At 38.1% G+C, this 72,089-nt stretch overlaps 1 protein-coding gene across 1 annotated transcript; it reads left to right on the top strand.

The window, feature by feature from the left end:
- Positions 1–59,131: 59,131 nt before the first annotated feature.
- Positions 59,132–62,439, top strand: LOC129250291 (uncharacterized). The gene is made up of 2 exons (XM_054889927.1): positions 59,132–61,135; positions 62,062–62,439. Exons 1-2 carry the CDS (start codon positions 59,132–59,134, stop codon positions 62,437–62,439), a joined length of 2,382 nt encoding a protein of 793 aa, XP_054745902.1.
- Positions 62,440–72,089: the final 9,650 nt, after the last annotated feature.

Below are 72,089 nucleotides of genomic sequence, written 5' to 3'. Positions count from 1 at the left end.
ATCTAGGGGTTTAGAACAAAGAAAATACGTCTAGAATTAGCTGTACTCATACACCCAGGATACACCGCGAGGAGGATTCTAGTACGATTTAGTATCCCAATTTTTTTTTGTAATTTTTGTAATTTTTAATTTTTTTTTGTAATTTTTGTAATTTTTAGTTTTTTTTGTAATTTTTAATTTTTTTTGTTGTAATTTTTGTAATTTTTAATTTTTGTAATTTTTAATTTGACTTAATTTTTGAATCTGCATTTAAGCTCAATTTATTCAGAATCAGAAGTTTCTTCTTCTGATAGTTCAAGTTCATCTAGAAGTTTGTGAACGTCATTAGACGCAATCATTTCATGATCGCGTTCGGCCTCTGTTTCATCTTCCGATTCATATTCGTCTTCATTTGCACTGGCACTGCTATGATCATTTTCCATATTTTGAGTATCTAACAAAAGTAACTGTTTAACTTCTGCTGAAAGTGGTAAACGTCTTCTGTTATTAGCTCTAGACAACCTGTTCATACTAGACAGTAATGGATCAGAAGTATCTAGTAATCGATTAAAGAGATCCTCTAAGTTTGTTTCCCTATCACATTGTCTACTGTGCCTGAGTCTGAAGTTTATGTAATCTTTGTTTCTCGATTCAGATGCCTCTTCTCCATATACACCAACTGGTAAAGTACAATGTCTTATTATTTCTCCAGCATGAATCAAGATTTTATGAAGAGTTGCTGGCATTGGATACCAAGGATACAAGGTAACATACAAGCTTGCAGTGGTTAAGCAGAATTCTTCAAATTTTTCTGTGTTGATTGGTAGCTGACAAGAAAGGCAAACTAAAATAATTTTCAAATTATTTACGAACTGGCAATCAATCTTTAAGCATTCAGCAAAAATCTCTGCATTTCTGACAATGTTTAACTACATAGTTAGAGCAGAGCATTATTTGCTGCTCTGAAGTAGTAAATGCAAACACTGAATTAAACTTGATTTTCCCTCGGTAGTTTTGGCTCAAACATTAATGGGTCAGAATTATTTGAGATTTCTCTAACACTAATATCGATATTTCAGACATGTTTATGAAAAGGCGCAAAAAGGCGCATATATACCTTATTTAATACTTCTTTACGAACAATTTGGCATAAAATTTAACTCATTTTATAGGGGAACTTTGTTTTCAAAGTAAGCCATGTATGAATAAAAAACAGATTTTGTTGATTAAATGATAAAAAAAAACTTATTCAACATGAATACACATGGTTTCAATTATAAATTATTTTTTGATATCCATAAAGAAAAGTTATGGACGATAATAACATCTTGAGTAGTATTTTTCACAACAACTTATTGATAAACATTGTTTGAAAGTGTTAAAAATCGAACTAAAACTTTGACTTTGAACTGTTACATAAAAAAAACTAATTGATAAAAACTAATGAAACTTCATAATTTGGTGTAAAAAATTACTCAAAATAAGATGATGTTATAAATTTCCTGTTTAAATTAAGTCGAAAATTTTTATTTTTGGCCACTCACTCGGGTCTTCTGGCCCAGTGTGCATTGTGTTGTAGCTGATAGCGTATCTTGCAGTGTTTTTGTTGCTGCTTCTTCATGGTGGTTAGCTGACATTAAAACTGTGTCGTCTGCAAATATAGCTATCATTGATCCTCGAGTAGTTGGCGTTGGTATATCTGCTGTGTATACTAAGTATAGTATGGGGCCCAGTACGCTTCCTTGAGGTACTCCAGCAGACGCCTTCAAGATAACAGAGCACTCATCGTCATATTTTATGAAGAAGTGTTTATCAGTCATGTAGCTTTTAAGGATATTAAATATGTTAAGTGGTAAAATGGTTTTTAGCTTATATAGAAGTCCTTTGTGCCATACTCTGCCAAAAGCTTTCGCGATGTCCAAATAGTCGGCAATGCAATATTTCTTCTTATCGAAGTCGTCTGTAATTTTGTTTACTACTCTGTGAAAACGGGAAACCGAACTGGTGTGAGGGGATAGCGTCTTTTTGTTTTAGAATCGGGTCAATTCTGTCAAGCAGTATTTTCTAAAACAATTTAGAGAGGATGGGCAGCAAGCTAATTGGTCTGTACGAGCTAGCAACAGTGGCGTTCTTGTTTGGCTTGGGTATCGCTATAACTTGTGCAACTTTCCATGCTTTTGGGAAGTATTGTAACCTAATTATTCCGTTGAAGAGGTCTCGTATGTATTTTATTATAGTATCGGGTAGTTCCTTTAGTATTTTTCCATTTATTTGGTCATATCCCGGTCTCTTTTTGTCTTTAAGTTTCTTTATATAATATTTGATTTCTTCTTTTGTCGTGTTTGGTATTGTGTGGTCTGTATTCTCAATTGTGTTCGGCAGCTCAATGTCTTTATTATCCATGCTATTTGTAAATATTGTTTTAAAGTGGTCAGCTAATGTTTCAGCCTTTTCTTTGCTTGTTCTAGCCCATGTGTTGGAATTTGTTTTTATTGGAGGCTTATGTATGGTTGTTTTAGTTGCTTTCCATAGGGAATAGTTGGTAGCTGTAGTTTTTTCGAGGCTGCTAAGGTACTTCTTCAGTTGATTGTCATTATGTTCTTGGAAAATTTTTTTGAGTTCATTTGATGATTTGTTTAGTTTAGTTTTATCGGCTGGGTGTTTGGAGCGTTGCCAGTCTTTTCTGAGTTTGCGTTTTTGTTTGATTTTGTCTCAAATAAAAGCAGGGATTTTCTTTGTTATTAAGGTGTCTAATATTGGTGTCGATTGTGTTACTGCTTTTATTATGTTCGTCTTATGGTTATATAGCGAGGTGATGGTTTTTCTAACAGGTCAATCCTGGAGCGTTATTATTAATGGTGAGTAGTCTGATGATAAGTCAAGGCATGATTTTATTGCAATGTTTTCATGAGTCAGGTTTTTCGTAACACAGAAGTCGATTAAGTCAGGAAGTTTTTTAGTGTCAGTTGGCCAATACGTCGGTTCTCCTGTGCTTAATATGCTGTTGTTATTTGCCTTAATGACCTCATATAGGTGTCTTCCTTTCGTGGTGGTTATCCTAGATCCCCATGTTAGCATTGTAGTCTCCCCCTGCTAGGTATCGATTTCCAACTGATTTAAGATAATCAAGGTATTGGTGTTTTGTATTATTATACTTGGGTGGACAATAAACAGCTGATATATTTATTGGGCCAGTCAAAGTGTTGATGCAGACTGTAGTCGCCTGTATATGTTCAGCTTTATAGCCATCCATTTCCACGCATTTTATTGCTCTTTTTATTATTATAGCTGTGACTCCATGAGCTTTGTTGTCAGGGTGATTTGTATAGTAAATATCAAAGTTTGGTATGTTTATATAGGTCTTCTCAGTGGCATGGGTTTCGGAAATGAGCATGATATCAATTGCATTGTCGGTTAAAAATATTTTCAATTCTAGTAAGTGGCGGCATAGTCCGTTAGCATTCCAGATAGCGATTATTAATTTATTGTTTATCAAGTTTAGTTAGAAGCAAGGTTATGATATTCATCATGTTGGTCATTTGAGCAACTAGTTGTTTCATCATTTGTTTCAATTCTTGTAAGTCGTCTTATTGTTGCGTCGGGTGAGTGTTAGTTGTGGGAGAATGCTGTTTATGGCTCGTTGATTAAGACATATTTTTGGTAATTGCTTCTGCGTACGATATTCCTGGGGTTATTTGTTTTTTTGTGCCAGAGTTCTGATACTGATCTGTAGGTGGCGTTGCTGGTAGTTCTTTTTTACGGGCGGAGGGGAATTTTTGTATCTGTAGGGCATTGTAGACCACGCATCCTCTATAATTTGCGGTGTGATTTTCGCCGCATAGGGCACATTTAATTTAATTTTTGCTGGAGGAGCGATGGATTTTGCAGTTAAGGGTGTTATGTTTACCAGCACATTTTACACATACTGGATCTTTTGTGCAATAATTCTTCGTGTGGCCATATTTTTGGCAGTTTGTGCATTGGGGGATTGTCCGCTTTTGGTGAGGTGGCTCAAACGTGACTCTGCAGTGTAGAAGGGTTACTATTTTGTAGATTTCTTTGTTATGGTCTTGCTGTTTTAGTTCTATAGCGAAGAGCGGGTCACTTCATGACCAAGTTCTGCTAGTTCCATTATGATTTCGTTTTTATCTGTTGCATGATGAACGTTGCGAAGTATTACTTTGAATCCTCGTTGGTCTTTAGGTCTAAATGTGTAGAATTTTGTTTCTTTATCTTTTAGGACTATGAATAAGTTCGTGCGGTTTTACAACAGATGGCGTAACTTGATTATTATTCCATCGATCCACATTTCCAAACATTCATTGGAGAGCTACTGTCGTAAGGCACAAACGTCAGTATAAGTTTTTTATTTGAAGCGTAAACAACAATATTTTTACCACACTTGAAAATGTCGAATTTCGTGCCAAATAATGTGTTTTTGCGGGGAATTCTTCTTCATTATTTTAATATGAAGAAAAAAGCAGCCGAAAGTCATCGTATCTTGGTGGAAGTTTATGGTGAGCATGCTCTAGCTGAGCGAACGTGCCAGAAGTGGTTTGCACGCTTTAAAAGTGGTGATTTTGGCTTGGAAGACGAAGAACGCGAGGGTGCGCCGCCAAAGTTCATGGATACCGAATTGGAGGAATTGCTCGATCAAGATGCGGCTCAAACGCAAGAAGAGGTTGCAAAAACTTTGGGAGTTGATCAATCAACCATTTCCAAACGTTTAAAAGCCATGGGAATGATCCGAAAGGTAGGCCATTGGGTGCCGTATGAATTGAAGCCAAGAGACGTTGAACGCCGTTTTATGGCATGCGAACAACTGCTTCAACGGCACAAAAGAAAGGGTTTTTTGCATCGAATTGTGACTGGCGATGAAAAGTGGGTCCATTACGACAATCCAAAACGTCGGGCAACGTATGGATACCCTGGCCATGCTTCAACATCGACGTCGGCGCAGAATATTCATGGCCTGAAGGTTATGCTGTGTATCTGGTGGGACCAGCTGGGTGTTGTGTATTATGAGCTACTGAAACCGAATGAAACGATTACGGGGGATGTCTACCGACGACAATTGATGCGTTTGAGCCGAGCACTGCGAGAAAAACGGCCGCAATACGCCGATAGACACGACAAAGTTATTTTGCAACATGACAATGCTCGGCCACATGTTGCACAAGTGGTCAAAACATACTTAGAAACGCTCAAATGGGATGTCCTACCCCACCCGCCGTATAGTCCAGACCTTGCGCCATCCGATTACTATCTCTTCCGATCGATGCAACATGGCCTGGCTGACCAGCACTTCCGTAATTACGATGAAGTCAAAAAATGGATCGATTCGTGGATTGCGGCAAAACCGACCGAATTTTTCACAAAGGGAATCCGTGAATTGCCAGAAAGATGGGAAAAAGTAGTAGCAAGCGATGGACAATACTATGAATATTAAATTTGTAACCATTTTACGTCAATAAAGTTTCAAATTTCGAAAAAAACCGCACGAACTTATTCATAGTCCTATGTTTGTGTAGTGAATGCTTTCTTGTGGTTGGATTTTAACTTCATTTGTTGAGAGTGCTTTAAGTTCGTATTTTGTATGAGTTAGTGATTTTAGGGCTGTTGTTAATGCATGTAAATTTTCAACGTTTTGCACATAGATGGGTGGTGGTTTAAGTTTGCGTTGTTCTGTTTGGATTTGTGGTTTTGTTTTCGGTTCTGTCCCACTGTCAGTATGTAGTTCATTCGCTTCAGCTTCTTGTGCTAGCAACTCAAAACGGTTGCTTGAATTAGGCTTGTCCAGCCAGTACTCTTTGAGAGTCTTTTGTACAGTGTTTTGAGTTTTGTTTTTATGTTTTTATTACTGTTCATCTGTTCGTTTGAGTTGTTTGGGGACTGTCCGTAACGGTGTCGTTTTAGGTTTTCTTGCTTATTTGGTTCTTTGGAGCTAATGGTGTAAATATTTTGTACTTGCGATGTTGTGGAAGTTTTTGACGTTACTGCCTAAGAGCAAATCAGATGTGTCAGGGAACATACTGATGTTGTAGCTGCTGTGTTTGCTGTTGTTGTTGCGTTGGTTGTTGATGTCATTGTGAGAGGAAGAGTGGAGAGAGCGATCTGGTGGATTGGTATTGTTAACAAAGTGGAGGAGGATATACCGGTTGACGTTTTTGATATGTGCGGGAGGATTGGAGTTGATGGTGACGCGCACTGGGCACGCGTGTGAATATGTGAAATATGCATTATTCACTTTTGTTTTTGTTGGAGGCTCTCGCCTTAGAGTTTGAGCGTTATTCATGCTCATTTTTTGTTTTTGTTTTTTAAGAAATGTCAGCTGGCAACACTGAGTAAATTTAATTTATGCAGAGGCACAAAAAGCTTGCATATTTTTAGCCCGAGCTTATTGCAGCTGGCTGGGTTCGATTTTTGTTTTATTGTTTTGACGCCTTTGTTTGATGTTTTTGTTATTGTTTTATTTTTCACTTTGCCCAAGCTCTGAGCGCCAATTTTTAATAAGGAAAATTTACGTTTATTGCACACTATTTGTATGTTATTTTATACACCACCGATTAAAAAAATTTTCTTTAATCGGGTTTGCACAAATTTATATTTTTTTTTACCACTTTATACTCAGGTAATTTTCGGTTAGGTTAAGGGTTGTCAACATCGGGGTATACAGAATAACAAGGTATACAGAATAGCCTGTCTGAGCGTTACGGGAGCAATGCGAACATGCCCCACAGCGGCTTTAGGGATGGTTACGGGACTCATTCCACTATATCTTGTAGCCAAAGAGATGGCAATCAGTGCAGCTCTAAGGCTTCCTAATCTACTCCATCTCAAAGAAGGCAATCTTACAGCCAGAAGGCAATCTTACAGCTTTCAGCTATGTTATTGTGGTGTGAGTAGTGGTTTACTCCGTTTGAATATTCCATAATAAGAAATTTATGAGCTCTATTATTTTAGAGTCTGGAATCTATAAGTATATTAGGAAATATATAGCAAAGTCTACATTCTATACATGATTTGGTTGAGACGTCATAAGGGAGATATGAAAAATGTTGTTTTTTTACGTTGCTAATTTTTAAATTTATTATATACTTTTTGTTAAGTATTTCACTTTACCAATTAGGTTAATTTGATTTCCCATTATTTTCAGTGCATAGACTCCTGGTGAAATGGTTCTCGTTTGGTGTTAGTACTGCTCTGATTCTATTTTCGGCAAGAGCTTCTTCTCCATATAATGATTTATTTGCCTTTTACTGGCATGTTGAAGTTACATAATCTTGTGCAAGACGGGTTTACTGTCGCATTTCTGGCCTCATGGTCGTTCATTACAGGGTCCCGCACTCGAAGTATAACAAACTTCAGACCGCTCGCGCAGCTAGACTCCAAACTCTGTGATCCAAATGAAGCCAATCTTTCCACGTGAACTACTTCGACATTCGCTTGTTTCTGTTTTGTATTTCTGCATATGATACACAACATCATTCAGTGCTTAATTAACCTAGTTTGGACCTTTCCATGATGCTTGCCGTTTTGGAAGCTTTTCCTTTCCGGATTATAAAAATGTACGAAGCTACCTTTGCTAAATCTTTCGGAGTTCAAAGTATAGTGCAACAAGAAATACAACCCTTTAAATACTGCGGACTCGAAATTGTTCCATTGGTCTGAATATAACTGAATAGATACTCCATACCAAGTCATCCAGCTCTGTACAAAAACCTCAGCAATGGGTTTGCTTGAGCTTCCATTTCTGGCCACATACTTACGTAGTTCATTACAACGAATACATTTTTGTTCCTGGAATCATGGTAATATGATCAATTATACGCATTGGTTCACCACCCATTGTATATCACGAAGAAGTATTAATATTATTGATCCAAGCATAGTCCTCTTATATACTATATAAGTAAGTATGTAGCAACAATTATTTGCTATTTTGCCTATTTTTTTATTGACAAACATGCGTTTGCCCTCTTTTTAATGGCGAACGAGCGGGATTGGGTTTCATACCAGCGCGTACGCCGAGCTACTGCTTCTGTACAATTATTCGTTTGCCAACGCAAACGAATATGCCTGTCACAATGGGCCCGTTGCGGCAACGAATTTGACTTAGAGCAATATAGATTATTTGTATTTGTGTCTAAGGCGACACAATCGTTCCGTGCATGGAGTAACCATAATCTATTTTGCCCTCAGTCATATACGTTGTCACAACGGACGCAACGGTCCCATTGTGACAGGCTTAGGAGGCAGCTTGCCCAGGGGCACTAGGTTATTAAATACATTGATTAGATAACTGAATTATTATACTTATATAGTATAAAATTAACTAATTAATTTAATTATTTTTAGGTTTTTAGATAGGCGGCAACCGCATTAAATTTATGTATATTAAAACATCCTCAAGCACCTTTCACTAGATACCAACATTATTATACTTTATTTTACCTACATATTAGTTTGGGCAAAAAGAAATTTTAAGCAAATGGCTTAAACTTTATTTCGTGTGGCAGAACTCTTCTGATTAAACCCGCAGCGAAGGTGCCGCCTGGACAATAGGTCTCGACACCTTTGTTCTTTCCACCCCCGTCTCGTCGAAAGCACGAGGGGATATCTCAAAGCGAAAGGTTTATAACAACGAACGAAGGCAGGCTTCGCCAATAACATTGAGGAGAGCGTGGTGAGAAACTTGAAGGAGACGAAAAAAGCAAAGACCCGGGGAAGAAGACAAACCTGAAGCTAAGCGTCGTCGTATGAATGCAGCTCTTGAAAATCCTACCGAACATCTGCAAGCCATCGTCTGCATTCGAAGGAGCTCGATGGTTCGTGGGCGTGAAAATCTTGAAGTGTAACGTTGATACGACGCTAAAATTGCTCATTGCGACTGTTCCGACGCTAGAGGGTTTATGGAACGCCGTAAAACTGGAGATAGTGGATAGGCACAAAATTGAATACGAACCGAGAGGAAAAATCCGGGTATCTAGCATGATTCAGGAAGATTTTGTGGGGCACTGTCAGTCAAATGTCAAACAGGCACCTTGGATAACATCCGGGAATAAGGTGGCTGAACTTCAGCTGGACTCCCAACGGTAAGGGAGACTAAATCGGTGAAGCAAAATGTTGATTCCTACTTAATATCTAATTATAGCACAGGTGAACTGACTGTGACTGCCCTTGAGGGAAAAGACGGGGAGCCTACTTTCTTTGTCTCATGCTAGATGTCCTTTAACGTCGAGGCGCCTCCCATTGAGCTGCAAAGCTTACAGTGAAGGTACAGAGAAGAAAAAAAGAAATTATAGTAGGAGAGGTAATTCGCACAACCCTCTTGACTCCCAACGGTAAGGGAGACTAAATCGGTGAAGAAAAATGTTGATTCCTACTTAATATCTAATTATAGCACAGGTGAACTGACTGTGACTGCCCTTGAGGGAAAAGACGGGGAGCCTACATTCTTTGTCTCATGCTAGATGTCCTTAAACGTCGAGGCGCCTCCCATTGAGCTGCAAAGCTTACAGTGAAGGTACAGAGAAGAAACTAAGAAATTATAGTAGGAGTGGACGGTAATTCGCACAACCCTCTTGACGCATCTTGGATATGAATCTTCGAGGGGAGTCCCTTCTGGACTATATACTACAGAACAAGATAAATATAGCAAATAGAGAGAAAATATCCCGATATAAATAGGTCCAACATCAGAAGAAGTATTAGATATTACTCAGAGAGTTACAGTAACAACCTACAAAACTTACATAGGTAGGTTCTCTAACAAAGCTCCTTCTCTTATTATAAGTACAAAAGTTTTACAGTGTCCTGTAAGCTACCGCACAAGGAAGAAGCTCTCAGAAACCCAAAAAACACGAATTGGGTTCAGAACGAAAAACTCGTGAAGTGCTACTCATCCAGCATTTCAACTTAATCATAAATCTTCTCCCCTTTCTAGGCAGAAGCAAAAGTCAAGCTCGCCATGGTGGAACATGAATGAATTTTTAATCCAATTAATTTCACCGATTGCGATGAATGCTGGAGAGAATACAGAGCTTTACTCTCTATCTATAAAAAGGAAATCAAGAGAGCGTAGAGAAGGTCATGGTATAGTTTTTGTTGTGAAATATACAAATCCTCTGAAGTATTAATACTTGGGGAGCTTATTCCCAAATTTCCAACATTAATTTGCAAATATACAAAAGAATGGACACAAGATTGACAGAAAACAGTGCAAGTACTAACAGATACGCATTTTCCGGGCTGTATCACCATTCCCAATGATTCTACAGTTACCCACAGCACAAGGAGTGACGAGAACTTCGAAGACTTGATCTCAACAACTAGGTTGGATTGGGCACTGAAGTCTTTTGACCCCCGGATCCGGACGGAATCTTCTTTGTAGAAAGAAAGCGTTGTGCTGATACTACAGCTGAGATCAGATTCTCATAAAACTTGGGAATAGTTAACTGAAACTGGCGGCATATGTATGCTGACGTCTTCGCTGTTATCATCCAGCTAGGTGTCCACCAGCGATGAATGAAATAGCTATAAGGACACTTAGAGATATTTAGAGGACTGGATAAAACTAGAAGTAAATGCCGATAATGCAGACTTAGTACTACACCGAAAAATACCTAGGCATTGTTGTGGGTAGCAAACTGTCATGGAGAGCAAAGACAACCTCAAATGCCTTACACGCTTGCAGAAGAATGTTGTGAGAGGCTTGGGGCTTTTCTCCTCCACTCACACATTGGATATACATGGCGGTCATTAAACCAATAATGTTCTGTGGTTCACTAGTATTGTGGACGGAATAGAATGTGAAATCAACCAAAGGATGCCCCTAAGGAGGCGTTTTATCAACGCTCCTTTGGCTATTGATCATTGACGAGCGCCTACAAACTCTCGACTATCTCGAATACGCAGTTCAATGCTTTGCTGATGATTTAGTCATCCTGGTTAGAGGCAAATTTGACTCTACTATAACTGATCGCATTCAACTAGCTCTCGACATTACGCAAAACTGGTGTCGGGAGAAAGGACTTTCGTTAAACCCGAACAAAACTTGTGTGATACCCTTCACCCGAAGATGGAAATTAGGTCTGGGGACCCTTAAACTAGGGGACACCGACTTAACTCTATCTGGAGACATGAAATATCTGGGAGTAATCCTTGCTAAAACCTTGACCTGGAAAAATCACTTATCGTACATCACAAACAAAGCCTTGAGAGCAATATACGTATGCTAAAGGCTCTACGGTAAAACATGGGGTCTGCGGCCAAAGATGATGGCATGGCCTTATAAGACAATAATAGTGCCAATGATCACCTATGCCTCCCTGGTATGGTGGCCAAAAGTAGGCCAAACAAAGACTCAGACAACACTTAACAAGGTATACAGATTAGCCTGTCTGAGCGTTACGGAAGCAATGCGAACATGCCTCACAGCGGCTTTAGGAACGGTTACTGGACTCATTCCACTATATCTTGTAGCCAAAGAGATGGCAATCAGTGCAGCTCTAATTCTTCCTAATCTACTCCAACTCAAAGAAAGCAATGTTACAGCCAGGGTAGCTTTCAGCTATGTTATTGTGGTGTGAGTAGTGGTTTACTCCGTTTGAATATTCCATAATAAGAAATTTATGAGGTCTATTATTTTAGAGTCTGGAATCTATAAGTATATTAAGAAATAAGTATATAGCAAAGTCTACATTCTATGCATGATTATGTTGAGACATCATAAGGGAGATATGAAAAATGTTGTTTATTTACATTGTTAATTTTTAAATTTATTTTATACTTTTTGTTAAATATTTCACTTTACTAATTAGGTTAATTTGATTTCCCATTATTTTCAGTGCATAGACTCCTGGTGAAATGGTTCTCGTTTGGTGTTCGTTGAAAGATAGACGTATACTCAGGTGACCTAGGAATGCCTATTGGTGTCTTCTACTCACAAGTGGTTATGGTGGCAAATGACCTACTCATGACACGAGTGAATTAAAGTAATAAACCTTGTATTTGAGTTTAACTACATCGATTTCGTCATTCGGACCACCGAGTCATCTGGAATTGAACCAGTTTGACTTGATCGACTACAAAGGATTTGTACTCAAATGAGGTGCATGAGGTGCAAGGACCTATACATGAGATTGCTTTTTGACAAATGTTATTTTATTTACAATTTTTTATATCGACTCATTTTCGGTTAGTACTGCTTTGATTCTATTTTCGGCAAGAGCTTCTTCTCCATATAATGATTTATTTGCCTTTTACTGGCATGTTGAAGTTACATAATCTTGTGCAAGACGGGTTTACTGTCGCATTTCTGGTCTCATGGTCGTTCATTACAGGGTCCCGCAATCGAAGTGTAACAAACTTCAGACCGCTCGCGCAGCTAGACTCCAAACTCTGTGATCCAAATGAAGCCAATCTTTCCACGTGAACTACTTCGACATTCGCTTGTTTCTGTTTTGTTTGCCAACGCAAACGAATATGCCTGTCACAATGGGCTCGCTTGCAGAAGAATGTTGTGAGAGGCTTGGGGCTTTTCTCCTCAACTCACACATTGGATACACATGGCAGTCATTAAACCAATAATGTTCTGTGGTTCACTAGTATTGTGGACGGCGTGCGATAAAGTTAACTCACTTAGTTAGCGATTGCAAGAATACGCGTGGCCATCGCTATGAGCGCAACTCCAACAGCTGCAATGGAAAAAATTCTGAACAATCAAACTATATGGCGGGCCGTGTAAAATTTGCTTTTTGAGTCGGCTATAAAAAAAAGATTAATCAATACTTTTTCAAACGTGTTTTTTTATTTTGAAGATTGAACATTGTCATTTATGAATAAAAAATAATATCGTTCAAATGACTGCCACGACTCGCTTTACAGTAGGCCATTCGATCAACCCAATTTTTAAGCACATTTTTGATTGTTTGGGCTCCAATTTCATGAATGGCAACTTCGATTTCGTGTTTTAAAGCATCAATCGTCTCTGAATGGTTCGCATAGCATTTGTCCTTAACGGCTCCCCACAAAAACTAGTCCAACGGGCTTAAATCACAGCTCCGAGGTGGTCAATTGATATCGGAATTTCGGCTGATTAGTCGGTTTTCAAAAACTGTAGCCAAAAGTTTGAGTGTAACTTTGGCAGTGTGACAAGTTGCACCGTCCTGTTGAAACCAAATGTCGTCCATGTCATCCTCTTCAATTTTTGGAAACAGCTCGTTGAGCATGTCACGGTAACGCTCGTCATTTGCTGTAACCGTGGCTCCTCGCCCATTTTCGAAAAAAATGGTCCGATGATGCCGCCAGACCAAAAACCGCACCAAACAGTGAATCGTTGTGGACGCATTTGCTTCTCTACAGTAACGTGTGGATTTTCTGAGCCCCAAATCCGACAATTTTGCTTATTGAGGTAACCGCCGATGTGAAAATCAGAAAAGAAGAAGAAGACTCACTACTTTGGAAATAGGATTTCAATATTTCCCAATTTAGTTCAAGGGTAAAGCGTCCCATTTCGTAAATGTCAAACCTTTAAGTAAATTGTGAACACATTTGACATGTCATTTGTGTTACCATTCTCAAAAAAATACGTGGTTCAAAAAGCAAACGCTATATGGCGTACCCTGTAGTAAAATACTCAGCCAAAAGATCTGCTTTAACACTAAAGATGTCAGGACTGGACTCAAAGGGAAGGTTAGACTACGTAATTCCACAAATTAGATGTGGTAAAAAGCCTAGCGTCATCATAGAGCAAAATGTATGGCAGAAAGGTCTAGAATCCACATCATTTATACAATTTCTTTTCAGATGGGTCCGAAATGGTGGAAGGATGGATGTATTTTGTGGATGGGGTAGGAGTAGATGTCTTTTGTGTACAATTTGGTCTTCAAAAATCTTTCAGACTCCCTAATTACTGTTGCCGCAACAAACACAGCTGAATTGGCTCTGGTATTAACCACTCTCAATAGTCGAACAAACATTTTCATTGATAGCCAAGCGGCTATTAAAACAATTATGGCTCCTTGAATTAACTCACTATTTACTGGATACCAGGACACAAAGGAATAGAAGGAAAAGAGAGAGCCGATGAGCTCTCTAAGGTGGTTATTCGCTTGTGGAGATTGAGTACGTCAGAAATATAACTATCATTTTCCTTTTTGACAGCGGAACTAAATGAGGAACTAGCTCTGAAAACGCCTTCGGTGTGGGAACACTCAACCTCTTACAAAAGTGCTTGGAATATGAAAGCTACAGACGTTGTTTTGTCAGTGTCTATAAAAAACCGCAAAATATTGGTTGAAGTACTAACGGGGCACTGTCTCAGCCCATATTACGCAGCCAAAATTCGATTAGCTTAGAGCGATGCGTATAATACATGCAACGAAACGAATGCTAGGTGTACTCTGGAACACCTACTTTGTAGAACTGTTTGCTCTTTGTAGAACTCGACAAATGTGTCTAGGATCAATATAAAGGGTGATTTTTCAAGAGCTATAGGAAAGTTTTTCAAAAATATACACGTAAAATTCAGAAAAATGCATGAAATTTTTATTTAAATCGATAGTACAGTCCATATACTTCATTGCTTGAAGATTATTTCATGCAAATGTTGACCACGACTGCGCTTCAAATGGTCCATCCGCTTAGTCCAATTTTGGCAATGCTTCGGCCGGTATCTCACATATGTGTATAAATGCTTTAATGTTGTCTTCCAATGCGTTTATTGAAGTAGGCTTGTCTGAATAGACATGAGCTTTAACATAGCCCCACAAAATATAATCTGAAGGCGTTATATCGCACGATCTGGGTGGCCAATTGACAGGTCCCGAACGTGAAATAAAATGTTCACCGAACTCATCTCTCAACACGTCCATTGTTACGCGTACTGTGTGGAATATGTCACCGTCTTGCTGGAACCACATATCATGCAAGTCAAGCTCTTGCATTTTGGGCAAAAAAAAGTTGGATATCATTTCACGGTAGCGCTCACCATTCACAGTTACGTTACGATTCGCAGCATCTTTGAAGAAGTACGGTCCAATGATACCTCCAGTCCATAAACCGCACCAAATTGTAACCTTTTCTGGATACATTGGTAGCTCTTGCAATTCTTCTGACTGATCTTCACTCCAAAATCGACAATTCTGCTTATTTACGTACCCATTCATCAATAAATTTTTCGATAAAAAAGTGGATCTTCGGCCAACTTTCCAAGAGCCCATTCACCAAAAGTTCTGCATTGCGGTATGTCGTTCGGCTTCAATTCTTGCACCAGCTGTATTTTGAAAGGCTTCGCACCTAAATCCTTTTGCAAAATTTTCCAACGTTGTTGAGTAACAGAGGCCCAATTGCTGCGAATGGTGACGAATCGATAATTGATAGTCATCAATAACACTGGCCGATACAGCTGCGATATGTTCTTCAGTTCGCACTCTACGTAAGCGTGTTGGTGGTTTGATGTCCAATAATGTAAATTTCGTCCTAAATTTAGTCACAATAGCTCGAATAGTCGTTTCAGTGGGTCGATTGAACTGACCATAAAATGGAAGAAGCGCGCGATAAACTTTCTTAACAGAATACGCATTTTTATAATGAAATTCAATGATTTGCAAGCGTTGTTCGTTTGTAAGACGATTCATGGTTAAATTATAGACCAAACTGAAAATGTTTCACAGTGAAACAAGACGAAGACAGACGAAACGTGCGTCAGCTGTTTAAACCAACAAAAAGATATTAGCTAAAAAATCACCCTTTATTTCTTATCCTCGAGGAATATTGCTGGCAAAAGACTGGACGGCTTATTAAAACTCGCGGAGACGTGCATTAAGAATTACATAGAATAATATCTTCGACTCCAAATACATAGCACTGGCAACACAATGGACCCTAGAGCTCTAATTGAGATCTTTTTACCTGACCTTGCTTACATATTTCATTCCTTTTAATGAATGCGGGTTGCCCAGTAAGCCGAATAAAAAGAGTCTTTATAATAATATAAGTTCTCTGTTCGGACTGCTGGGTTCAACGAAATGTTGAGTCACCAAATTCTATTCTAACTAGTAACTAGTATGTTTTAAAATTTTTTTAAGCAAAGCAAATACTTACGAAAAGAAAAAAAGATAAGAACACGTTTCAGTTCAAGTAAATATCTAAATAATAAAAACAAATAAAGGGCGCTTCTAATGTAAGCTACTAAGCTGTCCATTGTACGTGTACGGTAACATAGTAATACATTTTATTTTGAATAAGGGGATGCTGGGCTTATTGAACTTAGTGCCCAACTCAAAGAACTTATGTAAAGGTTACGCATTTTTAATATACTTATAGCAAGAATTGCCGTCATAAATATGTATGTGTGTATTGTTACACACACGAGGATAATAATACTTTCAATATCTTACGTTACGAAATGATTTGCCGAGTGAATTGAAAAAATCTTCGTGTTTCATGTAGAATATCCTGCTTTACGCTCGAAAACATAAACTACAGAGCTGCAATCGAATTTCATAGAAGTGCTTAATGCATATTACAGTGTTTCATTTTTATAAGCGATAAAACCATTAGCGGAATTTATTTGATGTCAGGTCGTTAAATCTTCTAAGTGGTTGATTATTCAGGTTAATAATTGAGCATACGAGTAAAATCAAATAGTTCCCAGTTTTTCGTTTCGTCAAATTTCATCAGTTCGAAAATAGTTCTTGGGTTATGGCAAAAAAAAACCCAAAGAAGGTATTAATTTCTAAGAGTTTTGGCTTATCAAATATGAAAATAGATAGTATATATATAATATATAATATGTATATTAATATATGGTAAATATGTGGCTTCACTGTATCTTACAAACTAAACTAAACATAATTCTAAGTATGTATTACGAAATATTCTTTCCCTGTAAATTATGAGAAATGTTACATTTTCTTTCATTCATTACAATGAAACAAGTAAAGTATAAGATTAATTTATTTTTGATTGAATTTTTTAGCATTAATCAGAGTATCATAGTCTGTAAGAAGTACAACACTTTTAGATTATTAAATGAATAAATAAATAATTGGTTTATTTAACAACTGTATAAATCTAAAAATAATACACAAATAAATAGTCTCTAATTTGAAAGCGGCTAGCTAAATTATTAGCTTTTTATGTTTACTTACTACATTAAATTCGGTTGATATCCTGATAACTTGCTCGTATTGATCATATTTTAGTTTACAATAGGTGCCTTCGATTTGTTTCTTCTCTGCTCGGTTTGTTTGGGATCTGCGAAATATTTGCACGTGAAGGCGTAAAGTTATCGATCAAGACTCGCCACTAGCGAATATGTTTATACCTCATAAAACTGATATTACTCATTTTTTTCAATGCTGTCAGTTCTCTTTTCTGATATTAGGGAAGTTTCATTAGAGCGCGTTCACACGGAACAACTTTAGTTGTTTCAACACGTGTAGTGAGACTATGTCCCTCTCCTTTCCTTTTACTCGGCCAACACACTTTGTGTTTTCGTTCTTCTCAATGTTTTTGTTGGTTGTAGATTTAAAATTAAAGCAATTGCCGTAAACGCAGTCCTACTAAAACTCATTAAATGCTTCAAAACAAATGTTTATCTAGATGTTTATCTATTCGCTACCCGATAACTTGTGGGTAAGTACCACAATGGGGTATTTGAGGCCAAAGAATTTTGGAAAAAAAACAATTGTTTTCTCCAGACAATAACATTGGAGTATCATACTCTAAGGTCTATATATCATACACTTTCTATCCGCAATGGGTTTCGAACCTGGCCACTTCTGATTGGTACTCACTCACAAACTCATTCGTCTAGTGGCCGTCAATATTATTATTATCATATTATATAAATATGTATATCATTTATTGGGTGTTTGGTTGAGCGGCGGGGAGCTTTTTCAAGGTAGAAATAGAATTGGTGTTTTTCCATTTTCTTCTGAAAGGTGATCGCTATGTGTTAGAAAAACCCAGTCACGCATAACCTCATTCGAGTGCAGTGGCTGCATTTTTTTATATTGTTTAAAAATTTGCAGTGTCAAAACACTGTGCATGTTGAACTGAATATCAAACTCTTGCTCTCTCTTACTAAGGCAGTGAAACACCTTAACCATGTAGAGTAATACAATTTTTTGCACTAAAAAAGGTTTTTAAGCTCCAATCAACCCCTTGACCGCTCATCACTCTGACCCTTAACGAAAGTAACAATTCTTCCACCGTAGGGTGGGAAACAGTAACTGCGGATAGCTTTTTGACATAAAATGTGCCCATGTGCAATTTTGGGGAGTAAAAAAGGGCGAAATATGTTAATGTACATATAGCATGTGTATATGAGAAGTAATTTTGAAAACTAATAAAACAAGGCAAAAATAGACACAATCAGGCTTTATTTAAACATTTTTTTTTACTGCTTGCATATCATATTATACAGAGTTACCGGGAAAGCTGTCCTAGATATTTTAATGCATTGTTATTTAGGTAAACTCTGTTTAACTTGGTTATTTGACATGACTTCCAAAATTTAACATTTTTTGGTTTTAAAGATATTTAAAAAAATTGCCTTTTTTTGGCTTGAATATTAGTTCAGGAGCCGAGTTTTTTTCTGTTTTTAGTTAAAGGGGATGTCAGTTAGTAAAAATCATCATTTGAACCAGTTAAAAATATCTGCTTGGAGTGGAGGGTAAAATTTCCTCACAGGGAAAAATTAATTAAGGTAAAAATGCGTGACTAAAATGAAAAACCCTACAATACCAAACTGTCGCTCTCTCCTCTTTCATGACGTTTGTTCTCCGATGCTGCTTCAATTCTTTAGCCACGTTAAATATCTTTTGGACATGCAGACTATCGATCGGAGTTATCTTATTGTCTATGAGTTTTGCGGCTCGCAACAGGTCCTTCCTAATTCTGGCGGCGTATTAGTTTTGCGGAGATATCAAATGCAGCTTTAAGGTCGACGAAAATATGGTGTGTGTCGATTACCCTTTCATGAGTTTTTTCCAAGACTTGGCTTATTGTGAATATCTGGTCGATGCTGGACTTTCCAGGTCAAAAGCTACACTGATAAGGTCCAATCAGTTTGTTGATGGAGGGCTTCAATCTTTCACACAATACGCCCGCTAGGATCTTATACGTGACATTTAGAAGACTAATCCCGCGATAGTCGGCACAGATTGCAGTATCACCCTTCACCTTTGGGCACAATTGGCAGGCATGAAAAAAAGAAAGAATTACTGTTGATAAAAAAGTATTTCAATACCTAAGAGCTTCTGCAGATGAATTGAAAGGAAGGTTGAGTCTGGCTGCATAGTCCACTAGCCTCCAGTGACTTGTTAAGGTTGTAGTAATACGGCTAAAGTATAGTAGTGTGACGCAATGGAAGCTTTTATTGTAGTGAATGGGGTAGCGAATGCAACCACCTCTGTTATGTCGAGTGTCGAACCTTTTCTTGCCAGCTCGTCTGCTTCCTCATTACCCCCTATATTCCGGGGACTCATATCAGAGTAGTTTGAAGCCAATGACAAGCAGTTCTAGTTCCTCTCTACATTGTGAAACTAGTTTGGATGAAATCCAGTTGGAGTTTACCGCTATCAAGGCTTTAGTGTCCGAAAATATGTCTTGCACCAACTTCTTTGTAGTGTTTCAGTGATTTGCAAGCTTGCCCTTAAGCGCTTCAGTAGGGCTGGTGCTAAGTGCTCCTGTGGTTAAGATACATGCTGATTAGGTTAGATTTGTGGGGGGTTGGAAAAGTCCAAGCCCTCAGTCAGGAGAGCATTGTACTACACCCTGTTAGAATTCAGTAGAAAGACTAGAGATAGGGAAGATACAATTTGGGTGGTAAGACGGAAAAATTAGTTTCAGGTCACTCTTCTATAAACCTTTTGGATTCATTGATGAATTTTCAGAGATCCGAAGAGGAAGAGTATGAACCTTACCCATACTCGAGATACGCCAGCATCCTAAGTCTGATTCTGGAAAACACCTGACAGCTACTGAGAAAATGCTCTGCAGTGTCGTCATCCTCAAGACAGGATATTAATATCGGACTGTCAATGACCCACTCATGGCAGCCATATGCTGATCACAGGGGTTGAGCCCTGTGAATACACCCACCAGTACTCTCAGGTCCTTTCTGCTGAGTTTTGCGAGAAAGGTAGCTATTTTCCTGTTTGGTTCTTTCACAAAGCACTTGACTACTCTGCACGAGCTCAACAAAGGCCAACGTCCTCTGTGGGTAGACCTCATGAAGTCGTTAATCCATAGTTGAATCGATGCGGAATTGACACCTAGAAAGGGTTCAGGGCCGAGTGGTATACTTGCAGAGCCTTTATTTGCCAATTTATCAGCTAACTTCTTCCCAATAATACCACAATATCCGGGCACCCAAATAAGACTAACTTTGTAGTGTTTTGCAACACTGTTTAGTTTTGTCTTACATTCATCAACTAACTTTGAAGAGCAACGTGGGTAAGCAAGTACTTTCAGTGCAGCTTGACTGTCAGTACAAATTCCAATTCTGCTACCTCGCCACTTTTTCTCACACATTTAAGGTGGCATAGACTTCCGTAAGGAATACCGTGGCCATCTGTTCTGTGGCATAGAAGTCTTCGTCTACGTACCATCCAGATCCGCTACCATCACTGGTTTTGGGTCCGTGGGTGTAGAAAGTGTGATAATATCCCGTTAATAGGTTCTTTGGACTTAACCACTGATCTCTATCTGGGATCAAAACCGAGTACTTCCTACCGAAGCTAACGAAAGGCACCCGATTGCCCACTGGCATCGAGAAGAGTGTAAGCCAATCCGACAACTGCTGGTATATCTGACTTCATCGCTTCCTTTCAAATTTGAAGATGTAGAGGTTGCAAGCTCAGAATGGCATTAAGGGCATCACTAGATGTCGTACTCATAGCACTTGTGATACCCAAGCACACACTTCTCTGTAGCCTGTTTAGGGGTTTTACTCTGGAGTTAACCATTGCGGCCTTCCACCATACTATAGAGGCGTATTTAATAGTGGGTTTAATAAAGGTGGCGGCCGCCGTAGCCGAATGGGTTGGTGCGTGACTACCATTCGGAATTCACAGAGAGAACGTCGGTTCGATTCTCGGTAAAACACCAAAAATTAAGAAAAACATTTTTCTAATAGCAGTCGCCCCTCGGCAGGCAACGGCAAACCTCCGAGTGTATTTCTGCCATGAAAAAGCTCTTCATAAAAATATCTGCCGTTCGGAGGCGGCTTTGTCGGCATTTGTGGAACAACATCAAGACGCACACCACAAATAGGAGGAGGGGCTCTGCCAAACACCCAAAAAGGGTGTACGCGCGAATTATATATATGTATTTAATATGGCCAACCCTGTATATAATCAAGGTTATGTACAACCAGTGTACCATCGTACCATCGCCGGTCTTAGACCCCTTGTCTTGCCTTGTCTTCTGCTCGACGTGCTTCTTCCAGTTAACTTACTATCTAAGATTGCTCCTAAGTATTTAGCCTCAGAAGACAATTGCAGTGTTACCCCTTTCAATGTGGGTTGCAACAGGCGGTCCACATTGCGTTTCCTAGTGAAAAGCATTATGGTACTTTTTATAAGATTCACCGAAAGACCATGCCATTAGCACCAATGCTCAATCTCATTTAGAGCTACCTGCATTTTACTGCAAATAGTGAGTTTTAGTGCAAGTGAACGTCCTGAGATTAATACGCACACATCGTATGCGTAGGCTTGAATGTGTCCAATTTAATGCAGATCATTAAGAATAGAGTCAACAATAAAGCACCAACATATGGAGAGAGTACACCGCCTTGTGGGTAACCCTTCGGAACCTCAACCCTGACTCCTTCATCGCTTTCTCTATCCATGGTAAGCAGTCTTTTGGATAGTATAGAGTGAATCCATCTGGTAATGATTTCTTCTACTCCATAACTACTGATAGAAGAGCACATAGAGTCAAAGGTAGCATTGTCAAAAGCTCCTTCAATGACTACAATTACACTAGGAGTGTACTCTCTTGTTTTCAACCTTTTTCCGATTATGCTAACGCACTCGTGCAGAGCCGAATCACAAGATTTCCCACTTTAATAAGCACGCTTGAGCATGATTGGGTTAATGCCATCGGGTCCTGGGCACCTTAAGTTTTCGAATGACTAGAAGGCGGACCTTATCGTTTTTTCGTTAACTATCCTAGATGCATTGACCAACAACATTCCTGGAGCCAGGGAAATGTGTTGAAAAGAGAACACCGTACACTTCTGATTTTGAGTCCGTATAAGTACCATGTGGTTCGAGCAGTGAGTATAGCCTAGCCGTCCGGTATCTTTGAAGGTCCTTGCATAACCTCGTTGAACTCTTCCGTTCCTCCAGTTCACTGCAGAAGGTTCTAATCTGGATCTCTAGATAATCTAATTTTCTTTTCTTTCTAGATAATCTAATTTTCTTTTTATATTCCTTCCTCAGCTTTCGGTAGGCGGTCCAATCTTCTTCCAACTGAGTTTTAAGAGCTCTGTTAAGAAGTTTCCTGGAAGTTTTCCGAAGTTTCCGGAGTTCCGCGTTTCACCAAGGGACTTTCTTACCCTCTCTTCTCCTACGTTCCGGGCACACCTTGTTATAACACTTTGATCAAAGTTCGCCCCAATGAGTTTGTGGCTTCTTCAATCGCAGTTATTGTCCGGAGTTTGGAAACATAACGGATTTCCTCATTAGTGAGATCCTCATATCGTGTCCAATCTACTTTTCCGGAGGATTCCGGCCTGCTGGGGTCGAGATTGTCTCGACCGCAAGCCTGAACTCTATATAACGATGGTTCGACAGGGAATCTTTATCGAGTACTTTCCAACCAGTGATATTTTATCGTTAGATAATGTCATATCAATCACTTCCTGCCTTCTGCTGGTCACAAAAGTCGGACTGGTGCCAACGTTCTGTATGACCAAGCGAGATGACAGAATTGAGCCCATGAGTTTATGCCCCCTGCAGTTACATTTTGTGCTACCCCAGAATGTGTTCTGTGAATTTGCGTCACATCCCACAATTAGACCTAATCCCATGGATTCATCATATCTTACAACTTCCATAAACTCCCTCGGAGGGGGAGGGAGAATGGAGTCGCAAGGAAAATAGGCGGAGACGACAATTGTCTCTACTTCTTTCCCCTCTAATCGATACTTTATTTTAACTGCAACTAAGTCTTGACAACGGAATTGTCTTAACGAAATGCAGTCAACCGCTTTCGGCATAATAATACACGTACGCGGACGAAGGATAGACGCCCACTTTATATCTCCCAAGCCCCGTATTTGTCCTTTAGACACCCACGGTTCTTGAATTAGTATTATGTGAGGATTTGTGTGCAGTTTCGCTTGGCTGCGGCATAAAAGAGCCGTAGTCGGTATTCTATGCTGCAAGTTAATTTGCGTAAATGAAATGTTTGATGTCATAAGGACAGCCATAATTCCAACCTTACACTTTTCCTATATCTGAGTCGAGGACAGTAACTAGTATCCATCCCAGATTCAAATATAGGCACATCCTATACCTCGACCGTATGACCTTCAACGATTCTGGATCCACATCAATTACCAAATGGGAACAGTTTCCATATTTAAGATCCGTCCCCGCTTTGGTGTTGTAGTATGATCTCCAGTGCTTCGTATCAAGTCTCGGGGCATGGAGCCTAGAGATGATCGCATTCGGCTCCCTTGGAGGATCAGGGATCAGCATGCTCACCCTCACCAGTTTTTGAATGTTGTTCGCTTGCCGAATGACAAACTTACATCCTTCGAACGCTGGCATCGCAGCCACTGTTTGGGTCAGCCATTCGAGCGATTGAGTGTTTGAGCATTGCACCTTCAAGATACCTTGCTCAACTCTCATTCGCTCGAATCTAGGTACATCTTTCGACTTCCCTATCGCGTCCCAGACTTGGCTGTCGACAGAGTCCAATTGTTGTTGGGACAATTGGATATGCCTATCGCCACAAATCTCAACCATCATCCCGCTAGTAGATGTCTAATCATCAGATCTGTTCCTCCTGCCGGATTCGGCTACAGGAGTGGATGAAGGCAGATGAGCCGCAACCCCGGCTCGTGTCGCCGTAGGCATAGCTACGTTAGCAGGGGTCATACCTTTTTCTCATTCCTTTGCCTTTGCCGCTTCTTCTGCGTATTAGATAAATTTACTCCTGAAGCTGTCACCTGTTCCGTGTCCATCGGTATTTACTGAGAGTGAACTCGGATTAACCATAGTCCAAACAGTCGCCAAAACTGGTGCCAGAACAGGAACCAATTTTTTTTCTCGGTCGTGGTGACATGATAGGCAGGGGTTACTTGCGTAATAACCACGTCTGCGTCCTCCAAATTACCTCCCAAATCTGACACTTTCTTTATTGCCGTTAGTGTCAGATCATTGAGGCGTAAATGAGTTGGTGCAGCCTCCCCAGGATCAGCTAAAGGATTTGCAGGGGTTGCCTGTGTCTCCTTTGCTTTTACTGGTTCCACTGAGCCAAGCCCATTTTCACTCACCAACAGGCTCTCTGTAGAGCTACGTATAGAGCCCGATGAGGAGGCACCGTTTTGAGATGGGCCTATAATTTCCTACATCATTGTTTTACCGTTCTTGAAAATGTGGTTAATGGAAGTTTTTTTCCAATCATAAACTAAACTAAACTTGTTAAACATATTAGATGCACAACTAAGTTCTCGCTGTTTTTTTGATGAAAATACAGGGTAGGCCATTTAAAGCGGGCCCATCTGGCAACCCTATAACTTTTGACAGGAACGTCAGATCGACTAATGACATAGCGCGTTGGAAGCGTCAGTCCAAGACAATTTTTACCATGGAGCAGTACACTCCAAAAGAACGCGCTGAAATAATTCAGCTTTACATCCAAAATAACTTCTCAATTGTGAAAACTCAACGTGCGTTTAAAAAAAAAAATAAAGTTAAAAGTGCGCCATCCAAAAGCACTTTACAGCGTTTATACGCAAAATTTATTAACCACGGTAGTCTCAGCAATACCAGCCACGCATCCAGACAACGTACACGACGTTCTGCTGAAAATATCGAGGCTGTACGAGCCAGTGTTGAGGAGGCTCCGCGAACATCGAGTTATCGTCGTTCTCAGGAATTAGGCATCGCCAGGACAACACTCAGGCGCATAATTCGCATCGATTTGAAAATGTTTCCGTACAAAATTCAAATGGCACAAAAATTAAACCCGGCTGATTACCCGAAACGGCTTGATTATGCCAAATGGGCCGTCGAAACCGTTCGAAATGAACCCGACTTTTGGCAAAAAATCATCATGTCAGACGAGGCTCATTTTCAGTTGAATGGAGGCGTAAACAAGCAAAATTGTCGCTTCTACGCTGCCGAAAATCCTCAATTAGTTGAAGAACAGCCTCTCTTCGATCAAAAAGTGACTGTGTGGTGCGGTGTTTGTGCGGGAATGGTCATCGGACCGTTCTTTTTCGAAAATGAAAATGGAGCCTCTGTCACCATCAATGGAGAGCGTTATCGGGCCATGATACGCGATTTTGTTATGCCAATCATCGAAGAAAATGACATGGAAGGCTACTGGTTCCAACAGGACGGGGCTACATGCCACACTTCACGCGCTACAATCGATTTTTTGAAGCCATTGTTCCCTGGTTGATTTCGAAAAATGGTGATTTTCCGTGGCCACCGAGATCACCAGATTTGACGCCACCGGACTTTTATTTGTGGGGTTATCTGAAATCCAAGGTATACATCAACAAGCCAAGGACTCTAACTCAACTTAAAAACAATATCCGACGCGAAATCGCCGCCATACCGGCCGAAATATTGGCCAAAACGATGGAAAACGCCGAAAAAAGGACACATTTGGCCATCAAGGCCAGAGGCAAACATTTGAAGGATATCATTTTCAAAAACTAGCTGGAACAAATCTCCTTGAATCAAAATAAATGATTTTTCATATCAACACAAAAAAAAATGTTTTTTTCAATGTTTTTTTTCAGAAACAAATGGGCCCGCTTTAAATGGCCTACCCTGTACAACTTTATTCTGAAAAAATGGTTACAAGTAAATCATTGAAAGTATTGCCCATCGCTGGCGACTACTTTTTCCCATCTTTCTGGTAGATCTCGTATACCGTCGCAGTAGAACTGTTCATTTTTTTAAGGCTATCCACTGATCAACCCATTTTTTGAATGGAACTCCTGGTCAGCTAGACCATGTGCCATCGATCGGAACAGGTGATAATCGGACGGCGCAATATCTGGAGAATATGGCGGGTGGAGTAGGATTTCCCATTTCAGTGTTTCCAGGTAGGTTTTAACGGGTTTGACAACGTGAGGCCGAGCGTTGTCATGCTGTAGAATTACTTTTTCATGCCTCTCTACGTATTTCGGCCGCTTCTCGCGCAGTGATTAGCTCAATCGCAACAATTGAAGTCTATACCGATCCCCAGTGATGGTTTCACTTGGTTTTAACAGTTCATAGTAAATAACACCAACTTGGTACCATTAAATACATAGCAATACCTTCGCAGCGTGAATATTCGGTCGAGGCGACGACGTAGAAGCATGGCCGGGCATGAATCCATTTTTCTACACCCGTCACGATGCGGTGAAGAAAACCCTTTCTTTTTTGCCGTTGGAGCAGTTGTTCACAGGCGAAAAACGACGTTCACCATCCCTTGGTTTTAACTCATAAGGAACCCAAGTCCCCTGTTTCTGAATCATTTCCATAGCATGCACTCGCTTGGAAACGGATTGGCGGGTAACTCCTAATACTGAAGCTCTCCTTGCGTTTGACATGGATCCGTCTTTGAAGCAACGGAACGAATCTCGGCACTTTGTTTTACTTAACAGCATCTCCATAAACGTTTTGTAGCTCTCGATGCGCTTCCGCCGCCATTTTTTCGAATGAAAGAGGAAAATCAACACTTTCCGCAAATTACGATTATTCGGCAAAAAATTTGACATTTTCCCAAAAGAAAAAGTATATGCTACCAAAACAAAATCACTGATGTGTCGAAGCAGTTTGTTTAGCATATGGCTAAGCTTGGTTTATGACGTTTAGGTTATATTAGAATCGACTAGCCTACACCGCTGGCGGCATCTATAGACAAACAGCGGGAACTTAGTTACGCACCTAATAATTTTGATGGGCCGAATAAGGGCTGGACAGTTTTTTAATAGCTCAGTAGAAAAACCATCCACATCGAATAAAAGGATAATATTCTCTCAGGAAGATCTTCGGAAGATAAAATTAAAGAACCAGAAGTAAGATGCGGATCAATAACTCAAGAAAAAATTGGTAATAGTCTGTATCGTCATGCACAAAGTTCGACTTCAACTAGTCCCTGAATAAGTTAGCGGTATCAGATGGATTTTTAGCATCTTTTCGTCCAAAACGAATGGTTTAGGGCCCTGAAACACGATCGTTTTGATTTAATGTAGTTCCAGAAATAATTGGGATAAGTTTTAATGTTTAACTCAGCATTAGGAATTTATTTATTGTAAAGGATTTTATCCAAGTAAATAAATACGTTTAAAAAATGTTGGTATTTGATAAAAAAACGTATGACTTTTGGAAATTTATATCTTTAAGCTTATTAAACTTTTCTTAAAGAGAATGTTTAAAAAACACATTTCCAGGAGCTTAGGCTTAAAATTAGAAAAATACCCCGAAATATTCTCACAAGACAAGAAGCCATCCCAATCTCATATACACAGTTATTTAGGAAATAGAAATCGCATTGCCAGTAATTAAAAAAAATTTTTTCATCAATCTTTGTTCGAGAAAATTCACAAAATTGGACTTCTAAAATTAAAGATAGATGATGTTTATCAGTTCGTGAAGATAGTGACTGGCATTGTGATATAAAATAATTTATATTATCACTAACAAATATGAGATCTAAGAGTCTACTGAGTTAGTTACATTCCTTGGTGTAAGACAAAAATACAAATATGATTACTCGCTTATAGATTGTACACTAACTGTATTTATATATATCGAAATTACTAATTTTCGATTCGAAACTAGCTTTTCTGGAGCATTTGGAGCATATTGCGGATCATGTGAACCTTACCACGAAACGCATTCAAATAAAATAGAAGGAGTGCAAAGAACTGTTACTAACTTCATTAGCCAAATGGTTGCCCCGATTATTTGGGTAGGCGTAAAATGCCAACAAAATAAGGAAAGATTGAAGCTGTTGTCCACTATGGGACACACTCAAGCTCATAGTCCATTGTGATGCCGCGTGGGGAGCTTCATCGGATATTATGGTCGTCCAAGTTTATGCGCCATACGTTAGGACGGGCATGATGAGAGCCTTATAAAGTGCTAGTTTTGTTGGCCGAGAGGGGACTTTACTGCTCAGTTGCCTACTTAGTAGGCACTTGTTGGCAAGAAAGATTCTACATTGGATTTCAAGGCTGACATTGTAATCGGTGTTAATGGTGGTTCCTAAATAAACGATACAACCTCGAAATTATCATATAACTTTGACACTTGTCAACGTGGGTGCCGTACGCGAGCGTGCCGACTGTTTGTTTGATGATAGGAGATACTTAGTATTGTCACCGTTCAACACCAGACCCATTCGCTTTACTTCTTTATTCAGTTTGAAAAAGGCAGAACTAACAGCGCGGTTGTTAAGGCCGATGATGTCAATATCAAAGTTTTGTTAACTTTTTATAATTAATAGTATGGCTCACTATGTATGCAGTTTTATAAGCCATGAAATTTGAGTATATGAAATTGCAGTTCGAGGTTTATAAAAGATCCCGCTGATTTTTTATAATTTTAGTTTTTGCTGTTAATGTAAGGAATACAAAGTATGTTCCAAAGTGTGATTATATGGAAGCAAGAGCACAACACTATCAGAAAAAGGTTTGTCCAAAATCAATGGGATTTTTCAAAAAATTTACACTAGAACGATTTAAAATTTAATAGACTACAAGTATGCATATTAAAAAATTTGTTGGATAATTTACAATGTCCGGCACTCGAGGTGTAACCAACTTCAGCTCGCGCAACTGATGCATAGGAATCAGCTATCTGTTAGTTGGCTAAATGACAGTATTGTTTATAAGCGCGCGGAAGCATTTTGCCGAGAGTAAACGCGAAAAAAGAAAATCAATAATGGATTTCAAAAGTAAGAGTGTGATTGCATTATATTTGGTTGGAAAATCACAACCAGCGATTGTTCGTGAGCTTGAGCACCTTAAAGTAAATAAAGCTTTTGTTTATCCGACCATTACTCATTATAATGATACTGATAGCATTGCGAAACGTCATGGAGGTAGCCGTAAAAAGACTGAAACGTCACGTGAAATGGTTCTAAAAGTGAATAAGCGACTTGAGCGAAATCCCCGATGAAGTGCCAATCAAATGGCGATCAAAATGGTGAAAATATCTGGCCGTAATATCCGCCGCATACTGAGAAATAATCTCAAAGTCAAGGCTCACAAGATCCAAAAGGCGCATGATCTCACACCAAAGCAGCAACAAGTCAGACTTGAGAGAGCGAAGGAGTTGATTCGCTTGGCCGAAAGCGGTCAATTTCCAAACATTGTGTTTTGTGACAAAAAAAATTTTCAAACTGAGCAATTCGTAAACTTCCAAAGTGATAGGGCTTATTTGACCGACCATTCATACGAGAATTTGAGTAATCGATTGGCCACTAGGAGGCAGCACCCTCCACAGGTAATGGTTTGGACCGCTGTAACCGCAGATCGGAGCAGTCGTTTTCATAGAGTCTGGCGTCAAGGTAAATGCGAAATGTTATCGGGAAAGTATTCTGGAGGTTGCTTTGAAGCCGTGGGCAGACAAACATCTCAATGGCAGACCATGGGCGTTTCAACAGGACTCAACACCGTCTCACAAACCTCGAGTGAACTAAGAATGGCTAAAAACCAAAGTTCCCAATTTCATAATGTTCACACAATGGCTCTCAAATTCATTTGGAGAGCAAGGTCCCAACTAAAAGATTCTGCAGTCTCAAGGTGCTGAAAAAATACCTGCAATTCCCATTCGGACAGCTTGCGATTTGTTTCTGGACCGTCCAAAGGCCATAGCCAAGGTGGTCATATCGAGCAGAAGTAAATTGATTCTTAATTTTGTACTATTTTCACACATTGTTAACTTCGAATTGAATAAAAGTAATTTTCCAAACTAAATTTATGGCTTTTTATAATAATTTGTTACACTTTGAGTACTGGACTCTGTGCAGCAAACAGAAATACGGAGCCGCGACCATTCGACATGACAAAAATTCACGATTCACCAAATATTGGCAAATATACCTATCTTTAAGAAATATTCCAGTGTTGACTATTTTGATTTGATTTATTCAATCTTAGATGAAAATGTTTGTCATCGCTGAGAAAAATTGGCATATGGGCGGCTTGGTTTATGAATGGAGGTACTTATGAACGAATTTATTTTTGTTGTGCTGTGCAATATTTGAAACTGTTAAACGCCGGCACGATTAAAATAATCATGACCGCTACGGCGGCGTCTCTGAATGTATTTTGTTTTTCCAGTCGCAAGGTTTCAAATTTTAGCGCCTGTGTATGTGTTTTCGTTCTCGTACTAGCAAGGCTTATGGTGCTCACACTCACCAACGTAAACGTAGGCCCGTGATGAGAGCCCCATGTAAATGAATTCTCACCACCGTTCCGTAGTATCGTAGATCGTTGACGTGTGATTTTGGATTGTTTCCTTAGAAAGGTGTCAGCTGATTGCTCTCTCACCACACAGTGTTGCCAATCTGTACATTTCGAAATCATTTACAAAATAAACTTAGATGGATTTTAATTTTTATTAAAATAACTTAAAAACAATGTTCAATAATGTCAATTATAGATAAATGAACTACTTGCATTTATTGGTTTTTGGCTTTGGTTTCTTAAACAATGAAAAACTGGCTGATAACGCGTATGTGTGCAAAAGTGTGTATGCAAAAATATCAATGGCAACATTGTGTCGGTATCGCAAAACACAAACACACACAAGCCGATGTATTGTGTATATATGCAACCAAAGGAAAGCAGCTGTTTTCTAAGAGCACAAGTGTTGCTCAATTTTGTGTATCCTACAGGCACCGGAAAGGGACTACAATACGTTGACGTGTGTGAGGACCATTAGAAATTTAGCGTTGGCCCACGTACGCTTGTAGAGAAATAAAGGGAGTGCCCTGTTTTTGTTTTTTGTTGAAGCCGTGGACAGACAAACATTTCAGTGGCAGACCATGGACTTTCCAACAGGACTGGGTACCGTTCCGAACTTTTACAAGGTTTCAAACGGTACAATGTGTTTTGAATTGTATTTAAAGTAATTAAAAGAATAGTAAGCGCTTGCAGAACCAAAAACAGTGAATATGTTTTCTCAAAATAAACTGTACGTTTTTAACTTCGTCATAGGTTGCAGAATTAGGTCTTGATTTAAAGATTCTCCCTAACCGATATGCGTACGAGACGGGATATGACGGCGTTAGCTATGTTATTCCGGCGGGTTATTTAGTGACATTGCTGCAGTGGACAGGTGAACAGCGAGCGTTCGCAATCGAAACGTATTTCAACGCTAATGCGTCGTGTGCAACTGCTTGTCGTAGATTTTGTTCACGTTACAATATTCGACGTTTACGTGAAAACAAGTGAAGATTTGGGAGCATTCATGAGTACGAAGACTCCAGGCAACAGTCACGATAATCCACGTCAGTCCATGCCCTGGGACTTTCAAGAACTGTTGTGCATGAAATATTAAAGAAGGATGTAAGACTTCACACCTTCAAAATTTAAATCGTGCGAGCGCTTAAACATTGCATAAAAATATCTGCGAGATAATATGGGAGCGATTTCGTACAAGGCACTATATTTTGGAGTGATGAAGCCTATTTTCATTTAAATGGTAAATGAGCAAAATTGCCATTATTACATTAAAACATCAACATCCACTTCACAGGTTCAAAGTGACAGTTTGATATGCGTTGTCAAGTAGTGGAATAATTGGAGCATTATCTATTGATAATCGTCGAGTGCAAGGAATTGTTGTTGATAGTGTCTCTCATCGACGCGTGCTGGACAATTATTTTCTGCAAACAATGAGAAAACATCGTTTATTCAGTAAAATGGTGCCACGCCACACACCAGAGAAACCATTGCGATACTGCGTGATTACCTCCGTTACACCCAGATCGCCTGATCTTATCCCTATGGCCTTTATCTGTGAGACCTGAAAAGTAAAGTCTATGAAACAAACCCAGCATGAATTTGTGTCCGGTCGCTTGGCAGTTTTTAGTGAATTTTATGCATCTTCATATTCGGAAAGATTCTGTGTCGATTAAGCTAACTGATTTAACAATTCATTCATCGTTCTCAGAATGGATTAAATCGTATTTAATCCATAGATATTCTGTAGTAACTATTGATGGTGTGTCTTCTGATGTTTCTCAATGATATTGTTCCCCTTTTTCAAATTTATTTATTTACATATTTAAGTCTATGAACCAAAAATTCTTACAGACTAATTAATACATAACTATTGTATATATGTAATATACAGTTAGAAGTAGAATTAAAATAAGATATTAAAGAATGTTTAAAATCAAAAGATTGTGTGTAGGAAATTTACAAAAGCTTAGGGTAAACTCAAGTCCAAACTAAAGTCGGCCGACGTAGCCGAATGCGTTGGTGTGTGACTACCATTGGGAATTGTGAGAACGTAGGTTCGAATCTTCGTGAAACACCAAAATGAAGAAAACGGTTTTTCTAATAGCGGTCGCTCCTCGGCAGGCAATGGCAAACCTCCGAGTGTGTTTCTGCTATGAAAAAGTTCCTCATAGAAAATATCTGCCGTTCGGAGTCGGCTTAAAATTGGAGGTCCCTTTATTTGTGAATCAACATCAAGACGCACGCCATAAATAGGAGGAGGAGCTCGGCCAAATACCCAAAAATGGTGTAAGCGCCAATTATATGCGATATATATATAAAGGCTCTTATAACACTTTGGGATATTATATTCAATTTTCGCATGGCTCTGGATAAGGGAGCATTGATGGCAAACTTGGTTTCAACATTTGAATAGATGGGATAAGAAAATCATAGACTGTGTTTCAGAACATTCAAACTTTGTAGAAGATAAGGGGCACTGTAAACAAAAGTTAATGATAAAGCCGTAGGTCTAGACTTTCGAAAGTTCTCGGATTTATAAACATAGGACGCAAGAAAACGAAGAGAAATTAAACAAAAAAATGTAGGTCCCTTCATATTTGAAACAACATAAAGCCGCACGCCACAAATAGGAGGAGGAGCTCGACCAAATACCCAAAAATGGTGTAAGCGCCAAGATATGTATATACAGCCTTATTGTAAACTTCACGTGAATGCAATTCCTAATGGAAAAATTCCCACATTTGTTCTGTTCTCATTGTGAACTTCACATGTGAAAAATTTCCCATTTTCGAAAAATTACCCTAACCGTCAACAAATTTTTTTCCACGTGAATGTATAGAATTTGTTCGCAAAACTGAAAGTGGGGAACAACACTCGATAAAATGTAAGGATTGCTTATTGCTTATTAAACTTTGTTAAGAATTATTTTATATCATAACAAAACGATACGTACGAAACAAGGCTGTCGAAAATACCAAAAATAGGATAAAAACCGGTGGAGGACCTTGCAAGCAACATGTTTTTTCTGTATTAGAACAGTCAATTTTGGATATAACTGCGTCAGTAGCAGCTGCGGGAGGTGTCGAAGATGCCAAGCCTTTTAGCTTGAATGCAACGAAATCAACTGGTAAGCAACGTGAAAATAACAGTAGTGATGAAGACAACAGCTCTAGTGAGGACTCTGAAGTGGAATGTAGTTACATGGACAATAGCTTGGACGAAAAAAGCACCGAAACTGCCGGTGACACGCAAAGGGAAATTGCTTTACCTGCACAAAAAACCAGCCAGCAAACTCGCAAAAAAATTAACCCTTCGGAGCTATCAAACATTGAACTAGATGTTCAAAAAGAAATGAATGATAACGTCAGAAAGGGCTTGGAAATCCAGAGTCATCACTATACTGAAATAGAAGGCCACTTAAAGGAATTAAACCAAGGTCTCGAAAACTTTCAAAATATTCAAAACAGTTTACTAAAGGAAACAAAACGCCACAATTTGGAAATTGAACGGCTCAGAAATATTGAAGTTGACCGTAAACTCATACTTATAAATAGCCAAATCGAGGTTCAAAATTTGAAAATACTAGCTGCAAAGAAAAGCTTAGGCATTAATTAGAATGTTTCGAACGTTTTTGTGAAAAAATGAAGTTTATGTACTTTATTTTTTCAAATTGGTAAAGCAAGATTAACAATAAAGCTATTAATAATTGTAAAACAAGTCGACTATACAAATTGAATGAATTTTTCTGTTAACAGCTAACTTTTAGCGGTCTAAAAACTGGTGAAACAATTTTGTTTGAAATCGCTTTGCTTACAATGTATTCTTGGGGATAATAAAGTGTCTGTACGTGACGCCGAAGAATAAGTTATCTGACATCTTCAACTTTTACTGGCGTTTGTAATAAACAAAACCCTTTTTTGTTAGCCGCATCGAGAAAAGCAAAAAGAGAAAGATCCAAACTTTATAGCTAATGAGACTAAAAGATTGCGTGAAGGCGAGTTAAAAGCAATTTCACTTAAGGAAAGGGATAAGAAGAGATTGCAAAGGACAAAAAAGCGGGTTGAACTTACAAATCCTACTGATTCTCCAGTAAGTACTGAATCTCCGTACAAGTCGAAACAGACTTTATCTAAAGCTGTTCAAAAGTCTCTAAAAGCACTGCCTCAATCACCAAGAAAGAAAAAAACGGTTGTTACAGAACTAGCGCGTAAAAGCGCTCTAGCAGAAAGCCGAAACATTAGCATATCAGGTGACGATACACGTTATGACGATGTGAAAGCATTTTACTATCCAGGCGCAAATGATTTCATCGTTGTTTGGAAAAACGGCATTAAGAAGAAGTGTCAAAAGCATTATTTGACTTTGTACCTACGAGAAGCCCTTTTCATTTTTAAAGAATTTTTTCCTAATATCGAAATTGGATTTTTAAAATTTTTTATATTAGTCTAAGACCAAAAAACGTTTTGAAAGACACACCTTCCGACCAGTGCAAATGTTTAACTCATGAAAATTTTATTTTCAAATTGAAAGGCTTGAAACAAAATTATTGTAACGACTGGTGGACTATGATTTAATGTGATCCTTCTTTGAATTCGAAGTGCTGGAAAAATGAATGTGATACTTGTTCTGATGGCAAAAATATTTTAATTTCTATGGATTTAAGTACAATCTGTGTATGGAAGGAATGGGAAAAAAACTCAGAAAATAAACTACATTTAGTAAGCCACGAAACAAGTTCAGGTGAACTTAAAGAAAAATTGATTGATTCTATCCATATTATGATGAAGCATGTTAATTTAAAACGAGTTCAAGCCGGTGAATTTCAAAAAGACCAACGCAATGAAAATGTGCGAATCCTTCAAGTTGATTTTGCGATGTCTTTTGGCTGTGAATACCAGAATGAAGTTCAAAGCGCACTCTAGTCACGAACAAGTGCTCTTTTATTTACTGCTGCAAGTTTTTACAAAGGCAATTGCCAAACATATCTTATATGCTCAGATGCAAATTCGAAAGACAAGGATACAGAACTGTTTTCATCAATAATTTGTTTGACTTGATGCATTAAGAAAATGAAGACTTACTTTCAGCGGAAATTATTTGGAGTGACGGCCCTTCATCGGAATTTAAGAACCGTTATATGGTTAAACTAACATCAATGTTGAGTGAAAAGTACAAAAGGCCCTTTTATTGGAAATATTTTGCTACATCACATGGAAAAGGTGTGATAGACGGAGTTGGTGGAAATATCAAAAGACTGGTAAGAGAGAAAATGATGAGCCAAAATGAACATGTTGTTGTCCAATCAGCCAAGGACTTTTCTGATTAAGCTTCTCAATTAGTCACAAAAACCCGTGTGATTTATATGCCATCCTCTGAAAGTGCATCGTCGTGGGACAATGCCAAAGCGATAACTGGAGTTTCCAATTTCCATTTTATTAAAACTGAGGAGAAAGTTGTGGAGTGCAGAAAACATTGCCTTTCCCAAGACAAAACTGTATTTACATATTGATTTTTACATATGTTATAGATTTAAGTTGAACTATGTCCCGTACGTGACGCGACTTGTCTGTACGTGACAAATATAAAAAAATGTTTTTGAATTATAAATATGTGTTTTAATTAATATTTTTTTTCGCTAGTAGCAAGCTTGATTCTTAGTTATAATTTCCTTCGAAGACACTTTTTATGCACCTGTAATATATTCGCTGAAATCAGAATAAAACTATAACGATTTCGAATGTTGGTTGACTTGATGTGTCCCGTACGTGGCGTGGGTTGTTTGCATTTTTCTTCAGTATTTCATGCCTTTTTTTAAATGTTTCTTCGCACTATTAAAGACTAGTATAAAATCTATTAAATTAGAGAAAAAAAAGTATATATCTGATAAAACAATTAAATGCTATTTGCAATATAAACCGCAAAATTAGTTGAACTTGTCTGTACGTAACAGTGGAATGCATCGAATATGCCTTCTTCTTTTTAATTGGGGCGTAACCGCTTACGTGATTTTGGCCGAGTTTGAAAAAGCGTGCCAGTCGTTTCATTCTCATGCTAACCGGTGCCTATTGGACACACCAAGTGCAGCCAAATCTTTCTCCACCTGATCTTTCCAAAGCAAACGAGGCCTTCCTCTTCCTCTGCTACCACTAACTGGTACCGCACCGAATACTTTCAGAGCCGGAGCGCTTGTATCCATTGGCACGACGTGACCCAGCCAACGTAGCCCCTGGATCTTTATTCGCTGTGCTATGTCGCCGTAAATCTCATACAGCTTATCGTTCTATCGCCTGCGATATTCGCCGTTGCCAACGTGCAAAAGTCAAAAAATCTTGCGCAGAATCTTTATCTTACACACTCCAAGCCCCGCTTCATCGGATGTTGTCATCGCCCACACTTCTGCACCATACGTTAAGACGGGCATAGTGAGAGCCATGTAGAGTGTTATTTTCGTTCGTCGAGAAAGGACTTTACTAGTCAATTCCCTACTTAGTCCAAAGTAGCACTTGTTAGTAAGAGAGATTCTACGTTGGATATCAAGGCTGATATTGTTATTGGTGTTGATGCTGGTTCCTAAAAATACAAAGTTTTTTAGAACCTCGAAATCATAACTGTCAACAGTGACATGGGTGCCGATGCGCGAGTGTGCCGACTGTTTGTTTAAGGACAAGAGGTACTTCGTTTTGTCCTCGTTCACCTCCGTACGATACTCTCCAACATCGGGTTAAAGTAGTCACATGACAGCGAGCCACCCTGTCTGAAGCCTCGTTTGATATCAAACGGCTCGGAGAGATCTTTCCCAATTCTGACGGCGCTGCTGGTGTTGAGCAACGTCATTTTGCATAGCCGTATTAGTTTTGTGGGATACCAAATTCAGACATCACGGTATACAGTAAACTATACTGTCGAATGCAGCTTTGAAGTTGACGAAAAGATGGTGTGTGTCGATTCTCCTTTCATGGGTCTTTTCCAAGATTTGGCGTATTGAGAATATTTGGTCGATGGTAGACTTTCCAGGTCTGAAGCCACACTGATAAGGTCCAATCAGTTGGTTGACGGTGGGCTTCAGCCTTTCACACAATACGCTCGCTAGAACCTTATAGGCGATATTTAGAACACTAATCCTGTGGTAATTGGCACCCATTGCAGGATCGCCCTTCCTATGGATTGGGCAGAGCACGCTTAAATTCCAATCGGCAGGCATGCTTTCATCCGACCATATTTTGCATAGAAGCTGATACATGCACCTTACCAGCTCCTCGCCACCATGTTTGAATAGCTCAGCAGGCAGTCCGTCGGCGCCCGCGGCTTTGTTGTTCTTTAGCCGTGCTATTGCTATTCTCGCCTCGTCATGGTCGGGTAGCGGAACGACAATTCCATTCACATTCTCTGTGACATGCGCAACTGTCACTGTTTAACAGGTTTTAGAAGTGTTCCCTCCATAATTTAAGATTGCTCTGTACGTCAGTCACCAGTTCGTCTTTGTTCTTACAGGAAAATCGCCCCGGACTTAAAACCTTCTGTAAGCCGCCGAACTGTCTGGTAGAATTTTCGGGCGTTGTTCCTATTCGCCAGCATTTCAAGCTCCTCGCACTCACTTATTTCGGCCTCTCGTTTCTTCTTTCGGATAATACGTCTCTCTTCCTTTCTTAGCTCTCTGTAGCGATCCCATATGGCTCGCGTCGCACCCGATCGCAGCGTGGCTCTATAGGCGGCATCCTTTCTCTTGCATGTCATACCAACTGTTTTTTGGGCTCGCCGGAATCCGATTTCTTCTTCTGCGGCGGTACGTAGAGAACGAGAAATGTTGCTCCACTGTTCGTGCATGCCGGTTTGTTGCGCAGCACTCTCTGAGAGCAAGAGTGAGAGTCGAGTGGCGAATCTTCTGGCTGTCTGTTGTGATTGCAGCTTTTCGATGTTGGGTCCTCGGATCGTACGTACATCTAATACACTAGAAGCGTGTCTTCCATCTATCACAACATGATCGATTTGGTTTCGCGTTTTCCGATCAGGAGACAGCCAGGTAGCTTGGTTTATCTTTTTATGCTGGAATCTGGTGCTGGAGACTACCATGTTTCGGACCCCGGCGAAGTCGATCAGCCTCTGTCCGTTACTGAATGTTTCGTTGTGCAGGCTGAATTTTCCGACTGTGGGACCAAAAATTCCCTCCTTGCTCACCCTAGAGTTGAAGTTGTCAAGCACGATTTTTATGTCGAGGCGGGGGCAGCGCTCATAAGATCGTTCCAAGCGTTCATACAAGGGAAATCCGACACCGAAGTAGCGCTCCTTTACATGGCAGCAGTAGTGGGCGTCGCAAGGTCCTATGGTTTTCTTGCCTTGTCCCTTTCCTCGCATCTGTTGAATGGCAGTGATGTAAGCCCTTAACCACCCGGGCAGAGGCACCTTCCCGATTAAGGGACCGGACATTCAAGGTGCATGCCCTCAAATCGTATTCCTTAGTTCGTTTGCAGGGGTCATCTTCGGTATGGTAGTTCTCATCTGAGGCTTTTTTAATTTTTATTGGGGGGGGGGGGGATTTTAAAGTGGCGGGTTTCAAACCCAGCGCACAACCAGCTATCTTGGAGTGCTTCGCCTTCTCACGTAAGGTCACTCCCGAACGGGTGTTTGGAAGCTACCCAGAGGATGCTTGGGCAAATCGCGGGAGTTGTGAGCTGCTTGAACCATATGCAGAAGAATCGTGCTGACCATTCCCAAGTGAATAGCGATCAGCAACTTTCGCCACTTGCGTGGACTTCTATATATGGAACAATCCTCCAAGCGAATATGTGCTAATACAAAAATTGGAAGCACTAGATGAGAACAAAAAAGATAGAACCGACAGACCTAAATTAATAAGCAAATCAGTAGTCGAAAATATTAATAAGGTTTTTGATAACTCTCCAAAACGCTATACTTTGAAAAGTAGAAGAGTTTTAAAACAGGTGATATCGTTTACCGTAGAAATTTCGCTTTGAGTGACGGGTCGAAAAAGTTGTTCGCCAAATTTTCTCCAAAATCCATTAAAGCTAAAGTAATTGGTTTAAAAGGCGGAAAAAGAGGAGTTTATCACGGGTAGATATACGTAATATACAAAAAAACATTGAATCTACACGCACCAACACTTTAGGTGGGAGGGTGTGTACCGTGGTAGATGTTTATATTTTTTTCTTCATTTATTTTTCCTCCTTATTTTCATACACATAAAATAAACACAGGTAAGTCTTTTTTGTAAATATTAAACGCAGGCAAAAAAATGTCCCACCAAGTCACGATCGCAATTACGAAAAAGTTTTATTTTTTGATTATCACAGTTTAAGTCCAGCCTACGTGCTTTTATTCGCTACAAAACCATTGAGGCGTGCATAAGCCTAAAATTTTAATACGCAAAAAGAAAGCCAATGCGACAAAAATTATATAGGATTTGAGTTCATCAATTAAGGGATCATAATTTTGGAATTTATTCAAGGTTGTCGAAGTCGATAAACAGCTGCCGTCACTGTTGACCGTTACACCGGATTCGCCCACACCATTATGCATTTATAGAACATCATGCGTTCAGAAAAGTTTTCACCTTTAACAAAAAGATTAATTTTTATAACGAAAATAAATTACCATTAAGGGTTTCAGCTAACGACGGTTAATACGGTTCTTCTAGCATACAAGATATAAGATAAAGATATACATATATACATAAAACTTGTCCCAACAGCTCGAATTTTTTCACCAGTTTCTGTATTGCGGTCCGACAAGGTGCTTCACGATGACTCGAAAATGTTCGAGTTTTACGAACCGTCTCCTCCAAATTTTCACCATTTTTATAGTGAATTTTAATAATTTCAAAAAATGACAGCTTCAAAAGTGACATCTACCGAAATAGCAGGCTATTCAAAATAACACCTGTTATTGGAAAACCTTTTATATGAATGGATGAATATTGTTTATATATAATAATATATGTATGTATGTATATATAATACTTAACAGTTGTTAAATGTTCACAGCAACAGTTAAAAAAAACACTTTTAATTAAGTGAATTATTCAAATTGTTCAAAATTCACTGTTAATTGAATTTTTATGGACTTTGGGAAAATAATTATCACATTTTTTTTCTTAAATTTTTTTGCATACAGTCATATCATAGACTAGCAAACCCGGCCCCCTTCGCTGGGCACACTAAAATAGAATAGATATGGTTTAGAACAGAAAATATATGGTTTTTATATTATTTATTTCTTTATTCTTTATTCAAGCGCTTTGGCATAAACAATATTTTTTGTTTTTCTATTTGTTTTTGAGTAAATATTTATAAAATATAAATTGAAAATCAGGAAAAAAGAAGATTGTTTTTAAATTTCAAATCAACGCATATGAATAACAGAAACAATCGTCTTTTTTCCTGATCATCCATGAATTTTTCGTTTCAATTTATATGTTTTATTAAGCATTGGAGCACGAACACATAATTTCATTCGGATTTCACATTAAATTCTCAAATTTCGTAAGAAATTATTCACTGTTCCAAAATCCACTCCAAAAAAATTCACAAACAATTTTTACATGTTGCTCTTACGTTTTTTCCTTATGGCATCCAAATCAGAAAGAAATATTGACACATTGTAACTCACACAGTCAATTTGACAGTTCAGTTCCGCCCCAAGCGTTAAAAAAGTAAGCGACATTATGGCTGGTTCAAAAGAACGCTGTACCCGTTGCCACTGCTCCGAATTACAACCAAACTTTACGAAACCCATTTTCAATACTTACTTAACAATGTGCGTAAGTTTGGTTTAATTCGGTGCAAAGACACGGCGGGTCCACGTTTTGGCATATATTTCGAGACCCTAGTCATCAATAGGTATGAAAATTACCCCGTATTAAAGCACTTTCATTTGATACCCATATTGTACATACACAACCAAAGGTTACACGGGTCCACGTTTTGACCTATATCTCGAGACCCCAGTCACGGAGCGGCATGAAAAATACTCTGTACTAAAGCATTCACCAACAGCTTCAATTTGATATGCATATTGTACAAACACATTCTAGGGTCAACGTTTTGGTCTCTATCTCGAGACCCTAGTCACAGAGCGGTATGAGAAATACTCTGAACTAAAGCATTCACCAACAGCTTCCATTTGATACCCATATTGTACATACACATCCGAAGGTTACCCGGGTCCACGTTTTGATCTATATCTCGAGCGCTATCCAAAATGAAATATAATCCATGTTACTCGTGGATAAGATAGCTTTCGAATGGTGAAAGAATTTTTAAAATCGGTCCAGTAGTTTTTGAGCCTATTCATTACAACCAAACAAACAAACAAAGTTTTCCTCTTTATAATATTAGTATAGACTAACATTAACTTCCCTCAGCATAGTTGTTTGATTTTTATTTATTTTCTTCACATCTTTAAATATTTTAAAATTATTGTATAATTTTTTCTTAAATGAAACCGAACTCGAATTAAGAGAAAACAAAACGTTTTTTCTATAATAATAAGTTAAAGTGAAATTATCATGAAAAGAGGAAGAAATTAATTTAATTTAAAGAACGATAATCTAGCAACAACTATCTAGCGAGGAGGCCTTCTACGCGTCGTTGGACTGCTATACTCGCATCAACACCCAAAAAAATATAAGTGCAATTGCTAACATTGTTTTTTTATGTTAATATTCACACTCCCTCTCATTTAAATTCATGTAGACGTATGTATGGAAGTATAGTATGTAACAATTTGCCTTGACAGTTTTTTTTGAGAGTACATATGTAAATACGTACCCACAATAATGTACATACGTATGTATAATTTGATATTGTTTTTTGTTTTTGTTTATTTCTTTACACTCCTGTTGCTTCCCTATTTGTTCCAGAATTAATAATATGCTAGTATACCATTCTTTTAAATATATATTAATTTTGAATATTCGAATTGTTATACTCTGATAGTGTTATTAAATATCATAACGAAAATGATTCACTAGGTTTTGTATAATTTCGATCTGATTTCGGAGGAAGGGTAGACGCTTTATTTACATTCACAAAGCCAAGTTAGGGAGGGTATAGAGCAGCCACATAACATACGCATGCCCTGCCAGGTTAAAGGATTCCTAGGCCTTTTAGGACTGTAGGTAGAAATTATGTATGTTGGCAGATTTCAATTTTTTCAGTATGCAATTTATTTAATTTATCTTGTGAGGCTATAGTTATGATGGTAGCTTGGTTTTGCTGCTGCGTTATCGAACCCACTAACTGAAGCTCCGTCACAAGCAAGTCTACCAGAACTCGTCTATGGCCTCATATCAACTTCACACGACGTTTTGTAGGCCCTATTAAACGTTTTCTCCAATGTTATAATCCCACTCTCACGGTTTTCCGTTAGAGTGATTTGGTGGATCGGAAGCCTTCACATCCTGAAATTGTTGGCTTTTTTCAACCTGTTGCAATTAGTTCTTAACGGATTTCAAAACGGTAAGGGTGGACCTACCTTAAGATTTGGATCGTGGAGAATCCAGCCATTATCGGAAAAAAACTTTAGATTCGGTCCAGTCATTTAAGCTTATAGGTACAATATTAGGAAAGAATATCGGAATTCGTGATACCCAGCTGTAAGTCTGTAAATACTTGCATATTGTCACTCTAAAAGTTGTCTCAAAACCAACTTATGGTAGGGTGTACGCAACTATTAAATTTCAAGGTCAAAGGTCACAAAAATCGGGTTTTACGCTTATTTTGTAAATACAGTAGGTTCTGTTTTTATGCGGTAGATACGTTCCGCAAGAAACAGCATAAAGAAAAAACAGCATAAAAAAAGCTACTAGTTCTATAGTAAAACTATAGATACGTTTCAAATGCTAAAACCGCATAAATCTGAAATAATCGCATAAAAAAGGGCACTAGTCCCATATTATTACTATAGATACGTTCCATAGACCGCATGAATCTGAAATAATTAAATAAAATCGCATAAACAAAATATTGTATCTTTGAAAATTATATCTTTATATATCTTCCATACTTGTAGGGTTAGCATTTCTGATGCAATCTGTGATGAGTTTTTGCTTAGCTGGTTTAGAATCTTGTTTATATGTACAATTCCCCATAGGTCGACATGCATTTTGTAATTTAAAAAAAAACCGCACTATTTCAAAACCGCATAAAAAAAAGCCGCATAAAAACAGAACCTACTGTACCTCATTTCCCATGGGTTTTTTGCTATTTGTATTTATGATCAATATTGTAGAATACAAATTCTCTACAAAATTTGTTCAAAAAAAAATTTTATACGGTGAGCCGTTTTCGAGATAGAGGGCGGAAAGCGCGCGGTCACAGGATCACTTCAGATCAACCGGTGCTTCCGGTCGAAAACGCGCTGTATATAGTTGATGAACTATCGATAAATCAAAAATTACAAATATTTGTCAATTTTTATTAACTATCATATTATATTTTATCATTTTCTTTATGCATTAAATCTATATCTATTCAATAATACTGATGTCCGTTTCCTAAAATTAAAAAATAATTAAGGAAAAACTTAAATCATAATATATATTAATAATATTCCCATTTACATTAATGGCATTTTAAATAGAAAATAATTATGTGCATACTCTTTAAAATCTGTAAATTTTAAAAACCTTCCACTACGTCAAAAATTATACCTGGGAATTATACGGGCCGCTATTATCTGTACACTACGGACCTTTCTATTTATAGCCAGTAGAGGCAGATGTCCACATGTATTGTATAGTTACGACCGTCTTCTCTTGACTTCAGTTTCAATCTTATCTTGGTAATTTCAAGAACTATGACTGATTTGTGTTTTCTATGTAATAAGTATATTATTTTTGATAAATACCATAATTATTTACAAAGGTATTACAGTCCCAAAATAATTGTTGCAGCAGAGAAGAACGTATGAAGTATGTTTCGATGAAACAATGGCTGTTCCAGTTACTCAAGAAAAATTCATAGCAAATCGAAATTACAAAGTTATGCTCATTAATATGTTAATTGAAAAATTACAAGCTGCAAATATTACTTCTAAACAAGCCAGAGATGATGCGGATGTTCTTATTGTTGAAACTGCAATTGAAGAATCAAGTCTGAAAAAACTGCAGTTATAATAGGACAAGATATTGATTTACTTGTCATTTTAATTGGACGTACACTATCTTACGAACAAGAAATTTTGTCTAAAAAGTTGAAAAAGGAAATATAAAAACGAAGATATACTCGACTAAAAGTTTTGATAATTATCCTCATTCCAAAACACATATTTTATTTCTGCACGCATTAAGTGGCTGTGACACAATTTCTGCGCTTTTTAAAAAGGAAAAAAAATCATTTTTAAAAGTTTTTGAGAAACTGACAAATTTCGATGAACTAACTGTAGCATTTGGGGAAGAAAATTGTTCGACCCAGAGATTATTAGAGGGTGCAACTCAAACTGTATTGGCAGTCTATAATGCTCCAAAATCTGTGAAAAGTCTTGATCATTTTCGTTATATACGTTACGTCAAGTCTACAAAACTTAATAAACCCGCCCAGCTTTCAAATAATCCACCAACAAGTGCAGCTGCTCATCAACATTTCAAATGTGTATATTATATTATCTAGTGCGTTAGGGTTATCTTGGTTAGGGCATGATTTGGAACCCCAGGTATGGGATTGGGCAATGCGAAATGATTTTATGGAGGCTATCATGACAGTTTTACTACCTGCTGCAGAAGATTTGCTAATACCGGTTGATCTGAAGTGATCCGGAGACCGCGCGGTCTCCGCCCTCTATCTCGAAAACGATTCACCGTATAAACATTTTTTCAGCAAAATTTGTGGAGAATTTTTTATGCTTCAATATTAATAAGAAATACAAACAGCAAAAAACGCATGGGAAATGAGATACCTATTTACAAAATTAGCGCAAAAAACGATTTTTGTAAACTTTGACCTTGAAATTTAATAGTTCCGTACTCCCTACCATGTGTAGGTAGATAGGTGGGTACAGTGGTTGTCGGTTGACACACCTAGGCCTGCTGTATGCCCATTGTGATACCACCAGGGCTGTCCTCTCTGCTCACTCTACATTGTCCCCATTGAACCAACCTGTGGCTTTAATAAACCTAACAAGACTTGTTATTTTTATATTGAAGAAGAAGCCAAGTTATTCAGGGAACTTTTTCCTAAAAAGTTGAGCCTTCTTCTATCCAGAGCCATGCACCCGCATAGAAAGTGTTCTATTGTCTCTTCTTCTTCAATGTCGTTACAGCTTCTGCAATAGTCGTTATAGGGTGCTCCCAGTCTACTGGCATGTCTACCAATCAGACAATGCCCTGTTAGGACCCAAGGAAGACTTCTTATATTTTTCCTGTTAAGTTTCAACAGTCGGTTTGTGCGGCCCGTATTCTATTCCGGCCAGGTCATTCTACTAGTTGCACAGGTCAGGGACTGAGACCATAGCCTGTTGACAGCACTGATAGTGTTTTTATCTATGAGCATTTTACAAGTTGCTAAAGGTATAGGTATGTTCGCTTTGTCTGGTTGGATCGGTAATGTGGTACCCAATCTCGCTAGTTCATCTGCTTTGCAGTTGCTTTCTATGTCTCTATGACCCGGCACCCAGAGCAGGTTTATTACAAAGTACTGTGATAGTTCTGTCAAAACGTCGATACATTCTTTTACTGTCTTCGAGTTAATATTAGGTGATTTTAAAGCTTTCAGGGCCGATTGACTATCTAAATATATGTTTGTATCTCTTGTGGTGAGGATAGGGCTAGCAGGCCTTCCCTGATAGCCGAAATTTCAGCTTGAAATACACTGCAGTGTTTCGGTAACGGAAATGCGATGTTGGCAATCTTTCCTTCAGATCATTTAGTTTGGAACCATCAGTATAGATGCTGATTCCGCTTCTATTGTCCATTACTCCATTGTCCCAATCTTCGCTCGTTGGGAAAGTTGTGCAAAAGGATGTGTCTAAATGCAACTCTACTGAGCTACAAAAGTATGTCCTTTGATGTAGGAAGGGGTACTCGTCTAGTATTCTAGCGCGACCCCTTCTGTTAATGGCTAAGTTAGAAGATTCTCTTAGCCTAAGTGCCGATTTCGCTGCCAGGTGTTTGCTGTAGGCCTCAATCGGTAATAAGTGCAGCATGACATTCATCGCTGCCGTGGGCGTAGTCTTTAGTGCCCCGCTTATGCAGAGACTAGCACCCCTTTGAATACTTTCAAGGCGTTTGACTGTTGTTCTTTTCTCGAGTGTTGGCCACCAGACTAAGACACCGTATGTCATGATAGGCCGTACCATTTCTGTATATAGCCAGTGTACTATTTTTGGGGCTAGGCCCCATTTTGCCCCCACAATTCTTTTGCATGTATATAGTGCTGTGGCTGCTTTTTTAACTCTTTCATTAATCGTTTGTTTCCACGAGAGCTTCCTATCCAATATTAGTCCTAGGTAGCTCGCTTGTTCCTCAATTGAGAGAGCGATTCCCTCAAGGGAAGGGGTTTAGAACAGGCATCCTGTATTTCCTGGTGAGCATGATTAGTTCTGTTTCGTTGGGATTTACCCCAAGGCCAGTCGATGCAGCCCACCGGCTTACATCGTTCAAAGCATTTTGCATTATGTTGCAGAGGGTATTTCGGAATTTCCCTCTAATTTATATTGCACCATCGTCTGCGTAGCCCACTACGTGTATCCTCCTCTCTTCCAGACTCTTCAACAATTGATTCATTGCCAGAATCCACAGCAGAGGAGAAAGTACACCGCCCTGAGGGGTACCAATCTTGACAGATCAGCGTATCGTCGAGGGGCCCAACGTCGAAATTAGGAACCTGTGTAGTAGCAACTGTTCTGTGAATTTCACAACGCCCTCGGCGACACCCAAATCAGTCATTACGCTTGCCTCCGGTAGAATGTTGTTGAAAGTGCCTTCTGTGTCTAGGAAGGCTACCAGAGAATATTCTTTATTCTCTATTGATTTCTCTATCTCTGAAACTAGTGAGTTTAATGCAGTATCTGTGGATCTACCTTTAGAGTATGCATAGATTAATAGGAAAGGCTAATAGGTCTGAAGTCTTCAGGTTTCGTATGCGTGCTCCTACCAGCCTTTGGTATGAAAACCACCCTGATTTCCCTCCACCTTAGGGGGACGTAATTTAGTAGTAATGTTGCTCTGAATATGGTTACCAACCATCTCATAGTGTTGCCCAATGTTTGTTGTAGTTGCGTAGGGATTATCCCAGAGTGGCTTATTCTTCCCTCTATTCCTAGCTGCTGGACAAGCTTTATGCAGGGCTTGGTTGCAGCAATTAGTCAGACCAGGTTTTCTAATGTCTCTATGCTAGAAGGGTTGAAAGGGGGATCCATGTGCAAACGTTTTGCTAGTTCTTGAGAGTATCTTAGCCAGTTTGTTTTCCTTTTTTGGCTCCTGAATTTTAGTGCCTTAGGATGATTGACCTCCTCCTGGAGAGCGCATTCTATATATCTGTGATCAGAGAATGAATGTGCATTGAGTACCCTCCAATTCACTATTCTATCTATAATAGAGTCTGAAACTAACGTAATATCAAGAACTTCTTGACGATTACGTACAATAAAGGTAGGCTCATTACCGCGATTGCAGAGCTGAACTCGTTAAAATCTGAACTACCCCAGGTAGTGTGATGGGCGTTTGCGTGGCCTCCCAATAGTAGTTTGTGGCTTGTGGTTGGAGCTTCGCTGTCCAGTATCAGCTCTTTTAGCAGGTTCGACGTTACTGGATCTCCGTGTGCACATACAAAAAGACGAAAGCTGTTATTTGTTACCATCTGCCTTCCAGCTTATCGTAGTTGTGTCTATATTGCTATACTTGTGGATGATAAATGTAGTTAGTTCTGTTTTTGCCATAATACAAAACCTTGATTTACCTTCACAGTCCGCTATGTATAGCCTATATTTCGGTGTCCTCAATCCGCAGATACGCTCTCCATTGATCCATGGCTCCTGAATGAGGACAAAATCAGGGTTGTCGACTGCCATGCGATCAATTAGGGCTTGCGATGCTAGCTTGCTATGATGTAGGTTTATTTGAAGGAGTCGCATTCTTTGCACTCTCATCTTCTTGTGACTCGCTCAGGAGCTCTCTTTCTGAGTACGTTGTACTCGAACCAGCGGGAAGTCCAGTTGTCGTACTCGTGTTCATTATCTTAAGTCTAGCTGTGAGCTCAAACCCTGATGAATAGTACCCTTCTAAGTCGATGCTCTCGACCTCGCTTGAGGACTCAATTGGATCTTCCTCAGCGTCATTAGCTTCAATCTCTGAGGCCAATTGGTCGATGGCATCAGCATTTGTTTTATAGGTTCTGACTCTCACCTTGCCAAAACCGTAGTTTATAATACCTTCGCCTTTCGCCAAAGGTTCTAGCGAGTCGTTCGTTAGCAACAGCATTACGTACGTTGTGGCACGTTTCGTCATTACACCGTCTATTGTTACAGTATTGTCAAAAGCCTTGACAAATTTAAAGTAATCAACCTTTGAAGACACGGGCTACTAGTGTGCTAGATATCCGGCGGCCTTTTGCAGTTCCACTGGGTAAATGCCACCTAGCCCCGGTGATTTAAAAGATTTGAAACTTTCAATCGCCCACAAGAGCCTATCCTCAGATGTAGCGTCTATTCTGACTTCACGACAGTGTACTGTATATTCCATCTCATGCCCAGTAATGTCTGAGCAGCCTGGAAAATGAGTGTGGAGTAAAAGTTCTAAAGACTCTTTACTGGTTGTAGTGAAAGTGCCATCAGTTTTCTGTAGCAGTTCCCAATTTTGAGGACTTCCCGCTAAGATCTTACGAAGTCTGGAGGCGTCAGTTGCCCCTTCAACCTCTTCACAAAAGGATTTCCAAGATAGCGTTTGGGCATTTCTCTTTTCCTACTTGTAGATTTTTAGAGCATCTTTATAGCATTTCCGATCTTCTGCGAGACGTGTTTCGGTTACCTCATTAAAAGCGCTTCTGCTTGTTTTTTGAAGCTTGCTTAGTTCAACCGTCCACCAGTTAGGCTTGGGTTTCCCCCTCAGTCTTCTTATGGGACAGGCTTCCGCTAAGGCAGCATTCAGGTTGTAGATAATCTTGTCAACAAAATTTTCTAGTCCTTCTATGTTTTGTGGTACCACAGATGGACGTGCTCCTAGGGTAACCCGGATACAATCTACATACCTTTCCTATTCTGTTTTCCTGATATTTCTACCATGCTTAGGTTTCGGTAAATTTTTACTAACCTCGAAAGAGATATATCTGTGATCAGAGAAGGAATATTCTTCCAAAACTTTCCAGTTCCTGATTCTGTGTATAACGGAATCAAAAGCAAAAGTAGCGTCTAACACTTCCTGTCTATTACTAATGACAAAAGTAGGTTTATTACCTTAATTGCAAATCTGTAGTTTAGTACCTATCATTTTATATTTTTGAGTCCTCAGTCCGCACACAAGTCCATGTGATACCCATGGTTCTTGAATCAGGACAATATTATGTCCACCTTTGGCCAGGTGGATTATGAGGTTGGCGGACGCAACCTTTGAGTGGTGAAGGTTAATTTGAAAAGCCCGTAACATGGCTACTAGGCTTCCTCTCCACCACCGTTTTGTTAGGATCATATGTCGCCAGTAGCTTTTCCTCATCAGTGAGAGTAGTATCAAGTACTCTATATAACAAGGAAGCGATACTGCCGTCAGCAGATGCCTTTCGTAGCGCTGTAGCAGTGTTTGGACCGGAGTAGGAGAATAATTATCTCCTGCGAACAACACAGATCGATGTCGTAAACTTCGCTAAAAAAACTCCCTCAACCCAAGATGTAACGCGACCTGAGCCTATTGAGTACGTTTGGCAGCCGGGGGATAAAATTAGATATCTTAACGGAGCACTCTTGATATCAGGCCGCCTCAGGTTGTAACGGTGGCCTTACCATGGTATGGGGCGCTTCCATGGCGGACCGTTTATTTCCCCTATATCCTCATTGGTCACCGCACATGGCGGCATGGGCAGCCCTCCGGAAGGGCGGGTGACCGTAAGAAACAGATTAATGCACAAACAAAAACAAAAAAATCGGATAACACAACCAAACGGACAGGTAAGCAGACGGACAAGTAGACGGACAAGCGGACGGATCCACTGACAAAACGGACAGACAAATGGACGCGCACCAACAAGCTCAGGTTGTTCGGAGGACGAGCTCTTGGCTCCTATTCAAGAGACAGTTGATGGCAAAGCTGTGGGCCACAACGTGCTATCAACTCTAAATCAATCCAAGGGGCAGAACGTCAATACGTTAAAAAGGCCCGTCTAGGTATAAGCTGTACCAGAGGTCTCTCGCTATTCTCAGCAGAATAAGCAATAAAGAGGCAGAAGGTAAATCTCATCCCAAAGATGCGACCAATAAGGCAAGGTGCCAAAAGCTGGTCGATGTGTACGTAACGTTCCACACCACCCAGAAGGCAGAAGCCGTAAATCATAAATAGACATCGTACTGATACAGGAAAAACTACAACTTGTACTATAAGCGGACCCAGGGTAACCCCAGAGCATGTATTGTAGCAAAAAAACATTTAAACATATTTTTAATCCAATCCTACAGCTCATCGGATGTGACGGTCATCGAAATGGAGGCTGCTGATGGCGTCAGAGTCAAAATTGCCTCCATCTGGCGCACGATCAGCCAGCACCGCTTAACAAGGCCCGTTGACTTGTGCTTGACAGCAAAAGCAATATCCTTATACTAGGATGAGATACCAATGCGAGGGTAGCACCGAAACGAATGATCGAGGTGAGTCCCTATATGAATTTATCATTGATACTAACTTAACAGAATGTAACAGGGGTCAACCCCGACTTTCACTTTCCAAGCACGGAATGATCCGATCCATGATCTGTTGAAGAGAAATTTAGTATAGCCTACAAAAAATCTAGTTCAATTAAATAAAGCAAAAAATTCTATCCTCTTAGGTAGAGCAATGAGCTCTCAAAATTAAGGGAAGAAGCCAGATCAAATTTTAATCTCAGTTACTCGAAAGGAAATTGGCAACTCTACAGAGAATGTCGGAGACAATGGCTTCTTGGGTAAAGAAGTAAGATGGTACTTGGACTTCTACGGAAGAATAATCTCTTGAATTTCTTCTTAAAACTCATTTTCCGGGATGTTGCGCTCGTGACATTGATGTTAGGAGAATCCGGCGGCCAATATGACCCACAGCATCTTGTCGATGTAATAGTTACGAAAGAGAAGGTCGCATGGGCAATCAAATCATTCTCGCCTTTCAAATCTCCAGACTTTGATAGGAGCTTTCCTAAGATGTTACAGGAAACTCTTGATAGTAATCTACCATGCATAATGGAAATTTTCAAACCGTGTCTAAACCTAGGTTTTATTCCAAAGAGATGGAAACTTGTTAGAGGCGTCTTCATACCAAAGGCAGGTAGAAAAGACACGAATCAGCGAAAGACTTTAGGCCAATCAGTCTGTTGTCCTTCCTTTTAAAAACTTTTGAACGGTCTTTAGATATGCACATTAGAAGTTCGCTGAAACCTCTAGAATATCAATTGCACAACACTGCAGATATAAGGTACCTATCTTCGCCCTACCAAATATTAACGGACAAACTCTCTCACTTTCACCCAGTACAAAGTACTTAGGGGTAATTTTGGATTCCACACTTAGCTGGAAATTAAACATCGAAGAACGGGTAAGGCAAGAAGAGATTGTTTTATATATATGTCAACGTATGCTGAAGAAGATGGGGTATTCAACCTAAACACACATTATGGTAGTACAAGGCGGTAATACGACCAATTTTATCGTATGGTTCAGTAGTCTAGTGGAAAGGTCTTGGGAGAGATTACAACACCAAATTACTCGGCAGAATACAAAGATCAGCTTCTGCAATAACGGTCGGTGCAATCAGATCATTCCCTAGGGAGGCCCTCAACGCACTGACACACGTTATTTCAATAGACCTACATATAAAGAACACGGAAACCATGAGTGCATTTCGGTTAAATGAAGCGGGTCGCTGGAAAGAAAAAAATTTATGGCCATGCGAGTCTATTATTGCGACAAACTCAGTTAACCTCGGAGAGGACTGACTACATCGTCCCGACGGTAACATTTAATAGGATTTTACCACTCTCTTTCCATCTAAGGAAGAATGGAAAAAGGGATTCTCACTAAACTACTTCGACACTACAGTCTATACGGATGGCAGTAAAATGGGCTGCGATGTCGGAGCTCGTATATTTTCTCATAGACCTAAAATTGAAATATCTGTGCGTTTCCATAATGCCTGCAGTGTCTTCCGGGCGGAAGTAATTGCAATTGGGGAAGCTTTTAGACTACTAATCGCAGATTTTTCTTTTAAGGGCAATATCGCTATTCTTACGAATAGCCGAGCTCCAATCTGGATTAAGCTACAACAACCTCTATGGTGGTGGAACAAAGTACGAATAGCCCCACCACCTTGAGTGAAAAACATAATGTTACCTCAATCTAGGTCCCTGGACATCGGAATGTTGAAGGAAAAGCGGATGAACTGGCAAATGGGGGATCTGCCATGAGTAACGCTCTTGCAGAATCGGTATTCACACCATTAGGTGCAGTCAAGAACACAATTTCCCTAAATACCTACGAATCGCGGATTCAAAAAATGGAGAGACCAGACGAAATGCAAAACTAACAAAACCCACCTACAACCTCAAACAATCATCAACATTGTTAAACATGAACGGCCTTTTGTCTGTCGGAGAACAAGCAGCCAAAATGGGCATCCCTCACAACATATAGTGTCACAGCTGCAAGCAACCGGAGAAAAAGGAAACAATCTTCCATTTCCTTTGTGAATGCTCCGCCCTATGGAAGGACAGAATGTTTACCCTGGAGAAACCGTTGTTCGAAAGTCTCGAACAACTGCCTTGCTTAGATGTCAACAACCTGATAAGGTTCCTGAATCACACAGACTGGATGTAGTCATGCTGTAAATAACTGTTAAACAAGTTGGTAACGAGGATGTGGAAACAAAATGGTGTGAAAGCGCTAGTTGGATTCATTCTAACCAACCAACCAACATGAATTTTATATGCGGAGTATTATCGTTATATAATATTATCTTCACCCTATGTTCGGGTAAAATTCGACTCGCTTTGATGCAAAACTAAATTATTAAGTTTTATTTTATTTTATTTTATTAAAACAAATGCCAATCGGCAATATGCATACAAATATAAAAGAGAGTACAGAATCAGAATTTATAGAGGGCTGGTAAGAAATACAATGATAAAGATTACGGGACAGAAGGTTCTTGAAAAAAATCTGCGTATTACTATAGGATGATGTTTTTGGTATTTCGCAGAAAAGTATCGTAGGTTCCACCATAGAAATCGAGAACACAATGAACTGAGTTGAGGCTGATGGCTATTCTATTGCACGGGCCGTGATAGACGTAGCTTTTGTAGGTAGCGACTGTCTTCAGTAGACGACTATTCCTAAGAATGAGACGAGCCGGGGCAAACTCGAAGGAGCTGCGTACTTCCGGGGCATCAATAATACCATTTACCACTTTATAGAAGAACGCCAGATCAGTTATTCGACGGCGATCCCGCAGACTGTTGATGTTGTACCAAATGTAGATATCTTCTGTGGCTGAAATGGTTGATGATGAATGCCGGAAGGCTAAGGTCTTGCAGAGCTTACGCTGCACTCTTTCAGTTCTAGTAATGCCTGCTTCAGTGTATGCAGACCAGATTATGGATCCATACACGAGTATTGGAAAAACTAGAGTTTTGAAAAGACAAATCAGGGAGTAGGGGTTTTTGAAGTCCTTACTATTCCTAGTTATAAATCCGAATATCTTAAAAGCTCTCTGAGTTATTCCGTCTAAGTGCTTGTGGAAAGTTAGTGTGGTGCCAATCGTGACACCGAGGTCTTTGATGTCATCCACCTCCCTTATTTTATTACCATTGAGTGTGTACAATGCAGGTAAGGGAGTGCGCGATCTCGAGAAGGACATCACAGCACACTTTTTAAAGTTGAGATCCAGTTTGTTCCTTGTGCACCAGTCAGAGAGATTATCAACGTCCTGTTTTGGGGCGCGAAATCGCCAAAATATCGCCGGATCTTAGCATGTGCGGCGCGTACAAGCAGTTATTTCCTTGACATCATTGCTTCTGCTCCAGAAAGGTTTGCAAGACCTCCCTCAGTTTCTTCTCTACTTCAACGAAATTTGTCGCGTTGTTCTTCGGCTCAAAATCCATTTTTTTAATTATATAAGAATTTTTTTTTTAATTGTTCATAACTTGGTCAAAAATGAACCGATTTTAATGATTTTGTGTTCAAAATTATCGTCATTACTTGCACGAGCGACTTAATGTACAAACAATAACAAAAAAGTAGTTTAAAAATTTGAATTTTGCAAAAAACAAAAAGCGCGAAACAAGTTTTTTACTCAAAAATACAATACTCAAAAACAACTGATTTTAGCAACTGGGCATTCAGCTCAATTGAAGTTTAAGGTGCCCTCTTGATTTGGAAAAAAGTTGAAAAAAAAGAATTCACTTTTTGAAATATTGAATTTCGAAAAAATTTCGCTCTATTTGTTTTTTGCAAAATAAAAAAATGTCAACTACTTTTTTGCTATTGTTTGCACATGAAGTCGCTCGTGCAAGTAATGACGATTATTTTGAACAGAAAATCATTAAAAGCTGTTCATTTTTGACTAAATTATGAACAATTAAAAAAAAAAAATTCTTATATAATTAAAAAAATCGATTTTGAGCCGAAGAACAAAATTGCCGATAAATTTTGAAAAAAAATTATTTTCGGGCGGACAAAACAATACGTTCATTATTTTCACCAGAGAGCAGTATATTTGAAAATATATATTCGAAATCGAAGAACATGTCCCGAATAGCCCGGTTGAATTGAAATGGAAAGAATTTCCGCATATTTCACCCTTTTTATTTTCTTTGCTTTTATAAATATTACATCTGCCTTTAGAGAATAGAATGAGAGTGGCATTGATGGGCCAATGGACCAATACATAGCATGTAAAATAAGTGACTAACAAACAGTGCCAAATACGAATATGGTAGTTGAAAATATACTTATACATATGTAGATTTTACAAGATATGTTGGTGTCTAACAATTAAGCAGACTTTGGGTAGATTTCTGCTTACACTTTGTATTGCCTCGACAATAGTATCGATGTCATGGCCGCGTTAGGTATATATGTCCCAAGGTGCATCACTCGCGGTCCTAAGTATTTGAGACAGGTCTCGTTGCAGTTGTAGATTAAATTTTTTAGCGGTGTCCCAAACTTCCAGATTGGTGCAATTGTCGTCCGATAAACAAGTTTTTCATTTTTCTATGATAATTTGGACCAAGGTTGAAGCACCCAGTACAATTCATTAAAACGATTTTCAATTTCATTTCGTTTTTTCTTTATATGTGACAATATGCATGTCGGAATTGTCACCGCTTATTTGTTCGGTGGTTGCCCTTCTGTTTGTGTAGTTTACTTGTATTGTTTTAACTGAAAGCGCAAATTTTGTGAACATCAATAAATCAATAAATCAATACCGAATTTATTTCCAAATACAAAAAAGATTAAACATACGAACAACAATGTAAGTGCTAGTTAATAGTACAACAACAATTGCCTGCGCGAATTATATCTTCGAAGTCGGCATATTTTAAATCAAAAGAGAAGATATTATTTTTTTAAATAACTTATTAAACAAAATCAATCGTTTTGATTGATGCGAATCTTAAGACTGACTTTCTTTGAAAATTCTCTATTACTATGTTAGATTTCAATTTCTTTGTTGCATGTATTTCTAATCAATATTTGATTTTACAGAATACCTCTTTGTTCCATTTATTTATTATCTTAAACTAATATAAATGTTAAGACATGACTACATTGAATATATGGATTCTTATCGCTATTTCCTAAAACAAATGATGATTCATATTTGTTAAATTTATTTCTTCTTGTACTTGTTTTTAAATGTAATATAAGATTATCGCAAAAAGATTCTCCTGGATCCTATGTTTTGTTTTATTTCAAGCCATATTTTTCTTTAATGGCTTCTAGTTCCACATGCTCAAATGTATTTTCAATTTTGTCGAGAATCTTAATTTTCTACTATTTTTTCTTAGATACAATATCACAAGATATATTACAGTGCTTACAAAAAAGAGAGTGCTTATTCCATAAGAAACATTTCTATGATATTTTATTTTGTTATTATTTTTCATTCATTCAATTAATTTACAATTTTTCTTTTAATTTGAAGAAAAATCTTTCGTGGTTATTTTACAGTTGCACACTGATATTAAATGTGATTTTCTTGTCGTCACAATTTTGTAAAACAGTTTCATTTATTGGATTCTTAACAATTAAAGTTTCATCGTCCAAGATTAGGATCTCGAATTTGTTATTATACTGTAACATACAATTTTGATATTATTCACAATTTTGGCTGTTTTTCAAATCTGTTTCCTCTTCATAAGCATATGATTATTTTCGTTCGTAACTTTTAAATGCTGTAAAATTTCTTGACGGTCATCGTCGCCCATGGTGCCGAATAGCCATTAATTTGTTTTCCCGACAATATTTAAAAGTCCTAATTTTTGTTTAAAATTCATTGGCGAAGGTTTAATTCATTTAACTTTGCCTTTAAGTAGTTCTATTTCTTTGAGCAATAAATCCTTATGGAGAACGTCAAAATTTTTAATATTGGATTCGATTTGTGAGATTAATACATTTATTTCGGTTGGATCTATTAAATATATTCCCGTAATTGTTTCGTTTATTACTTCCACTTCTCTTATATTAGTTTAATTTGAGTGGAGCCTGTTTCTTCCAATACTGTGAAAATTTATTTGGCCGTTTAATATTGGATGTATGGACATTTTTTATTTCCTTTTTATGAATTTAGGCTCTTCTTTATGTCTCAACCTTTTGTAATTTTTTATAAATTCTTCCATTCGATTCTCTGAATAGTTTTCTCGTTTTTGGGTGTGTGTGTAAAATGTGGTTAACTTTGATATATTCATTCGATTTATTATTAATTGGTTGTGTGGGTTTTGAAAATTTGTCAAGAAAAATTAAATGTGAATATTCTATTTTCTAAAAGTTAAAACCTCACTTGTAGGCGACTTGTAGTTTTTAAGTTATTTGATTTTAAAAATTGTAAAATTGACCAAGAATCCTCCTATTTTGGTTACTACAACCAGCCGAAGTGCTGCCAGACATCGTATAAATAAACAATTTTAGAAGATAATAAATGAATAAAAATACAAAATTTTACAAATTATTTCTATATTATATACGTCTATTCATATATATATATATATATATATATATGTATATAGGTATATTTATGGATATATGTAATATATATATTTATATACATATATATATTAATGCTTGATTTTCAGTAAAGTATGTTTGATTGTATGCATTTTGAGTTTACAGATTTGTATTTGATGGGTGTATTTAGATTTCACTATATTGTGAATGCATGATATATATATATATATATATATACATATAAGTTAACAGCCAAGTCATCGAACTTCCCTCACAATGAATTCACCGAGCAACCCGCGCGCAAACAATGTCGTTGAACCCGACCACATATGCAACATAAACAAAGTAATGTGGGTCGAAGCAACGACCAGTCGTTTCCGTTATGTCGCAAGCGTTGGAGTTCTGACCGAAATATGCTGAGTCGGTTTTACTGACCACACACAAACCCATGGCATAATCTTTATATATTTATTATGTATTTAGGTTTAGATTCATGTTTTCCATTTATGTACTTAGCTTTAGTCTTTTATACTCCCCATTCTTATAATCAGTTTTGTCCAGACAATTATTCAATAAAGAACGATTGGCTTTACTCCGGCACGCCGCCGTTAATATTTGATCTATTAATTTACACTGTTGAGCCACAAGGCCAATAGTCCAACAAGGGGACGAAGTCAAATCCCCCAACATAACCATCAAAAAGCTAATTAGAATCAAGAAGTAGCTGAGACGTGTCAGCAACACCCGCCGCTGGACCAAGGCATCATCACTGCTCCAGAGGGAAAGTGTACAACATATAACTGGCGCCCAACAGAGTTAACTGGAACTAGATAATCTTACGATATCTATTAAGCTAGGAACACCATGGCCCTAAACAAGAACATGTAAGTGACTGTTCGGTAAAAATTAGAAAAAGTATTTACGAAAAACTATTTTAAATAAAAAAAATTGTGAATAAATTGGCAATGCGAAAGTGACCATTACGGTATAGTCGCGAAATTATTGACGTGCAAGTGCAGTTTTTTTTTTTGTTAAGAGAAACAAGTTGATACTTTCGCTTCATTGGCTGCTCATGACTTGGGCTTATAGAAATATAAAGATAGAGTACGACAGTGAGGAAGAAACAGTCAATTAGGAATGGAGCCGACATTACTAAAAGCGTTAATAGAAGGTGCGGTAAACAGTGCGCTCCTCGAACAAGAGAGGAGACTAAAAGACGAGTTCCGAGCGGAACTTGAAACAGTTAGAGGTCAGGTTAATGCATTAAGAATAGAGACCCCACAAGTTGAAACATACCAGAGAGTAACAATTGACCCTAGTGTGGGATGTGAGGTGAAGTTAGACATTGTAAAATCAGTGCCTAGCTTCAATGGAAATCATGAGGAATACGTGCCGTGGCGACAGGCGGCTATAGACGCATATGAGATTTTCAAAAGATACGTAGGCAGCGAGGCGCATTACGAGGCTGTGGCCATTTTAAAAAACAAAGTAACTGGTCCAGCTCGTGCCATCCTTACGTCGCACAATACAGTGCTTAATTTTGACGCCATTATCGCTAGGCTCGACTGCTCGTACGCAGACAAAACATCCTTGCGCGTACTTAGGCAGCAACTAGAATTGGTTAGGCAGGGTGACCTAAACTTAATGGAATATTACGATGAGGTAGAAAAGAAGCTCACTCTGGTCACAAATAAAATAGTAATGACTCATGACGAGCAAGCTGCGTCCATTCTTTGTGCAGAAATTAGAGACGATGCACTACACGCTTTCATGGCAGGACTTAGGAGGCCCCTAAAATCTTTAGTAATCCCAGCGAAACCCAAGGATTTGCCATCTGCATTAGCAGTGGCCCGTGAGGCTGAAAATAGCATCGAAAGAAGCGCATTTGCTGCATCTTATGCTAAAGTAATTGAAGAAAGAAACCATAGCGGCGATAATACTAGATTTGGCAATCGTAACCAAGCTAGACAAGGCAGGGGCCAGGAAAGAAATCCACATTTTGTGGGAAATCAAGGCCAAAGCAGGGCACAGCAAGCTGACACTAAAACGCTAGCGAATGACAAAGAGCCACAATCAAAGTATCAGGCTCAACCCATGGACGTTGATCCTTCGATGTTCAAGTTAAGACAACAGACCAATTGGGGAAAGCCACAGGGCTATTCGACACAAGACGGGGCTCGGAAAAGGCATAACACTTCAGAACGCACGTCAGGCTATAGGCGCCAAAAGATTAACAATATTACGCAACGAGCGCCTACCCAAGACGAGAAAGAATACGAAGAAATGGCCGAAACTGCGCGTGCTGAAATAGATGACGAAAGTGGCGAACCCGAGGACAACGATTTATTAAATTTTTTAAGAGGTCGTTCCCGATTGCCGTTCGTCGAGCGTCAATTGGCTGGCAAAACATTAAAGATTCTTATCGACACCGGGGCGGCAAAAAGTTACATTAAACCCGTAAAGGAGTTAAAAAACGTAACACCAGTCGACACCCCTTTTACTGTGAACTCCATTCACGGGTCCAGTAAAATTCAAAAAAAATGTTCAATAGTAATTTTTGGGAAAGTTGCCACGTTTTTCATATTAGATACCCTTGACACCTTTGATGCTATAATAGGCTTCGATCTGCTCACGCAGGCGGGGGTAACTATTGACCTGATGGAAAACAGCATAAACTACGGTAATACTTCGGAAATACTCAATCACCATCCGTGCGATAACGTGAAATTTACACGTGTCGATGATATCGTAGTCCCAAATTCCGTAAAAGGCGAATTCAAGAAAATGATACTGAAGAGAATTAGTGCATTCGCGACCTCTAACGAGGCACTGCCTTACAATATTTCAGTCGTCGCCAGGATCCGGACTGTAGACAATAAGGAGGTATATTCAAAGCCCTATCCATACCCAGTAGGCGTGTCAGATTTTGTAAACAACGAAGTCGCACAGCTGTTGAAAGATGGCATCATAAGGCCACCAAGATCTGCGTATAATAGCCCAGTCTGGGTTGTTGATAAGAAAGGAATAGATTCCAACGGAAATAAGAATAAACGGCTGGTCATTGACAAAGATCGACTAATAAAAGCTCAGCAAGATCAATTAGCTAGATGCAACCCGAACAGACAGAACAGGATGTTTGATGTAGGAGAAAAAGTTTACCTCAAAAATAACAAAAGATTAGGTAACAAACTATCTCCCTTGTGCACAGAGGGCGCCGTACAAGCAGACCTGGGAACGTCTATACTTGTTAAGGGGAGGGTGGTCCATAAGGACAATGTGAGGTAAACATAGGTCATAACGCATACGATTTCATACAGGTTCATCGGAGTGACCCTCATACTCTTATCCACAACTCACGCACGCATCACCGATTTCTCGCACGCAAGCTACATTCCGATATTGGACGGAAACGTTTTTGTATGGGAACAACATAGTTACGTGAGACATTCTACAAATTTATGTAATTTCGTGAGCATTATAGATGATACAATTAAATTATCAAAACTTTTCCCTCAGTCACACATGCGAAAATTGTTAGATGTAGATATCGACTATATTCAGAATATTTTATCTAGCTTAACGGTACGCCATAGAATGGCCAGAAGTTTAGACTTTCTAGGAACAGCCTTAAAAATCGTTGCAGATACGCCTGATGCATCAGACTTAGAAAAGATTAAACTTACCGAAGTCGAGCTCATAGAATCAAACAACAGACAAGTAATAGTAATCACTGAAGCACAGAAACAAATTAGCCTTTTAACTGATGCAGTAAATAAATTAATTAAAGAAAAAAAAGGCGAGTTCGTAGACTCTCCTCATTTGTATGAAACTTTACTTGCACGAAATATAATGTTAACCACTGAAATCCAAAACCTTATGTTCACTATAACGCTCGCCAAATCTAACATCATAAACCCCGCAATTCTCGACTACGAAGATTTAAAATCAATTTTTACCGAACAGCTCGCAGAGGTTCCAATAGTTAGTTTAATGGCAGTATCAAATATAAAAATATTTTTCAATCAAATAGAGTAATCCACATAATAATTGAATATCCTAATGTTAAGACTATTTGTAAGAAAGTTATGATATATCCTGTTGCCCACAATAACACCATTCTGCAAGTACATGATAACATAGTAGCTGAATGCGACGATGGAGTCCTAGCTGTGACAGAATGCGCTACAACCAACTGTGCGACGTTCTGCAAGAAATCTGCTTACGACACATGCGCCAGCGGTTTACATTCCGCAGGCTCAGCGTTATGCCACACACAGCCAAGCCACTTGGAACCGATTACCCTATTAGACGAAGGAATAATCGTTGTCAACGAAGTATCAGCAAGAGTAAGAGTAGATGACGGCCCAGTGATGACAATTGAAGGCACGCATCTCATCACATTTGAACGTATTGCGACTATAAACGAGACCACATACATTAACTAAAATGGTGTTGTAAACAAGAGTCCAGGCATCGTGGCGTCACCATTGCTGAATATTACAGGACACGACCAAGTGCTCAGCCTACCAATGTTACAAAGGATGAATGAGCACAATCTGCATATAATTCAGAAGTTAAGAGACGATATGTTTTCCGGAGGGACTCCCAGAGTCTGGTTCATGGTTGGTGTAACACTCAGCCTTGCCTTTGGCTGTATTGGCATCATCTATCAATGTTGGTACCGGAGAAGATCTTCCATCAAATTGCAAGAACTGGTAAAGGAGTTAAGTGTCACCGAGGACGGCAACAATCTTAAAGGGGGGCTAGTTAACAGCCAAGTCATCGAACTTCCCTCGCAATGAATTCACCGAGCAACCCGCGCGCAAACAATGTCGTTGAACCCGACCACATATGCAACATAAACAAAGTAATGTAGTATGATTATAAGTCGGATATGCCTTAACATTAATATTCATAAACATTTTGTTTTGGTTTTTATTTTATTGTCCACTTATGCATTCACTGTGCTGTGCCGTTTAAATAAAGTATCATATTTCTTAAAAGGTTCATTACACTTGAAAGTAAACGCAAATATAGCTAACGTAATTATTATATGCGCGGCGCGTGAATGCTAGAATCATATTACACAAGTAAACACCGAAAATTTGTTGTTGGCTTGCATTGATAAAAGTTACTATAAAAACGCTTGTAATTAGTATGTAAGACACAATAAAGAAAATAATCGTTCGCCAAGCTGGATGCCTAGCTTGGAACGATAAACAAATAAATATATATTTAACTCAAATAAATATTCTTTCATTACATGGCGATCCTGCCAGCTTGGTGCTAAGATTTTTTTGCACAAGTGGCGGAAAGCTCAAATGCTTATTCCAAAGTCCAGCTTGGTGCTAAGATTTTTGCACAAGTGGCGGAAAGCATATAATATAATATACTAATAATAATAACAAAGTCCTGGTATTGATCAGCCAATAAGATCTACCAGTTGCGTGAAGTTCCTGGTCTGGCCAATAGACCAGAAGATAGATGACCACAGAAGGGCCGAAAGCTATCTCCATTGAGGAGTACAGGAGAAGAAACCATTTATTAAAGAAACCAGCCGATCAAGAACCAGTCATCCCAATCATAAAGAAGCCAAAGCGCAGAGGCGGCTATACCCAGCGCATTAAGCGAGAGATTGGATATCTCCTCCGAGAAGTCAACACTCAGCCACCACCACCTTGGAAAAAGGCTTGCTCCATTTGGGAACGCATCTCTAAATTGGAATTCCTGCTGCAACAGCGTAAGCAAATTAAATAAATAAAAACAAAAAAAAACTGTGCGTGTTTCACGCAGACAGTATAGGCTGACAAGCGTTAACCGCTCGCAGAAAAAAAAAAAAAAAATACAATAAATTATTTCTTTACATGGCGAGAATTAAACCACTTTGGTTTCTGTTGGTTATATGTTTGCCTTATAAAAATTTAGAGATGAACCTGTAAATGAATATATTAAGCAAAAAAAAAAAACAAAATGATTCGGAAAGTCATTTTAAATTATGAAAATGGTTGAATTTGATATAATATACTTTCTAATATGCTTACTCAATAAATGAATTAACTTGAAAAACAAAAAAAAAATTTAATCAAATGTAAAAAAAAAAAAAAAAAAAAAAAATTTTTCAAAATGTTTATACACACATTGTCGTTTAAAAAAAAAAAAAAAAAAAAAATATATATATATATATATATATGTATATAAATAAATAACTATGTAATGTAAAAACAAAATTATATATCCTTACATTATTTGATTTACGGTATAAGGCCCCCAATAGCTAATTTTTTTTTATCAAAAGTTGATAAACCCAATGCCAATGTAGTAAACGAAGTAGACGTTAATACTGGCTTAAATTTAGTAGAAATTTGCTTAATTATAATCACAGTCGTAACCCTATTAATTAGCATTAAAATTATATGCTATGCATAAAAAAAACAAAATCAAGGAAAAGATAATCACGTCGCGGACGCTTTGTCTCGCATTACAATAAATGACTTAAAAGATAATCACGTCGCGGACGCTTTGTCTCGCATTACAATCAATGACTTAAAGGAAATAAATGAAAAGAATCAAAATTTATACAAAATAGTGACTAGATCAATGTCGAAAAATAACAACAGTCCAACTACACAGCAGCACATTAAAACATATGATAAGCCCAAAATATATGTCCCAATTAATAACACTGACGTCAGGAAATACAATAAATTAAAGATTACACCCTCGCGATGTTACATCAAACGAGGAAAATCTATAATGGCATATATAAAAATTGATGACTTATTTGTTAATGGGAAAATTGACTTAGGACAATTCTTCTCTAGGCTCGACGAAGTGGCCGACAAATATGGCATTAATAATTTACAAGTGGCACCTAGCGAGAAAATTTTCGAATTTGTCTCGATAAATGATTTTAAAAATAAGGGCAATATGATATTAAATAAAGTAAAAGTAGCGCTACTGAATGAGGTGACCCAGATCAATGATGCTAAAACTGTAATGGACATTCTAAAAAGATACCACGATGACCCTATAGAAGGCGGTCATTGCGGAATTTTCAGAACACTTATGAAAATTAAAAGACATTACTTCTGGAATAAAATGTCAAAAGATGTTGCTAAGTACGTAAAAACTTGCGAAAAATGCCAAAAAACCAAAATAACAAAGCATTTAAAAAGCCCCATGACTATAACACCAACACCTACAGGTACATTTGATACAGTTATGGTAGACACAATAGGCCCACTACCTACAACAATTAATGGCAATACTTATGCAGTCACAATAATATGCGACATGACAAAATATTTAGTCACGATACCCATCCAAGACAAAAACGCCAAGACAGTGGCGAAAGCAATATTTGAAAAGTTTATTCTTACCTACGGTCCAATGAAGACGTTCATTTCGGACATGGGTACAGAATACAAAAATTCAATACTAACAGAGCTATGTGAATTGCTAAAAATAGAGAAAATTAATTCAACTGCTTACCACCACCAAACATTAGGAGTAATAGAAAGATCACATAAAACTTTCAATCAATACATAAGATCTTACATATCGATTGACAAAAACGACTGGGATGAGTGGCTACAATACTTCACATACTGTTTTAACACCACTCCTTCTACAGTACATGACTATTGTCCGTATGAATTAGTTTTTGGAAAAACACCAAACATGTTTCAGCAGTTCAAAAATGTAGACCAAATTACTCCATTATATAACATAGATAACTACGCTAGAGAAGTAAGATTTAGGCTAGAAGTAGCACATAAAAGAGCTCGCAATATGATAGACATAGCTAAAATTAAGCAAAAAACATTTTATGATAAAAATAGTTTAGATCACAATTTTAGCATAGGCAATTTAGTTTTACTTAGGAATGAAGTGGCCCATAAACTGGAACCGCAATATTGTGGGCCTTATACCATTAAAGCAATAGATGATAAAAATAATGTTACTATAGTCGATAAGTTATCTTTAAAAGAACAAATAGTTCACAAAAATAGGTTTAAGATTTACCAACAATAAGTAGTTTTAAAGACCGGTCTAAACTTAGAAAATTAATACAATATATACATATAAATAAAATTAAGATTACTCTTATGTACATTTTTATTTTAACAATTCAATGTAAAAGAATGTTCATACAAAAAAAGGTTGTATGAGCATTCTTCCGAAGAAGGGAGGTGTAGTATGATTATAAGTCGGATATGCCTTAACATTAATATTCATAAACATTTTGTTTTGGTTTTTATTTTATTGTCCACTTATGCATTCACTGTGCTGTGCCGTTTAAATAAAGTATCATATTTCTTAAAAGGTTCATTACACTTGAAAGTAAACGCAAATATAGCTAACGTAATTATTATATGCGCGGCGCGTGAATGCTAGAATCATATTACACAAGTAAACACCGAAAATTTGTTGTTGGCTTGCATTGATAAAAGTTACTATAAAAACGCTTGTAATTAGTATGTAAGACACAATAAAGAAAATAATCGTTCGCCAAGCTGGATGCCTAGCTTGGAACGATAAACAAATAAATATATATTTAACTCAAATAAATATTCTTTCATTACAGTAATGTGGGTCGAAGCAACGACCAGTCGTTTCCGTTATGTCGCAAGCGTTGGAGTTCTGACCGAAATATGCTGAGTCGGTTTTACTGACCACACACAAACCCATGGCATAATCTTTATATATTTATTATGTATTTAGGTTTAGATTCATGTTTTCCATTTATGTACTTAGCTTTAGTCTTTTATACTCCCCATTCTTATAATCAGTTTTGTCCAGACAATTATTCAATAAAGAACGATTGGCTTTACTCCGGCACGCCGCTGTTAATATTTGATCTATTAATTTACACTGTTGAGCCACAAGGCCAATAGTCCAACAAGGGGACGAAGTCAAATCCCCCAACATAACCATCCTAAAGTTAATTGAATTAAGAAGTGGCTGAGACGTATCAGCAACATCCGCCGCTGGACCAAGGAATCAATACTGCTCCAGAAGGAAGTTGAATACATATTACTTGAGACGTGTCAGCAACACCCGCCGCTGGACCAAGGCATCAATACTGCTCCAGAGGGAAGTTGAACTAATATAACTTATATATATTTAAAAAAAAGAAAAAAATAGCGCCGCATAAATAAATAAAATAACCGGATACTAGACCGTCTATGCTGTCCACAGTATTTTTGCGTAAAACTTTCTTCTGCACTTCGGCCGCACTTCAAAAAAATAACCCTCATCAGTTCAACTCCGGCTACGCAATCCACTGTATTTTTGGGTAGAACTCCTTTTCGCGTGGGCGGCCTTCGGCCGCGCTTCAAAAAAATAACCCTCATCAGTCCAACTCCGGCTACGCAATCCACAGTATTTTTGCGTAGTACTTCTTTTCGCGTGGGCGGCCTTCGGCCGCGCTTCACAAAAATAACCCTCATCAGTCCAACTCCGGCTACGCAATCCACAGTATTTTTGCGTAGTACTCCTTTTCGCGTTGGCCCGTCTCCGCTGCACATAGGAGTTTTACGTGAAGCTAAACTGTATTTCGAAAGTCATATCGATATTGTATTTATATATATTTATAAACTCAATATGTACACCTTAGAGGTTGTAAACCCCCTTTCCCTCATTACTCTAACAAAAAAGAGTGTGTGGAAATTATGTTCCTATGTTGTTTCGTTTTCAATCGCATTCTATTTTTTTATTATTTTTTGCTTCTGGCAGCACTCCATTCAGCCATGCTTTTCAGTTATTGTAAATTTAGCTGGCGTGTCAAGTGTTTGCAAGTTATAAATGTAATTGTTAATTTAAGGTATATATCAATAAAAAGAGTTAAAAACGTGTGTGTATCTTAATGTAGTTTGAATATTTATTAAAATAAATGTGATAAGTGCACTTATTGTATCAAAATTTGGTGAAGGTAAAAGACAAATTTTATCAACAAATTACTTAAAAACTAATATATTATTAACTGTAGAGTGTTGGTGCTAGTTTTAGCACAATAAGCACGAAATCAACATCTCCTGTGAATTTCATTGGAAAATTCGTAATATTTCTCTCAAAACAAGTAAGGGGGTAGTGCATGGAGTCGGGGCCGTCGCTTTTACTTCTGATGTTAGTTCTGTACACCAATATCTGGTCTCCTCGTTTGAAAGTTTGGTGTCTAGTTTCCCTGGTTTAGAGGTTGTAATGTTTTCTCTGATGCGGCTTTTAATTTTTTCACTATGTCTTCCTAGCTGTATGTTATTAGGTTAAAATGTATATCCTTTGGTGTTTTGTTCAATTCCTTTAGAGCTACAAATAGCTCCTCGGTTGCTTATGTTGGATTCTTTATTTTTAATATCTTGCCAATTATTATATGGAATTGTTCGTTCGTTCTACCTGACCGTTTGCTTTTGATCTATATACTGGTGTCTGTATTTTGTTGATATTGTATTTAATACACATTTGTTTTAACATTGGTGTATTTAGACAACTTTCGTTATCTGTCATGAGTCGTTTACAGTTCGGAAAATTGTTGATAAGAATTTCTTCCACTCCTTTGTCCATTTCTGTTTTTTAGTCTAATTGCCTGATAGTTATGTATTTTGAGAATTTATCTACTGCTACTAAATATGTTTTGTGTTCATTAAGGGGTTAGGGGTAGTCAGAGGCCCGAAAAAATGATGATTTCCACGAATTTTTTTTTGCTACTTAATTAATTTATTTAACAAAAATAAAAACATAGCATAAAAACATCATGTTTTAACTTAACTTCACCAAAATTTAAAAAAAAAAAAATTAATAATTGCAAAAGTTATCGCTGTTTGTGTGAAGCTCGTTTCTCCAGAAGTCCCTTGCGGTGAACATCACAAGTCCTTGCAGATTCATCTAAAACCAATCGGACAAGAAAAATTAGTTTTTTTAATAGATAATCTTGTGCCTGATCGAAGCTTTTTTTTTTTCAAAATGAACAAAATGGCGGCCTCAGAAAATTTTTTCCAGATTTTAGAGCAAAAAACCAACAGTTAATTGTTAAAAAAAAATCGAAATTTTTGACAAAAAAAAAATCCTTCGATCAGGCACAAGTTTTTTATGTTTTTCAAAAGCTGTATAAATTTTATTGAAATCTACGTAGCGGTTTTTAAGTTACAGTGTTCACCAGTTTGAAAAACATAGTTTTGAGAAAAACGCATTTAAAGTTTTGCTATCGGCTCCGGAGCGGCTGAGCGCCCTTTGTTAATTGTTGAATAACTTGAAAAGTATTTGTCGGATTCACTTCAAATTTTTACACAATATTTTTAAAACATTATACTTTAAGAAAATGTAAAAAAAAAAAAAATTTTTGAAAATTCTGACTACCCCTAACCCCTTAAAATAAATATCTAAATGTATGTATTCCCCTAGTTGTGTTGGTGCGTCTGATTCTTTTAATGGTTCTCTTGTGGGATTCCGTTCATATTTGCCGTAAAGATAAGCTGTGCACTTTTTGTTGTATGCCTTACATTGTTGTTTTATGTTCGACCAATAGTATTGTTCTAATAGTTCGTTTACATTATTTTTGTATCCCCTGTGCGCTCGTTCGTGTGTTTGTTTAACTAATTCTAACTGTCTACGAATTTTACATATGTGAAAGTGTTTTTTACTATCAGATGAGTGTACAGTACATATAGAAGATGTATTAATTATTTATCGTGACAAGGCGTCAGCTACAACATTCTGTGCGCCTGGTTTATATACGACTTTTGCTCCGTAATCTTCGATAATATTTTTCCATCTCTTAAGTTTATGATTCGGATTCTTATCCGATATGGCGTAAGAAAGCGATTGATGGTCGGTACATATGGTTAAGTCGGCTATGCCGTATATGTATTTTCGTAATTTTTATAGCGAACATATAATAGAGAGTAACTCTTTCTCTTTGGTACTTTAATTTTGTTCTGTGGTACTGAGTGTGCGTGGTAAAAAATAAATTGAATTTTTATTATGACTCAATACAGCTCTAATGGCTATATTGGAAGCATCTGTAGAGAGTTCAAAAGCTTTCGCATAGTTTGGCTGGTATAATTCCACCTGCTGCTTTAAGCAGTTTTTCAGTTTATTTATGGCTTCTATGGTCGTTTGATCTAAACTAATTTTAAAGCCGTTTGGTCTAAACTAAATGTAAACTTAAGGGCTTAGCTAGAGCTGCATAGCTTTGTACGCACCTTTAAAGAGGGATTATTTAATGCGTTAGAAATAGTTCGGATGTGTTTCATATGCTCTTTATACGATGATGAGTAAATTATTACATCGTCAATGTAAACATATGAGAATTAACCTATGAAGTCGCGCATGAGGTCATCCACACATCTTTGGAAAATAGATGGGGCGTTCTTCAATCCGAAAGGCATTCGAATGAACTCATATTTCACTCCATTCACACAAAACGCTGTTTTCTCTCTGTTACTTTCCGTTATCTTAATTTGATGAAACCCGGACCCAAATCAAGTGTAGGGAAAAATTCCCTAAGTTTAGCAGGGTAATATTTATGTGTGGCATTACGTATCTGTCTGGGATCGTATGTTCGTTAAATTTCCTAAAATCTATAACCATACGTCTTTTGGGCTTTCCGCTCTCATCTACACCTTTCTTATGTACGGTTAACATGGGTGAATTGTATGGGCTGTAGCTTTTTGTATTATTCCCTCTTTCAATAATTTTTGAATTTCCTTATTTACGAATTCTACGTCATTTATATTACTTGTACATTATTTGGTCCATATAGGATCCTTTGTATCTGTCCGTATGCTAGCTTCAATCCTTGTAGTGAAGGGTAACGGTCCTATGACATTATTGTCCTTCATTAACCTATCGATTTCTGCACAAATTTTGTCATTAATTTCCGACTTTCTTAACACCTCCAATGTCATCTTGTTGAAATTTATAACCGCGTTCAATTTCTTTATTCCGTTCCATCCTAATACCAAATCAAATCCATTTATCTCATCTACCTCAGAAAATCTTAATCTTCATTCATAAAGTTAATAGTTTGTTTCGTATTAATTATAGAATTACCATGCAAGTTAATACCCTACTCTGGTAAGCCGTATAACGGCAAATATATATGTACAAAAAGTTAGAGTAAACAATACTTTTGAAAGCTAGCATAAGCACTAATTGGAGGATGATGAAATAAGCTCATCCAGTAGTGAAATATTTACAGTAAACATAAACAATTATTTGTTAAGGATAGAGTTACAATAAACAATACTTTTTAAAGCTAGCATAAGCACAAATTAGAGGATGATGAAATAAGCTCATCCAGTAGTGAAATATTTACAGTAAACATAAACAATTATTTGTTAAGGATAGAGTAAGCAAAAATTCTGTATAAAAGAAATAACGTATGAATAAAATAAGCACTTCAAGTTTGAGTTTGAAAGCAAGCGTTGCATTTTTATTTTTTTAACGCTCACCCGCGTTACAACATTAATTGGCGATCCTGCGGAGTCATCAACTGTAAGCGAATACCTCGTGCGAGAGGGCATACGGTCGGTGAAAATAAAAATAAGTACCCCACGAATCGGGCGAAAAAATAACACAATATATTTTTCGGAAAAAATAAAAAGTACCCCATGAATTGGGTGAAAAAATAAATTTTCGGAAATATTTTTTTAAACAAATTAAAGATGGCAACGCGTATGAATGAATAGTTGGAGGAAGGAGAAAGGACTAAGAATACTGTATATCTGTCAAAGGAACATTATCAGGACGACACCAGAATCAGGGTTATATTAATTTACTGTGGCAGTAATCACAAAGAATCTAAGTGCCCGCAAAGGAACATTATCAGGACGACACCAGAATCAGGGTTATATTAATGTAAGTTATTATTAATAATTATAAGAAATGCGATAATATAGCTGTGAATTTATCATAATAAAAAAAACCGTAGAAATAAGGTAAATGGGAAATAGTTCAAGTACCCCTAAATACGTGCGTCTGTATTATTGCAGTTACTGTGGCAGTAATCACAAAGAATCTAAGTGCCCACTCTTAAATAAGAAGATAGTGAAAAAGTGTAATTGAGTGAAAGATTTATCAAGAGAATAAGTGCAAA

The sequence above is a fragment of the Anastrepha obliqua genome, chromosome 6 (genome assembly GCF_027943255.1).
Source record: "Anastrepha obliqua isolate idAnaObli1 chromosome 6, idAnaObli1_1.0, whole genome shotgun sequence".
NCBI lineage: Eukaryota > Metazoa > Arthropoda > Insecta > Diptera > Tephritidae > Anastrepha > Anastrepha obliqua.
The sequence above is the reverse complement of the archived record's forward strand: the minus strand, read 5'-3'. Positions and strand labels throughout refer to the sequence as shown.

Coding starts and splice junctions, on each gene's coding strand:
- LOC129250291 (XM_054889927.1), top strand. CDS start 59,132: ATGGAGCCGACATTACTAAAAGCGTTAATAGAAGGTGCGGTAAACAGT. Junction 61,136..62,061: donor GACAGAACAGGATGTTTGAT/GTAGGAGAAAAA, acceptor CCTAATGTTAAG/ACTATTTGTAAGAAAGTTAT.